The sequence below is a fragment of the Mangifera indica genome, chromosome 3, assembly GCF_011075055.1.
Source record: "Mangifera indica cultivar Alphonso chromosome 3, CATAS_Mindica_2.1, whole genome shotgun sequence".
In the NCBI taxonomy this organism is placed as follows: Eukaryota; Viridiplantae; Streptophyta; class Magnoliopsida; order Sapindales; family Anacardiaceae; genus Mangifera; species Mangifera indica.
Window position 1 is genome coordinate 20,599,358 of NC_058139.1, and position 60,948 is coordinate 20,660,305.

The 60,948-nt window shown below is 32.7% G+C and overlaps 1 protein-coding gene across 5 annotated transcripts; it reads left to right on the forward strand.

The window, feature by feature from the left end:
• The first annotated feature begins 10,613 nt into the window (after positions 1–10,613).
• On the forward strand, positions 10,614–53,413 carry LOC123211675 (protein WVD2-like 3). Of its 5 annotated transcripts, none has more exons than XR_006501448.1 (5): positions 10,614–10,705; positions 12,915–13,213; positions 13,308–13,379; positions 13,547–13,673; positions 53,270–53,413. XR_006501448.1 is itself a non-coding variant. In XM_044630498.1 (4 exons), exons 2-4 carry the CDS (start codon positions 13,112–13,114, stop codon positions 13,640–13,642), a joined length of 270 nt encoding a protein of 89 aa, XP_044486433.1. In that variant the 5' UTR covers positions 10,616–10,705; positions 12,915–13,111; the 3' UTR covers positions 13,643–13,899. The 5 variants fall into 5 exon arrangements, 1 of the variants encoding a protein (XP_044486433.1); XR_006501451.1 differs by lacking the exon at positions 53,270–53,413 and adding an exon at positions 52,269–52,303; XR_006501449.1 differs by lacking the exon at positions 53,270–53,413 and adding an exon at positions 18,056–18,164.
• The last annotated feature ends 7,535 nt before the right edge of the window (positions 53,414–60,948 follow it).

Here is a 60,948-nt window from a genome sequence, read left to right on the forward strand (position 1 = left end):
ACTCAAACATTTAAGATTTGGGTTAGGGTTAAAAATTTTTGACATGATTCTAATTTAGATCGGGCTAGAATTGAAGGTTTTTAACAAAAAACCCAAATTGGTACAATACGAACATGATTCGGTGACACGAACTGTCAAGTCTATAATTCCTTTAAGTTTTAAGCTAAGATATAATCATATTATGCCATTTTTAACTAATGTTACTCATAATGTCACCAAGATGTCATAGGAATGGAGTGAAGATATAGCCTGTCACTCATTTTGTGATACTTCTAGGCAAATTCCACAGCGACAAAGCACGGGAGAGATGTTATGTCTATCTATGCATCCCACATTGCTTGAGGATGAGAAGATTTAACTAGTTAATACCTTGTGAGCTTTCTAAACTATCAAGACACATTTTGGATTGCAAAACCTAGAAGCAAAACCATAGTAGACTATGTGTCCAAACTAAACAATATCTTGATAGTGGTAAGGCTATTGGACCAAAGATATTACAATGGTATCAGAGTGGCTCTATGTGTCTTCTTAAGCAACGGTAGGGCAAACCTCAACTAAGATGTTAAGTCCTGTAAGGAGGGTGTATGTGATACCCTTAGGTAAATCTCAAATTAGCAAAACATGAGAGAGATGTTGATCTATTTATCCATCCCACATTATTTGGGAATGAGAAAATTTGACTAGTTAAATGATCTGTGTACTTCTTAAGCCTTCAAGATATGTTTTGGCTTGTAAAACTTAGAAGCAAAGCCATGATAGACTAAGTGGATGAAATCTTGACAATGGGTCAGGCTATTAGACCAAAGATATTACACATTTTTCCTTTGTTATCTTTTTATTTGTAGGAAGTGTTTTTGGTTAAAGATTATAGTGCTATTATTTTTGTTGGGAATATTCAATGTTGCTTCATTTTACAATAAGTATTAGGAATGGAAAACAAAACTAATGGTCTCTCTGTCTCTTCTCCCTACCAAACAACATTGTTTTATCTCGTAATAGGTAAAATGATGTCATTTTGTAAATGACTCGCAAACGTTGAAACATGAATCTAAGTTATAAATTTGAATCACAAATGCAAACTATAAATTTAAGTCGAACTAGAGTTGAATTCTAACGATGAATTCAAGTCAAACTCAATTTGAACATTCTGTGACTTGAGTTCGATTTGAATTAAAAGTTGATCCAATCCAAAACCATGCTAAGCCAATTGCCATGACCAAGTCCAAAAAGATAATCTCTATAGTGAATATTTGTATCACCAGGTCTTTGTTGGTACGACTGTAGGTTGTAAGGTAGAGCAATGATCCTGTTGGATATCTCAAAAATAGGCTTTTCAATCCAGGAGACAGTGAAAGAAATGAGCCCATTTATGGGAAATGAGTAACTAGATTTTGTGACCAGTAAATTTGACTATTGAAAGGAGTTGAACCTTAGGTGTACATATTGTCCTTGATTGTCTTCAACCTTGGTGACTAGCAGACATACCTTCTTTATCACTGTTGCATTTACCACAAACATGCATCTAATTGTTTAAAAATGAGAGGAAATTTGTTTAACAAGAAAAAGGTGTGGCCAAGCCTCTTACCTCCTCCATTGTCTCCTTTCAGAAGGGCATCATCCTTGTGCCACTGCATGTTCATCTAGAATACAATATAAGATCAGAGAAACTTGGTATGAAAATTTTAAAATGGTTTTTCATTTCAGAGAACTATTTATAACCTCTATGGTTAAATGGTCTAGTTCAATTTCAAGATATGTTGCTATGGGACTCAACGTTTATTGTATAAATTAAACAACGTTTATCATAGCTTTTGAGTTTTACAATTCAAAAGATGTCTTGGTAGCTCAAGGAATTCACAACAATCTTAGTAACGTGAGATGCACATCTAAACCCAACATCTTTACTATGTTTTACCGATGTGAAATTTCACTAAGGTATTGGACTATCATAGTAAACCACATTAATTACGTTAAGTCTCCAAGAAAATCACTACTACCATATAGTGCTTCAAGAAATTCAAATAAAACACCAAGCAAGATTATTTGTTAAAGGAAAAAACTAAAAACCTTTAAAATATCTTGAAACCCCATAATTTTCATTCTTGTGAATTCTTCAAGAAAAAGGGAAAAATCAAAATTAAATCAAAAATTTCAGAAGAGAAGCCTAAAAATGTAGAGGGAGATAAGGAAGCATCAATTCTTCTAAATCCAAGGATAAAGAAACTAATAAACCTTTCGAGCTTATTTTCTTTTCCCTATAGTTTTCTCAGCAACCAAAGATACCAATCGAAGAACCAAGAACAGAAAATAAAAACTTAAACCTGACACAAGAATGTAAAGTACAAAAAAGAATTTACTTGGGTGTATTGTGCAAAGCAATATATGAAAATAAGATATGCAGTAGCGGTGTCAAGATTGGTAAAGAAGTTATCAAGTTACTCCTCTTGGTTGATTGATAAAGACACAGTAACCCCTCATACTATAAGCAATAGTTCTGGTGCCATCTTTACAGTAAAAAAACTCTATGCAACAATGGCATTAGCTTCTTGAAAAACCGGAGAGGCTTTAGATTTATGTAAAAGAGTCTGTTGTGATAGGGGGCTGGTCTTATATAGTGGTGTCAGTTATCTTTAGGGCCAAGAGTTTGTTAAAGAGCGCAAGAGCTATTAATAGAAGGTAGTTTAAAATAATGATGAGGTTGCAGCTGTTTCTTAGAAAGCCTATGCACCCAATTCATTACCGTTCTATTTCTATCTTTTAAATGTAAGATTTTATCCGCATAATCAATCATTCAATCCTAATTCCACAAGATATAGACATAGATTATAAAACATTAAATTGAAAACTTTAGAATTATAAAATGTCATACAATCTGAAATTTTGAATTTGTCACACTGTTGAGATTACCTGTATCGAAATGGTTAGTCTACTACTTTCAAAACTATACTAAATGGGTTTCAGAGAGGGTACCTAGCCAAAAGTCCAATAACCTTTAAGTCTCACACTAATTTGTCAACCTATATCATAACGTAAGTTTATTATGCTTATTTTTATTAATCACTTAAACATGGTAATAAGCATGGCTAGGCCCATGGCACGATCCAAAGTCTCAGTCCACGTCTTCATGAACCCTTAACAAGTTGATAGGCCATTTTTTTTTCATTATTTATAATTTTTTATTATTTTTAACGAATTGATTTATAGGTTTTATCCCAAAGCTCTTGGTACAGCTTACAATTTTGCAAGTCATGTCATACATGTTGTGTCAAAAGAAAGGGTGTGGATAATCAACAATAGTAGTTTCTCTAATAAACTATAAAAAAATCTCTATTATTTTTTCTCAGATTGTTTCTTTAAGATGTTGGGAAATAACGAGAAATGTTGTCAAAATTTACCTGGTGAGAAGCTTATGATCGGAGGCTATTAATGATGAATGAACACGTGGAGGTGTAATACCCTGGCTAAATGTAAAAGGCAATTTGGTCATTTCTCTATTATTTGATACTACATTTTATTACTCAAATTTTGCTTTTAAATTGTGTTCATGTGCCCGTATTCAGAGATTGTGTATGCCTATCCAATTTTTTATATATATGTATATAGAAGGTGTGTGAATAGGGAAATGTGTAAGATAAGGATTTGTAATGGATGGTTAGAGATTTTAGGACCCTTGAGTTTCTTTGATCACCAAAAGTCGGCAGTAGAATGGGGTGGTTGACGGCAGGCAAACCTACATATGAGAATTGCACAGCTATGCCATGGTTGGGTTACCACTTGTCATAGCCAAGAGCTAGGCTGGTAGCCTAAGCACGCTTGGGGTTCATCGAGGTGTTGGATGTGCACTTGTAAAAGTATCGTCGATGAGCAACTCACATGGCAGCCACGTAGTGCGCACACCAGACGTGTATCGCGTAAGCCAGACATGTTCCATGAACGTCGAATGTGTGAAAGCTCAAAGCCGATGTATCGTTGTGCATTTGCGAGAGATGAAATTCACATGAAAAATTTTATATTAGGTATTGTAGCATGCTAGCCATGCATGCTTTGGGTTAGTGTGCTATGTGCGCACCCCCACATGTTACGGTGCACTTGGAGCTATTAAAATACGCTCCAACAGACCATAATGCATCCATGCCAAGCTTTTCACATTCGAGTTGAATCTTAGGAAGGCAATGTTAGTACTATTCATAAATGTGGGGACATATTTAGTGCCCATAAGAGTTCGTAAACGACCAAGCTAAAAAATGTAGTCTGAATTATGAGCATAAGTAATTATTAGTCACATTGGGAGCTAGTTGATGAGACATTCTGATCTTGAGAATGTGTGAGCCGATTAATGAGATGTCTCGATGTCAAATAAAAAGACATTGGAATTAATCTAATTCGTGATGATGATGTAAACGACACCTGAGACAAATGTTTAAATTTGATATATATAGATGTAAGAGGTATCTAAGATAAATATCTCATCTAATACGAAGGCATAGAAGGCACCTAAGTTTGGTATCTGACCAAGTGCTTTAGGGACAAGTGGGCGCGGTAAGACTCTGTCAAGAATATTCGTGAGGAAACTCACATTTACTACAAATGTCTATTAAGTATTACAAATCACATGTTTATTTTTGGGTTTTGCAGGTAGGGAAAACAGTGAGGCAGACAAGAAGGTGGTTGGATTAGCTCACTAAGTTCTGTATTCAGTTATCATTTATTTTCTTTTATAAATTTATGGTTGCAATCAATGTTTTTATAAGGTTAATACATAATGGATTAATATTATTATTGTAAGTATTGAATTTAATTTCAGAACATTTTTTGGGCATACATAGTAATTTTCAATAAAGGTATAAGGTTTATTTTTCATTAAATTATTGCTTTAATTTTTTTTTTTGTATATATGCACAAGTAACATGTCACATCAAGATAATTATCACTAGGGGTATGCTTCTTAAATAAGGTGTTACAGGAAATTTCTAATTTGGTATAATTTTATAGGTTGTTATTTGTAAGAGGGAACAACCTTGTAACTTGGAAGGGAAATTGGTTAAAATGGCCATATTAAGAAGCCCAACTAATCCATTGAGCATTTGATGGCAGGCTTCGCACTAACCCATTCCCTAAATCTGATATTTTGAGTTTGGTAACTAACAAGAAAATTAAGTTAATCTTTAGAGATAGAATATTAGTCTTTATTATTGATATTTCCATTAATAATAAGCATTAATTTATGTATTAAAAAATGTCATATCACCATATAAAATAGTTGTTATTATTATTATTATTATTAGTACACATAATTTTATTAATTTATTATATGTTTAGAATTAAAAGTGTAACATTGTAACACATTATTCATATGTACAGTCCTCTAAGGAAAGATATCACTAAATAGGGTATTTTAGTATGCATAAATTTTTCAAACATAAATAAATGATATAGAACTTTGAATAAAACATTAATCATAAATCAAATAAAAATTACAAAAATATCCTTTTGAAAACGTAATAGTTAGAAGTGTACAAAAGATGTTCGCAACACAAAAACATTAACAACATCAACATGGTGTGTGTAGCCAAAGCATAACGATAATTGAAACACGTAAATTGATAAAATCTTGAAAAGACAAAAATGCCCTCAATTGTTCCATGTCGGTTGACCACTATTTACCCATAACCATCACAATCACTTATACCTACACACATGAAAGTAGGAGAGTGAGTGATAACACTTAGTAAGTTAGAAACTGTATTACAAACTTTTACTTGTTTTCTAAATTGCCCTTGTCTTGACCCATACTAACTTTGTCATCTGGAGTTTATCTTTATACTCTTATTAGGATGATATTGGGTCTTACATCTTACAACTATACTCATATTACTCTCAAAAACCTTTAGGCTATGCATCATAATTCTCAGATTAAACTAAGACCTTCTCGGCCACTAAAGAACCACTCCCCGAATTCTTAACTAGTGTGCCATATCATCTGTAGGGTCAACTTTGTCTCACTCGTTCACAAAGAAACCACTCCCCTAGACTTCTATATGATGTGACATATTATCTATTAGTAAAAGCATCATCATTTGGAAGCTATGTCTCATAATTGTATACTAGGTCGATTGTACTAGATTGAATACATGGATTTGACACATTGGCCATGTGAACACTTGTTAATCCATTACACCTAAACATATCTCATATGGGTTCTACTATAAACAAGTATCTTACTACGAGTACAATGTTTTACTATAGGTAGTGTAGGAAAAATGTACACATAGTGCCTTTTTGTAATGATCTTAACACATCTAACATGCATGTATCTCAAGCCTCATGTCATCTCTAGCTCAACTTCGCTTTCACCTTAACCATATCTCATGCCCCTCCAAAGTCTTATCTCTTCAGCACATTGGGTACTACTATATACTCAGGATTTCTATACTGCCTCTTAGAACAACCCATAAACCTTTAGCCTAGTTTCCTTTATCTTTCTTTATTATACCCTTTATACACAGATGTGTCATCTAAGATACATAGGCATGCATATTCCTTGTACATTAGACATGGGCATGTTGCTTTACTGTGCCATATACATGGGCATGTTGCTTCTTAAACACGGGTATGCTAACCTAGTAAATTATACACGAACTTTTTTCCTCATAACCTTTCCTCGTGCAAACCAAATCACTTATACACAAGGGGGTGTATGTCTCCTGACATGAGCACGTATTCTTTTTTCTATAATTAGCATAATTTTCAAACATAACTCATTTTGATCGCTTTACTTCTCAAGGGTATTTTAGTTATTTCACCCCGCACATGGTCTTGAAAAAGTCATACACAAGTGAACCTAGTGCCCAGGTTGACTGCTCAATGATCGATGGTGTCCAATAGTTGTCGGACCATTGGAAAACTCAATTTAATATCTAGAATTCATGCACACGGGCATATGTCCCATACCACACAATCTTGTGTCCAACCCAGAAAGTAAACTAAGGAACCTTAAATTTCACAATCTATATGATCCTTATATGTTTTCATGCACCCTATAGATAATTCCATACTATACGATGAATTAAGGACAAGAATTATAGCTTACAAATCAACCATACAACTTATACATTCATGAGCAATCGCAAATCATACCCTTACTCATGTTACTCAATATCGCATCCATAGCTAATTTATCAAACAACATGCCACTCCTCTCCAACATATGTATATATTCATTCTCATCACAAGTTCATCAATGATACGCAAGATCCTTATCAAAGTCATAAGAATAACACTGCATTATTAAAAAGATTTCAATTGTAATGATAAATTTTTTTTTTTTAAATCAACATGTCCAAAAACCCTAAATTGAAACTATCCAATGCGACCCCTTTGACATGTCTAAGCCAACTTATTACAATACAATTTGTACAAATTGTACTGTAATGTATGCTAAAAATTCATGTCACGAAACATCTCAACAAACATTTTAGAATTAGTTGTAAGATTTAAATTTGCATGTTCGATTCTAATCCCGTACAATCTACGCAAATGTTATAAAATACTAAATTAAAATTATTTAGAGTTATAGGAATTCCTAATAAGCCATCCATTTTGAATCCGTAAAGTTATGAAAATTACTTGTATTAAAGTGATTGGTCTTTCTTTCCTAAAACCTCATTGAATCACAATCATAATAGGTAAAAACTACTATATTTTGGTTTTGGAAAGGAATCTAACCAATATATAATGATAGGTTATCAATGTTAGAAAATTTTTTAATGTGATTTAACATTAATTATAATTTGTGTTTAATAAAACTAGGTAATTTATATATATATATATATATATATATATCAATTTTCACAATAACTACTTAATTTGGAAAAAGAAACCGAAAATTCGAAAACTATACGTTGAAAAATCTTATAATGGAAAAAATATCAATTTGCCCCCTTAAATGGTAAATATCATAAAACCCCTAAGTGAAAAATATTAAACAAAACCCTTTAATGGCAAATAGCAGAAATGCCCCTCATGAAAATCATCAACTAACTACTAACCCTAAACTCGCAATTTCAAGAGGTGGGAACTATTTCAAAACCCACATTTCCCCCTTCTCCATGATCCCACAATCCTCTCAAGTTCTAAAAAGTGACTTTTTGCCCCCTACTCGTGATCCCATGAGTCTAACAAGTTTCAAAATTGACTCTTTGCTCCTTACCTCGTGAGAGCCTACGAGGCTAACACTATTTGAAAACTTGCAAAACTTAAACTGAAATTTGAGATTTTCTAATTAAAGAATTTGTACTTTCAAAATCTTTCACAAAAGAGATCAAATTTTCAGGAATTTTTTAATTGAAAATATCGAACAAACACAATTAAGAGTATTTATTTCATTTTATTTAAAAGAAATATTATTAATTTGATAGTTTTTATAAAAACTAATAAAAGTTTAATATTTTTAATGGAGTTTAGAAAGTTTGAACGGTAAAACTTAAATATTCAAATTGTCTTATAAAAAAATAAAACAAAATTTATTTAATAGGCCAAAAGACTTATTTCCACCCAAGGTTTAGTTTATTCCTAAACTCTCACTCTTTTAAATTTTGAAAACCTAAATATTTACTAGTCATCCAACTTCTTTTAGAACTTATTGTTAGCTACAAGGTAAAAATGTCATTTAACTAATAATATTAAAAAACTAAAATTTTATCTCATTTTCTCCTGTTAATTTAAAAATTTAACAATTTTCCCCACCCAAAAGTTTGAAAAGTTATCTTTGCCCCCTAGTGTTTCATTTTTTTCCCTTCCTTCTCTAACAACCATTCTCCAGCCAACCTCCCATCTGTCGATGCTCCCTCTCACCTCTTGAATGAAGACACAACCGCAAAGCAACCATGATCATGATGAATTAAAGTGGCTTTGTCGAAGATCCATCGTGCTTCATCCAAAACATCTCCCCGTCGCCCAAAGAAGCAAATGAAGATGAATTGTCTTCGGCCACCTAAAGAGACGAAGACAAATCATCTTTGTCTCTTCATCAAATGAAGATGATTTTTCTTCAACTGCTGACAAGCTCTCTTGAGCGGGAGAAGAAGATGGGTGAGAAGGGTCGATTGTCAATTGAAACAAAGATAGTCGAAGAAAGAGAAAAATACCATAAAGGAAAATTGTAACTTTTCAAACTTTGGGTGGAGGAAATTGTTTGTTTTTCAAATAGAAGGGGGTAGGGGGGATGAGATAAAATTTTAGTTTTTTAAATATATTTGTTTAATGACAAGTGAGTATTTGAGTTTTTAAAATTTAATAGATAAGAGGTTGAGAATGGACCAAATCTTGAGTGGGAATAAGTCTTTTTGGCCTTTTTTTAAAAAAAAAAATGCAATAATCCTAAAAATCATCCCTTCGTCTACCAAATCTATCTATGACTTAACATAGTTAACACCAATGAGAAACAAAGATAGAACAATTTTATGAAGGCCAAATAACTATTTCCCACCCAAGGTTTGATGCAAACCCAACTTTTCACTTACTAACCATCGAAATTCTAATACTCACTCGTTTGTTAATTTTGGTTATTATTGTCAGGGATAAAATTGTTATTTGTAGAATTATCTAGAAAATATTAAAATTATCTCCTTTTTCCCCCTTAATTTTGAAAACTAACAATTCTCCCATAATTTAGTTTTAAAATTAATTTTTTTACGTTTACAAAATTCATTTTTGCCTCCCCCCCATTTTTAGGGTTACATATTTATAATTTTGAAACCTTCACTTACCCCCCATATTTTTTACCCTTACACCGCCACCCCATTCTTTGAAACTTTCACTTCCCTTCTCTTCTACGATTGCCCCTCACTTCCCGGCATCGTTGTTCATTTTGTTGGTGCACCTTAAACTTTTGAATTAATGGACATATAACAAAGGCTGAATACAAAGCCAAAGTTGACTGAATCGATGTGAAATAAGCTTAGGGTTTCAACTTTGTCAGCAAATTCGCATCATCATCGACCTCTCCTTCGGTGGTTGACGACGACACAATATCTCCTTCCTTCGATTTGTTGAAATTGAAGGGAGACAAAGTGTCGGTGGTTAACGATGAAGCCGAATCAAAGCTTTTGTGGCCAAAATCGAGTAAGATTTCTCACTGAATTTTTATCAAAATTTTGTGTCAGGCAAGATATAAATGGGAAGAAGGTGAAGGGGAAGTCACATCTACTCGGTCTTAGTTGCTGAAGACAAAGGGAGAAAGACATTACTAGTGATTTGGATGTTGAAGTTAAAAAGGGAGTGAAATTGAAATTTTTGAAAAGGCTAGGGATGGCTCTATATAGAAAAAATATGAGAGTCTAAATAAAACCTAGACTTGGGGAAGGAGGAGGTTAGTTTTTAAACTTGAAAAAAATAGGGGGAGAATTATTATATTTCAAAACTAAGGTAAGAAAAATAAGATAATTTTTTTATTTTTTAAATAAAAAAACTAAATAACAATTTTACTCCTGATAATAACAATAAAAATTAATAGATGGTAGATATTTGAATTTTCAAAAGTTATTATGTAAAAGTTGGGTTAGCACCAAACCGTGGGTGGGAATAAGTCTTTTGGCCTTGTATAAAAGGAACTACGGTTTGTAACAGAGACAACCGACTCACACACAGCTCCGTTTTCCATTTTCCATATTCCACCTCTGCTCTCTTTACAGATCTGATCAAGACCGTGAGTGATTTACCTGTTTGAAATTCTTTATTTCTGTTTCCTAATTCTTTGTCTGTTTATCATCACCATGCATGCAATGTAGCTTCAATGATTCCTTCATTCCGTGGCCAGCCGATCTGTTAATGTTGTCTGTTTGCTTCTGGGATTTGTTTTTTTGGTGTGTCTTATCACCGCAAGCATTTTTTCTTCATGGGAAAAAATTTTAAAATTTGATATTTTTTAGCTTTGTTGAGTTCAAGTTTCAAGATTGATATCATACTCGTAGTGGGCAGAAATTTCATGTTTTTAAATTGTTTTCTGCAGTATTGTGAGTAAACATATTCTGGGTCAGAATGAGATTCAGTTTGGGTCATAGATTTAATGCTTTTTTTAAGTTGGATAATTCTTCTGTATTTTGTGTGTCCACAGATAAATGACTGAGCTTTTAACATGGTACACGTTTGTTTATGAGTTCGATTTCTTATTGTGCAAATTTTATTATTAAATGTGACCAACCAAAGATTGGGTGGCTTGAATTTTGAATCAGTTCTGTAGTTGATGATGTCTCTTTATTTTCAAATATATACTCTGGAATGTTTTCTTTCAATTTTGGTAACATTTCTCAATTTTGGTTGTGCCTTTCTTTTCTCTCTCTCTCTCTTTTTTTTTTTTAATTGAAAGTAAACTCATTTCTTCTTGTTTGACTAGGTCCCTACACAGTTAATTAATTGCTTTTTAGAGTATAATCTGGTTGTTTGGTAGGAATTTATTCATGATTATTAGTTTGAGCAGACTCATTTATCTAATTATTCTTCTTTTATTTGTCTTGACCATTTTACGAAGGAAAATGATTCTGTTTGTCACTGTTTTTTTCTTGGAGGATCAATCAACTGCATTTTGAGCTTGTCAAAGACTTTGTTGTTCATTTTTTCTTAATATTTTTCCCTTTTCACATTGTCTTTTTGCTTGGTCAAGCTTGAATATCTTTTATTACTGCAGGTAATCTACTTTTACCTTAAGTAAAATCATTATATATGTTTAGTTGCCACTAAAATGAGTTTTATTCAGTGATTACCTTTGTATTTTTAATGGAGTGTTCTTCTGGAAATGAGACCATTTGGTAGATAGCTGCAAAGGCCCAGGATGAAATGAATTTTTGCAAACTGGAAATTTATTTGCTATTAGGGATTGACAACAGATACCAAAAATAATTCTTTTTGCCTGATTAAATATGATAATTTTGATTACTCTTATTTTGAATTAGAAGTCAATTTCCAAATGTTTCTGTCATATTTTCTACCTTATCATTAAAACCAATTCCTTGAGCACCCCAAAGGCTTAAGTCTTTCTCTTTGGAAACATGTGGCTCCCCACAATATTATTCAAGGAAATTTATTGTTCTCCCATGGTTTACAAGGTCAATATCAGAATTAATGAATAATAACATCTTAACCTTAAGCATTTTACATCCAACAACATCCATACTCAATGTGCATGTGTAGTGGTGGTTCTAAAATCAATGTTGTGAATTCCTTATTCTTGTTCAACTAAAGTATGGTGCTGCTCTAGCTAAAGTTTCAAGGCCTCATGTATGGAATGGCTCGCTTAAACCTGTAAGATAATAGACTTTGTCATGAAGGCTTTCTCTAGTCTTGCATCAACTAAATTGTTTGTTTCCCTTTGGCTTTATCACCCTAGTTGCACTTTGTGTCTCTATTGATTGTCCTTGTAAACTATAAAGTGGCTTCTATATACTGTTATTGTTTTTTTCCTCTTTTTGGTTTTTGTTTTGACAATAGATAACCTAAAATATATAACATAGAGAATATAGAAGGATTGTGTCAAACACTATTGAGCTTAAGGACTAGTGACATTATGATTACTTCTTATATGAGTATGCTTAGGTTTTCTTTTTCCTCATTGCCTTGAAAATTGAGTTTTTATTGTGTCAACATGATATTGGACAATCCAATGTGACCATAATTTAAGAGATGATTACCATAAAGTTAGTGCAGAGATCATCTGTGACTGCTGGTAATATTAAAACCTTACTAACATATAAAAAAAAACTCAGGGCAGGCCATGAGCAACTTGCATTTGCTGTCTAATTGCAAATTTTTCATTTGGTTAAAAGTTTTACAAAGTTTTATTTGAAAATCATAGAGTTGACAAATTCAGGATGATGTAATTGTTTATAGCTGACCTGTTAGCTTCATTTTTTTGGGTCCAGCCACCTATGGTGCTGAGGATGCCATTGCAACCCGAGAACAAGAAGCACCCTGATGAGGAAGATTCTTGTTCTGTAGCTTCCTCATATCCTTTGACCCCCAAGAATCATTGTTTGATATCTTATTCTTCTATACCTTCTTGTTCTTTCTATTGCCTCTCCACTCTCTTTCTTTTCAAAATTCATGTTATCTTTTCACTATGCATAGAACTGCAGCATCTTCAAGGACTATTAAGTCCAGGATGACTGTTTCTGCAGCTCCTCCATTTAGATGTTCAGAACATGCAGAGAAACAGAAGGAGGTACTGCCTTTATATATATATATATATATTCAACATGAATCTTGTAGTTTGATTTTTCATATATAATGTATCTATTATGTTGCATTTTTTTTAGTTTTATTCAAAATTAGAGGAGAAACATAAAGCAATGGAAGCTGAGAAAAGCCAGAGTGAAGCAAGGACCAAGGTATGGCTCTCATGCAAATTAGGATAGTTAGAAATCTCTCTTTCTAATGATTTTTAGTGGAAATTAATTATCATGCAATTCTTTTCTTTTTTTTCCCACTTTCAGTTATGTTGGCCTTTTTGAGTTGGATGATTCTGACCCATCTTGTTACTTTGACCTTCTTCCAGATCTTAATATTTGAAGGAAGAGATAGAGGTGGCGGTCAAGCCATTCAGAAAGAGTTTATCTTTTATGGGGAACCCAATGCCAAGCTTCTACCATGAGGGACTACCACCAAAAGCTGACCTGAGAAAGGTATTGCATGGTTTTGTTTGTTCTTCTTGTCATATAAAAGTTTAGGATTCTGAGATGCCATGCAAACCACTTTCTCCACAAAGCTGCTGAGAAATTTTGACTTTTTAATTGATGAATAGAAGCATAAAAGCATAAGTGTAGGGTTCGTCTATTTCAAAATTATTTTCTCCTATATGTTGAAACACTTATATAAACTGGAAAAGAAAGAAAGGGAATTCTTATGCAACTGCTGGGTCAGGCCTGCCTAGCAGATTCCACATTAGGTGCTGTGGCACCATCAGCAGCAGTTGTGATCTTGTCCAAATTCTGAGCCTTCCCCAAAATAATTTGGATCTGAAAACCCAGTAAGATGGATGAAGAATTAGAACTTTTAACTAATGAAATAGAAGAAGGAAGCTAATTAATCAGTACAACCATAGGTTTCTGAATGAAAGAACCTCCATGAACCTGCTTGGAGTTCACTGTAGATATCTTCACCTCTGTAGCATCACAACATGTAAATCTACTTAGTTTCAATACTAAAGGATCTTTAGTTAATTAACATGAATAGAATGGGACCTCCTACCCTTGTTAATAGCCAGTCCATCTCCTTTCAGAATCTAAGCGATTTTTTTAACAGTAGGAAAGGCTGCATTAAATCACACCAGTATTTGCAATAATACAGAGAAATAGGAAAAGTTATCCAACTAGACAGTCTGTTAGAGAAAAGATTAACTTTAAGCTTTAGTAGCAATTAAAAAATGTCTGCAATTTTGCAAGTTTTCTGTTAGACTTAGATTATAACAATAGTATAAAAGGAAAAGGATAAAGCAATAGTATGTACCCATGTCCATGGCTAGGGCTGGATTCGGGCCGAGCCGAGCTCGTTCACATATAGTTGAGCTCGAGCTCGTGAAAGCCAAGCTCGAACTCGGTTCGAATTTAGCTCGACTCGTTTTTCGTTATTAAAACGATGTCATTTTAATATATATTGGTCAAAACGACGTCGTTTTGTATCGAAATTTTTAATTGAAAAATCTGACGAGTAGCTTGAGCCCGAGCTCGGCTAGGGTTAGCTCGTTTCGGGATCAAGCTCGAACGGGCTCGGTTCGAATCCAACCATATCCATGGCTGAGAGTTCAACATTATTGTACTGCTCTATGTAACACTGCAACAAGTACATCTTAAGAAAGTGGAAGCTTGCCCAGTAGGCAGTTAGATGTAACCATTCTGGCATTACTATGATAGCCTTAGAGCTTGAAGGTCTCTGTCCCTAGGAACATGATGCAGCTGTAAACAGGGCATGCCACAGCTGTCTTGGGCTATTTTCTTCTGATAGAATTACAAAGTGGTAGCAAGCAGCTCTTTAAGCAGCAGGTTTTTAAAAGCATGAACCAATGAAATTAGCTTGTTTGGATGGAATCTGTGACTAATAAACCCCATTTAGAAAATCCTAAAAATGCAGATTTTCATGTCATTAATTTTTCATTTTAGTAAAATGCAGAGAGAAAAATGAATTAAAACCATCCATCTAAGAGCCAGTGCAGATAAAAAATCGAGGAAACATAATCAAAATTGAGCTTTCAATTCTACATTTTATGATATCTTTGTGAGGAATTATGAAGAAATATATAGCTAATAAAGAAAACAAGAAAAAATGTAGATACCCTAGCAAGACTGTGATCGAAAATGAAGGGCTTCCTTTATTATCTTCATTGTAGAGATGACCTTTCTGAAATTCCTTTAAGTTTTGCGCTAAGATTAATTATATCACGCCTTTTCCACTTAACATTGCTCGTAATGTCACCAAGATGTTGTAGTTTGTCGCTCATTTTTCCTTTGTTATCTTTTTTTTTTTTGTAGGAAATGTGTTCAGTTAAAAATTACACTGTTGTTCATGTTGGACATAAACAATATTGCTTCATTTTGTAGCAAGTATTAAGAATAGAAAAACAAAGCTTCATAGTCTCTATATCTCTCCTCCCTACCAAATGATGTCGTTTTCTCCAATAATGGGTAAAAGGACGTCGTTTTGTAAATGAGTGGCGAACATTGAACCACGAATCTAAGTCACAAATTTGAGTTATCGATGTGAAGTTGGTTTTTTGAAACTTATCTTGCTCAAACTTGATTCAAATTTAAACCAAGCTGAGTTGAGCCGAATTTTACGACCAATTTAATTCAATTCAAATTCAGCCTTAAGATAAGCATTGGTTAATCTTATTATCTGTTATGGTGAGAGGTAAATTAAATGAAGTGAGGATTAGACAATTAGTTAGGTTTTTAAACATGGTTCGACCCATTTTTTTGAAACTTACTTCTACAGTTATGTGATTAGTAACTTGTTGAGATAGCTCAAGTAAAGTGTGAGTAGTAGAATGTCTTGATTTTGGATAGGGGTTTGAAAAAGAGTGGTTGAATTTCTATGATAACCTTTTCGTCTATTTTAGAAAAATGCTTATTTAATTAAATGAATGGATCATGTTACAACATAACTAGTTATCATAAAAACAAATCTGTTTGGCTTTTGCGTCACAATTCTCAACTTAAAGTCCTCATCAAAATTAGCAAAAGCAGCTGATCCTAAGGGTGCAATTGATTTGTAGGTATATGTGTATGCATGCTTTTTGTTTCCCCCCATTTGGCAGGGAGTAGAGATAAAGAGATTAAGAAGTTTTGTTTTTCTATTCCTGGTACCAGTTGTAAAATGAAGCGATATTGTATATGTCCAACATGAACAACACTGTAATTTTTAACTAAACAAACTTCCTAAAAATAAAAAGATAATAAAGGAAAAATAAGTGACCAATTGTATCCTCGCTGCATTTCCATGACATTTTGGTGATATTAAGAGGAATGCTAAGTGAAAAAGGTGTGATATGATTATATCTTAGCCCAAAACTTGAAGAAAATCCAGAAAGAGAATCACTAGAGTGAATATTTGTATCCCCAGGCCTTTGTTGGGTTTTCCAAAATTAGGCTTTTGAACCTTGGAGACAGTGAAGATGAAAGTATTAGTAGGAAATGCGTAACTAGAATTTGTGACAAGTAAATTTAACCGATGAAAGCAGTTGAACCTTAGGCCACTGGATGAATTGGCCTTGATTGTCCTCAAGCTTGGAGGCTATCAAACATATTTTCTTTGTCCCTGTTGCATTCACCAAAAATATGTATCTGGTTGTTTAAAAATGGTAGGAAATTTGTTTTACCAAAAATATGTATCTGGTTGCATTCACCCAAAAGACGATTTGATATCTTAAAGAACTCATAACAATTTCAGCAATGTGAGATGCACCTCTAAACTCAACATTTTTATTATATTTTGTTGATATGAGATTTATCTAGCGTATTGAAATATCATAGTAAAGCACATGAATTACAATAAGTCTCCAAGAAGTCCCTACTACCATACAATGTTTCAAGAAATTCAAATAAAACACCTAGCGAGATTATTTGTTCAAAAAAAAAAAAAAACTGAAAACCTTTAAAATGTCTTGAAACCACATAATTTTCATTCTTGTGAATTCTGTAGGGAAAGGGAGAAGAGAAGCCTGAAAATGTTGAGGGAGATAAGAAAAGTTCAATTCTTCAAAATCCAAGGATATAGAATCTAACCCTATAGTTTTCTTGGCAACGAAACATGCCAAGCCAAGAACAAAAGATAAAAACTTAAGCACATTACTCAAGATTGTAAAGAAATTGACACACACAAAAGCATAATTCCCAATCATTTCACAAGAAATGAGCAATTCTTATACAAAATTTCTCTCATCCAAGCGATCATAATTGATTCAAGAAAGTTTATTTACTTGGGTATGTTGGGAAAAGCAGTAAGTGCAGATAAAGACATGCAGTAGCAGTGTCAAGATTGGTAAAGCACATGACTTACATACATTAAGTCTCCAGGAAAACCCCTACTACCATACAATGTTTCAAGAAATTCAAATGAAACACCAAGCAAGATTGTTTGTAAATAAAGAAATCTGAAAACTTAAAAATGCCTTGAAACCCCATCATTTTCATTGATGTGAATTCTTTAAGAAAAAGGGAAAAAATCACAACCGAACAAAGAATTTCAGAAGGGAAGGCTGAAAATGTAGAGGGAGATAAGAAAGCTTCAATTCTTCTAAATACAAGGATTCTTATTATATTTCCCCTATAGTTTTCTTTGCAACCGAACATACCAAGCCAAGAACAAAAAATAAAAACTTAAGCCTATTACACAAGATTGTAAAGAAACCAATACACAAAAAAGCAATTCCAACTATTCCACAAGAAATGAACATGTGAATCAATAAACTTCTGTGGTTATTTTCTTTCACAAAATTTCTGATCTAAGCTACCATAATTGATCCAAGAAAGTGATATTTACTTGGGTATGTTGGCCGAAGCGGTATGTGCAGATAAAGACATGCGGTAGCCTTGTTAAGATTATCAAGTTACCCCTCCTTGTAAATTGATGAAGACACAGTAACGCTTCTACTACGAGCAGTAGTTCTGGTGCCATCTCTCAAGTGAAAAACTCTATGCAACAATGGCGCCTTATATAGAGGTGATAGTTATCTTTGGGGCCTAGAGTTTGTTAAGAGCATTCGGTTAAAGGTAGTTTTAAAGAATCATGAGATTGTGTCTGTTTCCTAAGCAGCCTAGGCACCCAATTCATTACCACTATTTGAATATTTTAAATGTAAGATCTTATTTACATAAACAAACATTAAATCATTCAATTCTAATTCCACTGGATATACATGTAGGCTATAAAACATTGAATTAAAAACTTTAGGATTTTGAAAATACTTGGAACATCATACAATCTGAAATTTTGAATTTATGACGTTGTTGAGATTACTTGCATTGGTATGACTAATCTTTCGCTCCTGAAACCTCTCTAAAAGATAACTTTCAATCAATAAAGTTATATTGTATGGTTTCAGTAAGAGTATCTAGTTTATATATAATAGATTTCATCAATGGGATCAAAGTCCTTAAATCCCACACTAATCATGACACACGTATACTAAACTTGTGTTTATTAGTTACTTAAATCTATCTGTAAACTATCATTAAAGTATTTAATTATTTGATTTAATTAAATTAAAACTATAATTAATGTTTGTCTATGTAGGAAATTTTCCGTTCATCATTTTAATGAAGAATCTTATTGGCCATCTATGAAGAGAAGCACACTAAAACCCTTAACTTTGTGTGAGGATAAAGTTCTTTTCTCTTGTCATTAATAGATGACTGAAGATCACAACAATCACCACATTCGTCTTCTTTTTAACATTAAGAAGAAACACATATGGGTTTAGCTTCAGAACTTGCATATTAAGAGGCAATTTAATCACTGATATTTGCAGAGGAGAGAGAGAATGGAAACTAGAAGCAAGAATTCATATCTCTTTGCAGTGAACGAAAATTACAAATCTACCACGAGTACACTTGCAAATAAAAGTGGCAACACTACAATACAAAACAAATAGAGAAGCTACGCTTCACAAGAACTGCTGCACTAAAATGTTCAATCAAATCATCATGTTAGCAGATTCTGTAATAGCAACACAAACACTAATGGTTATATATGCATCTCTATTACAACTTTTATAAACTAGAAAAAGAAATTTATGCGGAAGACTAGACACCGTGGTGGATTGTGTCCGGCCAAATTCTACAAAGAGAAACAGTCAAAGAAAAAATAATAGAGTTCTTAACAGTTTATAAGAGATTTGATTGAAATGTTGTTGAGATTTACTTGGTGAGAAGCTAATGATCCAAGTCGTTTTTAGATAGAGGCGACACTGCCAACGATGAACGAATACTTGGAGGTTTCTAATATGGGATAATTTTGTAGGCCATTATTTTTAAGCGGCAACAGCCTTGCAAGTTGGTGTCAATGGATAAGTAATTAACGGGAATTTAAAAAGAAGGCCTATATTAAGGAGCACCAATCCATTCCTTAAATAACACAAATAATAAATATAAATTTGTATATAAATATTGACATATTATTATATAATTAAGTATTACTTTATTTTTAATTTAAAATTACTCAATCACAGAGTGATATATTACTGTTTGTGCATAAATTTGTTTTTATTGTTTGAGCATATAATTTTATTATTAGCTAAAATTGATACTATAGAGTTTGGTAACTAACAAGGACATTAAACCTTAAAAAAAAAAAAAAACAATGATTATACATTAATCTTTAGAGATAGAATATTAGTAAATATTATCAATATCTGTATTATTTCTAAGTATTAATTTATGTACACATGGGCATGTGTCATGCTGCCGAACTATACAAGTCATCCGATTTTATCGTGATTTAGATCTTATCTCAAAATTCAAATTCTGTCGATGATGTATGACTGTGTGTGCCCCTACACACAATTATGCCTTTATCTGGAAAACATTTATTAACTCAATTCAAACAAGAAAAAGACTAGAATGCCTTTAAGCTTACTTTTGGATGTTATAGTCCTCCTCCTTTTATATGAATTTTGTCGCTAAAATTCACTCAAAAAGTTATGAGAACTGTTGCCACATGTCTTGCTCAGCCTGTCATGTGGCCTCTTCAATTCAATGATTCCTACAAATAACTTTAATTAAGGGGATCTACCTACATCTAAGCTCCTTGACTCGCTAGCAAGAATTTGAGCTAAGCAGTCCTCATACGCCAAATTATCCTTGAACTTGATATCCTCAACTTTGAGTACATAGGTCAGGTCATTGATATACTTGTATAACAACAATACATGAAACACGTCATCAATGGGATCCATGCTCGTTGACAATGCAAGCCAGTAGACAACCTTACATGCTCTAACACCTCGAATAGTCTCACAAACCTTGGTGTTAACTTGTCTTTCTTATCGAATCTCATAACATCCTTGTAAGGGGCTACTTTAACAAATACTTTATCACCTACCTCGTACTTAATATCACATGCTTATAGGTTTGAATAACTTTTTTGACGGTCTTGAGCATGCCTCATCCTTTCTCTTATCAATCTTACGTGCTCTATCAACCTCTGAGTCATCTTTGGTCCTAATAACTAAGTCAAGATATCTCTTTCTCCTATATCATCCCAATGTAATGCTGATTTGTATTTTCTACCATATAAAGCCTTATATGGAGCCATCTTGATGGTTGCTTGATAACTATTATTGTATGCAAACTCTATATAATATCTCTCTCTAGATACATACCCCTACCCGAAATATAACCTAAAGAGACATGTATGACCTATGACCGAACTACTAAATTTAAAATCTTATCATTTAATACATGATCATGCAAACTCAAACATGCAAAAAGGTATAAATATTGACATATTCTTATGTAATTGAATATTATTATATTTTTAATTCAAAATCATTCAATCACATAGTGATATATTATTATTTGTGCACAAATTTATTTTCATTGTTTTAGCATGTAATTTTATTGTTTAGTAAAACTAATATTTTAGGGTTTGGTAACTAACAAGGATATTAAACATTACAAAAAAAAAAAAACTAAAATGGATTTTAGGTTAAGCTTTAGAGATAGAATATTAGTAAATATTATGAATATCCGTATTATCTCTAAGTATTAATTAATGTAATAATAATAATGTATCATTATATATTTTTTTTGGGTAAATTGTGTCATTATATAATTGAATGATTTAAAGTTAGAAATAAATAAAAATCCGTTCACACACAAAATGATATCTGTTATTAGTGTAAATAATTTTAATTCATTTTTTAATCATTTATTATCTGTATTGAATTAAAATTATAACTATAACATGGGTTTATTTTATCTTTTGTGCATTGTCTAGACACTTTTTAACACATATTGAGTTAGTTTATATCTTAGGTTTAGGGCACAATTTAATTTGAGTTAAGATCAAATAAATCAAATTTGAATTGTTATTGTTTTCATAAATAGATTGAATTCAAACTAATTCACATAATCGAGTTTGAATTGACTTAAAGTTGAATCTAAAGTTAAATTATTTTTAATCTCAATTCAAATATAAAATTGATTTTAAATTTAATTTTATTCGAACTTGGTTTGGATAGTTAGGTTTAAACTTAGTTGAAATGCTTTTTTAAAGATTATCATACATTTTTTTTATGAAGTCACATCATAATTTAAAAAATAAACGAAAAACCCAGAGCCAAATTTTTTTTTTGGTATTATTATGAAATATAAACATGGTTCAACTCAATTACACTACTTAGTAGAATTATTTCTTAATCCAAATTGGAATTCGACTAAACCAAAGTTTGAGATAGACAATTATTTATTTATCTATTTTTACATTTTCGTATATATTTCCAATAAAGAAAAACATACAAGATAACAAAAAAAAGGTTAACATCATCCCTAGTATAATTGAAGTTAGGTTAGGGCAAGTTACCTGTCTACCAACCCAACATAACATAGGCATTATTTAATGGTTAATTAAGACAATACACCAATCACCTTGTTTCATACATTAATATATGAGTAGTGTTATGTGTATAAATAGTGTACTTAATTTTGTGCATAAATAATAGTATGTTACTATATGAGTAAATAGTTTTAAAGGCCAAAAGAGTATTTCCCACCAAAGTTTTAATATAAAGACAAATACACACTTGTAGGGTTTCAAAAATTAAATACCTATTCATAGATTAACTGTTGTTAAAAATTGTATATTAGAGACAAGGGTAAAATCATCATTTTACCAATAATATTAAAATGTATAATTTTATCTCATTTTTTCCTTTCGGTATTGAAAACTCGCATTTCAACTCTAGTCATAATTTTGAAAAATAATTTCACCCCAAAAAAAAAATCCCTAGGGTTTTCTCTTTCTCCAACTATGGCGACAATGGTTACCACTATTGCCGGAGAAGAGAGAAAACCTTAGAGATTTGGGAGGAATATATAATTTTGTCTCATTTTTCCCTTTGAGGTTTGAAAACTCGCATTTCGACCCTTGCCCCTTCCCCGCCCTACCACCCCACCCTACAAAATCCCTAGGGTTTTCTCCCTCTCCAGCTATGGCAATGATGGCTACTACTATTGCCAGAGAAGGGAGAAAAACCTTGGGGATTTAGGGTGAAAAATTTACAATTTTACCTTTAGCTCTAACATAAAATTTTAACAACAATTGGTCCATGGGTGGGCTTTTGAGTTTTTGAAACCCCGCAGGTGTGTATTTGTCTTTGCATTGAAACTTAGGTGGGAAATAGTCTTTTGACCAATTTTAAATTAGAGATAAAATAATACCCAGCTACATGGTGATATACTATTGTTTATACATAAAGTTGTACACATTATTTGTATTTGTTTATGTACATAGTTTTATTGTTAATATACATTTGTATACATTTCAATAATGATTGGCATGAGAGATAAAAATATTCCTCTACAGGTGTTAGGTTGCTACTTTCGATACCAAACATATTGTTTCCATTAACAACAATAATCACACTTATTAGAGGTATGTTAGTATTAAAAGATATATGTAGATGATGATAAAGATGACTCTAATGGTAATGATGATGTTTAATCATGTAACACCTTTTCTAGATACATACTCCAACATAGAATATGACCCAGAGCATGCATAACTTGCTTTCTTAGTTAAAATAGAGAAGAATAAATGCATGATAATAATTACTAACGTGTGCGAAAAGGTGAAATCTGAATAAATATTTTAAATGTATGAAATAACTTCTGACATAATTATAAATGATGCGTCTAAAAAATAACTAAAGACTATTAATATGCATAATAAAAAACACAAATACAAAAAAAAATTCAAAATGACACTTTTGGCCCTCACCTCATGCAGCTAGTTTGTTGGATCGTTGACTCTTCCGTATGCCCTGTTACTTACCTCTACCTGTGAAACAACATAGAAAGAATGCATGAATGAAAAAACGTAGTAAATCAGTGACCTCTCGACACCCTGAATAATGCATACAACTACTAAATTGGGTGTTCCACTTATGAATTTGGACATGGTCACAACTCGACACCCTCATGCCCTGAAATTGGCATATCTAATGCCTTAGTGAAAACATATGACACCTTATGTGTCTACTATTGTCATGCCTTGGGCACATGCCATGCGATCTAATAGGCTAGCTAATTGAGATACCTTGGTCACATAGGGAAATATGGCCACAATCTTTCCCTTACCATATACGCTAGCTACGAAACTGTTATTTAAAAACATCTTAGGATGACCCCTACCATAGGTATATATGTTATGTATCCTCTTAACCACATGAGGAATATCTAAAATGTCATAATCCTTTACCATGTACACCTGAACTAAGTTGAGCTAAGTGGCTAATGTGTCTTGGCATCGAGTGCATGATACATCTCATAGGTATTTAGCCTTATTGCTGTCACGTACATTGCCGCTTATGCGCACAGTTGGTAACTATTTGGATATGTATCATTTTTCTTAACTTTTTTAATTTTTGACCTAGATTTGACTCGATTGGGGTTTATGTCATTTTCCATATAGTCAGACACCTGTTTTATCATTAACCTCTTTGCCTTTCTTGCTAAGGTCTTATTTTCTTTCTTTCCTTCTTCTTTCCATTTCATACGTTTAGTCAAGGGTAAAATGGTCATTTAACTATCTACATGAGTGTGTCTAAATTCTAGCATGACATCTACTATCAAAGGAGACATACATGGAGGTGTTTCTCATACCACAAAATTGTGTATGCTTCTTCTCAAGATGAAACGTTACTTACAAAGTTTTCCTATTTGTATATAGATACATAAATGTGCATCGCGATTTAGGATTTGCAAACCTATGATGTTTTATGCCCTCAACCCATTATGGGTCAATACCAACACATATATAGGTCTCAAACAAGTTTCTAAATTGCCTAAAGTAGTCTATCATCATTATAAGCATGTAAACATTTATAACATTAAAAATTAAAATCGGCACACTAATCAAACATGGCCTCATTCTTTTTAACATAGTTACTATCGTGATTATCAATCTTATGACTTGAATAGCCTAGTAAGAACATGCTTTCAATCATCAATAATAATCAATATATTTAGTGAACTGAACTAATCATGTCATAACATCTTTTTCAAAGAAAATCGAGCTACAAGTTGTCTTTCGACATACAAACAATTTTTCACATTGCTACAATAAATTTTGGAGATTGACAACTTCCTCCGATAACCAAGAACCTCTTCTCTCTCTCTGCCTCTGATAAATGAGTAGATGCATAAAAAATATAGTAAAAAAATTAGGTTAATGTATCTTTTTATTTTTCCTCCTGGACGCAACACACAAACATATACCTATAGTACACGTGTGTTTATTGTGTCACCTAACTATGGAAATTTTGTTGGGGCATACACGATCACAATTTCAAAATTCAAATAGGTGTGCATCCCTTTTGAATACATTTATTAACTCAATTCAAACAAGGAAAAAGACTAGAATGCCCTTGGGCTTACTTATGGGTATTATAGTCCTCACTCTTCATATGAAATTTGTCCCTAAAATTCACTTAAAAAGTATAGGAACTATTGCCTTATGTTCTATTCGGCTTCCCATGTGCTTCTTCAACTTGGTGATTCCTTCAAAAAACTTTAACTAAGGGGATCTACCTATATCAGAGCTTTTTGATTCATCAGTCAAGGATCTAAACTGAGCACTCCTTATACGCCAAACTATCCTCGAGTTTGATATCCTCAACTTTGAGCACATGAAACAAGTCATTGATATACTTGCATAAAACAATACATGAAACATGTTATGAATGCGATCTATGCTTGCTCGCAACATAAGCTAATAGGCAACCTTATATACTCTAACACCTTAAATAGTCCCACTATAACACCCTTATCCAAATGCATACCCCTGATGGGAATATACCAAAAGAGGCGTGCACAATTGAGCTATTTGAAAATGTTAATGCATGATCATAATTATAAAACATGCAAAAAAGTGATGTAATAAAAAGAACTTTATTAATCAATGCCTATGTGATATTATATGTCTGAAAATTCTAGCAACAATGACAATAATAAACATACATAATAATAAAAAACTATATGTTTGATAAAAACTGAATAACAAAATACCTCTCTGCTTATATAGCTATTAACTAGATTGCTGGTTCCCCCGTCTGCCTCATTACTCACTTTACTTGCAAACATACAAAAGGAAATGCATGTATAAAACTCAATAAGTGGTGATCTTTTGACACCCAAAACTATTATAAATAATTGATTATAAAACATGAGTTCTATTTGTAAGCTAAATGTGATCACACTATGACACCTTGGAAGTCATGAAGACCCAAGCTAAAATTGACATATCTGATGCCCTGGTGAAAGCTACTATTATGTCTTGCATACATGCCAAATGGCCTATTGGGTTATCTAACTAGGACACCTTGACCACATGAGAAATCTTTGATAGCAACATTTTTTCTTACCACATAAGCTAATTGGAATTACTGACTAATCATTTAGAGATAACCCTTAGCTTAGGTATTTATGTGGTGGATCTCGCTAATCATGTGATGAATATCTAAAGCCAAATTCTTACCATATACACTTGAATTAAACTAAGTGGCTATATACCTCGACACTGAATGTAAAATGTATTTCATGGGTATCCAACACTATTACTTGCATAATTATCGTCATTTACACACATAATTGGCAAATTCCTAGTTGTGTGACACTAGTCTTAAGGTTGTTGACTTTCGACTCAAATTTGACTCGATTTGAGTTTGCGCCATCATCCACACAATCGGGTACCTTATTTATGTCTTTTATGAATTTCTTGTCCTCTAATAGCTTATTATCAAGTATTCCAGTAATACAAATTATAAAACAACATATTTAGGCAATGAATCATACAAGAAATCCTTCTAAAAATTCCTATAACAATGAATCATGCTTAATAAACTGAAGTCAAGCTAGACGCACCACTTGTCTTCCTATGCTTGTCGATGCATTCTCCTTAAAACTGGTGACTTAGATGATTAGTGATGACTCTTCAGGAAACTATAACGTCTTTTCTCACTTTTCAACGATTGGGAAACAAAAGAGTATGAGAGAATAAAGGTTTATTGTGTTTTTATTTTAATTTTAAAACACGATACAAGGGTGTGTATAAGCCATACATTGCCTTATGTTTAGTTGCAGAACTAAAACAACTTTCTATTTTGTTGCGATCATAATCTAATCCACTAATTGACTTTCTATTGATCATGCAAGGGTATTTACGCTTGAAAATCATTACTCACCTAATTTAAAAACTAGAAAAAAAACTAAAATGCCTTTAGGCTTTCTTATGGGTGTTACAATCCTCCCGTCCTTATATGAATCTCGTCCTCGAAGTTCACTCAAACAAGTGTAGGAACTTCTATCGCATATCCTATTTAACCTTTTATGTGGCTTCCTCAATTCAGTGATTTCTCCAAAGAAATATCTAAGCTCCTTAACTTACCAGTCTAATTTTAAATTGGATGTTCCTCATAGACCAAGACATTTTCTAGCTCAATATCCCTAACACTAAGCACATGGGTGGGATCACTAATGTACTTGCTTAATAGCGATACATGAAACATATCATAAATGTAATCCATGCTTACTAGTATCACAAGCTAGTAGGCAACCTTACCTACACGCTCTAATACCTTAAAGTGTTCGACAAATTTCAGCACTAACTTGCCTTTCCTATCAAATCTTATAACATGTCTATAAGGGGTTACTTTAACGAGCACCTTATCACCCACCTAAAACTAAAGATCGTGTCTTCTCTGATTTGTATAACTCTTTTTATATTCTTAGGCTTGCTTTATCCTCTCTTTGATCATCCTCTAATCCTCAATTATCCTTTAGGTCAGCTCAAGTCCTAATGACTAAGGTAAGACATCTCTCACTCTTATCTCATCCTAGTGTAATGGTGATTTACATCTCTTGCCATACAAAGCCTTATAAGGAGTCATCTTGATGGTTGCCTGATAACTATTATTATAAGCAAACTTCACCAGTGACAACACTTCCATCCAACTCACTCATTTATCTAGGCAATAAGCCCTTAACATATCCTCAATCACCTTATTGACTTTCTTAGTTTGTCTATTGGTCTAAGGATGATATGTTGTGCTAAATACCAATCTCATACCTAAGAAGTTTTTCATACTTTGTCAAAATGCTAAGACAAATCTAGTGTCTCGATCTGATACTATCATTATAAGTATTCTATAAAGTTTGATAATCTTTTTCACGTGAATCTGATCTAACTGATCAATATTCATGGTGTCTCTAGCTATTAGGAAATATGCCAACTTGGTGAATTAATCCATTATAACCTATAATGCATTATAGCCACCTTTGACCCTAAAAAATCCAATCACAAAATCTATCAATATGTGTTCCCACTTTCATTTAAGAATGCTAAAAGGCTATAAAAGTCTAATAGCCTCTGATGTTTAGCCTTAACTTGCTAACATATAAGACACTTAGTCATAAAGAATGCAATGTCTTTCTTCATTCTTGGCCACCAGAACATCTTTCTCAAATTTTGATACATCTTTACATTCCCAAGATGGGTCATGTAAAGGGAATTGTACACTTCTACTAGGCTCTTATCTCTTTGAGAAATACATATCCTTTGTTGGAACATCAAGATGTCTTCAGCCATATTGAACTTATTCTCAATATTCTCAACTGTCTTTTGTCTAATCTGTAGACCTCCTTTATTTGAAGCCTATGTTATACAAATCTCATCTAGAAGGGTCAATTGAATTTAGAGACCTATCAACTACTTTGTGATGACCTCAATCTACTATCTACCAACTCCTACTATAACTTACAAGAAATAATAATCTGTGATAGGAATGCTTTTCTATCTCAAGGCATCTGTAAGTACATTTGCTTTACCTAAGACTCTTGTGATTCATGTATATGTTACTTTTGACCCTATACAGGTAATACCACCATACCTTAAGTGCAAACATCATAATTGCCAACTCAAGATCATGAGTTGGGTATATGGTCTCATACTCCTTTAACTGATGGGAAACATAAACTATAACTTTCCTTTTCTGCATCAATAATACTCCCAAACCTTGATATGAGCCATTTGTATTCTCGCCCTTCTCTAGCAAGGCAAAGACAGGACCTGAGGTCAATCTTCTTTTTAATTCTTGGAAACTTTGTTTGTAGGCCGCTAACCATCTAAAAGGAATCTCTCTGCATGTTAACTTTATGAAAGGTCAAACTAACTTGACGAATATCTCAATAAAACATTTGTAATAGCTTGCCAATCTCAAAAAACTTTTGACCTCTTTAGCGATCTTAAGCCTATGCCATTGTAGCACCATCTCAATGTTATAGGGGTCTACTGATATGCCATCTACTGAAACCATATGATCCAAAAATGCCACTCTATCTAGCTATAACTCATATTTAGAGAACTGTGTAAACAATTCTCTCTCTCTCAGTCGTTAGAGCATAAATCTCAATTGTTTCTCATATTATTCTCGAGTTCTAGAGTTAACCAAGATGTCATCAATGAATACCACTACGGACTTATCTAGACAATCCTAGAACAGTCTAGTCATGAGGTCTATAAATACTACTAGGACATTGGTTAATTCGAAAAGCATGACCATAAACTCATAATGCTCATATCTAGTTTTAAAAGCAGTCTTGGGTATATCTTGTTCTGTTACTTTAACTTGGTAATATCTTAACCTAAAATCTGTCTTAAAGAACACTAAGGCACCTTTGAGTTAGTCAAATAAATTATTAATCCTCAAGAGCGAGTACTTATTTTTCACCGTCACCTTATTCAACTTCTTATAGTCAATGTACACCTTTATTGATCCATCTTTCTTTTTTACAAAAAGGATTGTTGTACCCTATGGTATGTGGCTCTATTTGATTAATCCATTATTCGATAGTTCTTGTAATTGTTTCTTTAGTTCCTACAATTCAGTTGGGGCTATTTTATAGTATGCTTTAGAAATTGGTATTGTTTTTGGGGCCAAGTAAATACTATATATTTTTTATGACTAAAATTATCTTTGTTAATTTTTGAACCATGTGCATCAAACACGCCATACATCCCTTACTTAACATTTTCTTAGCCTTGATGCTAAAGATTCGATCATTTTCAAATGTAAACTACTCACCATCATCCAAACTGAATCTAACCTTCTTCTTTTTGCAGTCTATTTCTGCTCTATATTTGCTCAAAAAGTTCATGTCTGGTATTACATCGAAGTCTAACATGTATATGATTATTAAGTTTTTGACCATTGTATGACCTTTTAGAAAAATTGTTTCCCCTACCAACATTAAACTACTATGAATCTAATCCTCATCCGACATCTTTATGTTGATATAAGGTACAACTGAAGGTTCTAGTCTTAATCTCTCAACTATGCCTCTAGCAATAAAACAATGTGTGATACCAGAGTCAATTAAGGCTTATAAAAGACAAGTATGAAACAATAACTAACCTATCATAACTATTGGGCTAGCATCCACCTAGGCTTAAGTAGTTATAAATACTCGGGTCTATTCTCCCCTAACTATTTACTTTTCATGAGCTGGTATTGTTGTTAGGGTTGTACATTACCTAGTAGAATGTCTTGGCTACTTACATTTATAACACACCTTTTGTATGGCTAAACACTTATTGGTACGCCTCTCATCACATCTATGACATGTAGGGGAATTAACGTGTCTGGGCTACTCTTTTTTTCTCTATTTCTTAACCCTCTAATTGTTCTTATTCTCAGGTTGGAAGACTCTTTTACCTTTGTTGTCTTTACTAGGACTATCTCTATTGCCTCCCCCTTAGTTGCCACTAATAGTTAGCTAACTTTGTCTTGACATTAAGGCTGGTGGTATAGGTTTCTCTAATAACTCTTTGTCTCTGGTCATGCATTGTCTTATGGTCCTAAATCTTAGTGTTTAACTGAAGGCCTCTAAAAAAGACTTGGAAGAATTATCTCTAGTTATCACATTTTTGGCTAGATTTGGCCTAAGCCCTTTTATAAACACATCTAACTTTCCTATCTCTGAATTAGCCATGCCAAAAGCATATTTGGCCAATAAGTTTAGTTTAGTTGAGAACTTTTTGACCGATATGTTCTTTTTCCTCAGTTGGAGAAACTCTTACTCCTTCACATATATTACTTCAATTGAAATATATTCTGACTCAAAAGCCTGTCTGAAACTTACCTATGATATCTCTAAAACTTGATGAGTCTCACACAATGTTTGTTACTAGACCTTAGTATTATCTTTCAATAGGAGACTAGCACATTGTATCTTAATAACATCTATCACTGAGTAAATCCTCATAACATCCTCCACTACTCTAGCCATTATTCAATTGGTAATCCCCTTGATACTACATTGCCTCTAAAATCTAGAGGTATATGATGACTAGATAGGCTATAAATAGGATACGCTTGTTCTCTACTGCTACCTCCAATCTTTACTTGAGGTGCTCTTACACTCTTCTTACTTTACCAAGAGAGTGCTTTCATATCTGAATACTACTTTGGCACCAATAGGGCCTGAGCCAGATACCCCACACTGGTTGACATGTCTTTGTTTTGTCTTAAACCCTCTTCCATAATCTAGAGAATGGCAACACTATTAATGGAGGGCATAACTAAGGTGTTGAATGTCTATCCTTGAGCCTCTGCTTGGCTTATTTCTTGACTAGGAGCCTTTGGGACATCTTTGATTAACCTTTTTGATCTCTTTATCTTGAAATCATAATAACCTTTAGGCATATATTATTTTAATCTGGAAGCAAGTATATTATACTTACAACAGTAAGCATGCAAGAGTGGTCAATATTGTACGAGGGGTTACTTTCTTACTTAACTTTATATGCATTTTTCAAACACATAAAGCTTTTCGCTTTTTTGGGTACCAAGATCATGCTCAAATACCATAAATGTAACACCCCTCTCCCCTGATGGGAATATACCAAAAGGTGTGCACAATTGAACTATTTGAAAACTTTAATGCATGATCATAATTATAAAGTATGTAAAAAGGTAATGTAATAAAAACAACTTTATTATTCAATGCCCATGTGATGTGATGTGACTGAAAATTCTAGCAACAATGACAATAATAATAAAAAATTAATTTCAAATTTATTGGTAAAATAGATAATGATACCTTTTGTATGGAAAAAAGTCTGGTTAAGGAATCCTCAAGTGATGTCAGGTTACCACATCTAATTACGTGGTCGGTTAAGGAAGGGATATATAAACAATAAATTGTCTTTCAACGTTTTCATTAGCCAAATGAAAATCATTTTGGACGTTTATGTATGTACCTTGTCAAACTCTCCTCATGACAGACATCAACCATCTCGTCCCTTTAGAAGGCAATGTCTTTCACCATTTTACTAGGAATTAGTGGGATGTCTACTATGAAGAACAATCATACATCCTATAAACATGACATATAAAAAAATCAATCACCTAATTAGATTCAATTGTATTCCACATTCTTATGAACAATATTGTACCTATCTCTATTATTAGGGATAGTGTATGTGGGGATCTTTTTTTCAATAATCCCTTATGTCCATTATCCTGTACGAAGATTAAAAATAAATGGTTCATCTTCACTTGTGTTAACTATGATAATAAGGTTAATAGTAAATAGTTAATCAAAGGATTTGGAAAGCAAACAAACACCCTATGAAACCATATTGTTTAACGAGATTAACTTTCTTCTTTTCACTAGGATTGAGGTCTACACATAACCCCTTAATACAATAGGATATGGATCAGTATGTCATTTGCCATAGTCGCTCTCCCTATGGATATACATTGAATCTATCCATATGATCAACCAATTGGAGAACCTTTTGGGATATCAATTTTCAAGTATCGTTCCTTTGTAACCCCAGCTAAAGACAATAAAGTAAGGCCAACTTAACTACATTGCCACATCATCCCCCTCATGGCTTCACCTTGAATATATATTCCAGATTATTGTATGTGATCGGTTGTGCATTATAGAAATAGGTATCCTAAATTCGATATTTGACATCTCAAGGAAGATAAAGGCTAATGTTTGTCAATCGATTGAAGTGAAGGCGTGTAATAAATGTGAACTCAAATAGGTTGATCAAAATCTAATGTTGTGGACATGCAGAAATTGATCAAAATACATCGTTTGAAAGATTTTTAGTTGCTTCTCCGTTAATGCATCTTTTATAGTGGACATCCCATCTCGATTCCTACATGAGCTTACTTGAACCTTGCAATGTTGCTTAACCATAGGGTATCTTAATTTTGCCTTTGGCTTCACGTGTTTTCTCTTTTGTAATCTTTTATGTAATATAAAAGAAACTGTAATCAAGACAATATTCATCATAAATGCTTTATTCAGAAATAAAGATACAAAATTTGAAATTTGCACGTCAAGAAGCCTTGATATGGGATTTTTTCTATTTCTCCCTTGTAAATGCAAAATATCATAAAACAAGTAGATTGAATCCTTTATTCGGGAGAGTTGAAATGTACACATCTAAGAACCATTGCATTATTAAAAAGATTTCAATTGTAATGATATATATTTTTTTTAAATCCATATGTCCAAAAAACTCTAAATTGAAACTATCCAAAATACTAAAAATATATATCAAATTTCGCAATAACTACTCAATTTGGAAAAATGAACCTCAAATTCAAAAATTACATATCGAAAAACCCTATATTGGAAAGAAATATCAATTTTCCCCCTTAAATGGTAAATGTCATAAAACCTTAAGTGAAAAATATCAAACAAAAAGCTTTAATGCTTTATTCAGAGATATAGATACAAAATTTAAAATTTACATGTCAAAAAACCTTGATACAAGATTTTTTTTCTATTTCTCCCCCGTAAATGGAAAATACATAAAACAAGTAAATTGAATGCTTTATTCGGGAAAACAAACTTAAGAGTTGAAATGGTACACATCCAAGAATTATTGCATTATTAAAAAAATTTCAATTGTAATGATAAATTCTTTTTCTAAATCTACATGTCCAAAAAACTCTAAATTGAAACTATCCAAAATAACAAAAAATATATCAAATTTTGCAATAGCTACTTAATTCTAAAAAAAGAATCTCAAATTCGAACACTACACTTGAAAAAACCCTATACTAGAAAGAAATATCAATTTTTCCCTTTAAATGGTAAATATCATAACACCCCCAAGTAAAAAATATCCAACAAAAACCTTTAATGGAAAATATAAGCAAGAGTCAACATGAAAATTGTCAACACCCCCAACCCTAAACTCACAATTTTAAGAGGTAGGAATTGTTTCAAAACTCACATTTCCTCCCTCCTCACGATCCTACGAGCCTCTCAAGTTCTAAAAAGTGACTCTTTGCTCCCTACTCATGATCCCAAGAGTCTAACAAATTTCAAAACTGACTCTTTACCCCCCACCTCATAAGCCAACAAGCTTGTTACTGTTTGAAAATTTGCAAAAACCTCCCCGTCCCTAGCTGATTTTACCTTGCTATTTCAGCTGACAATGTCAGATTTCCGAACCCAAAATCCTTTTTTTGACTCCCATTTCAACAACAATAAAATCTACATCTATTCTAACAAAAAACCTCTTACAAAATTCATCTGACACATGAAGGATTTTACCCATATAATCAGTTGTTCAAAACCAAAAAGCCTAACTTTAGAAGGGCTCAAAATTTTCACTCAATTGCTTAAATCTCAACACCAAAATGAATCAAATATAACAAGAAACGATGGACTAATCTCTTTTGCCACTTTTGTCGTCAAAAAACTCAAAAAATTGTCAGAGAAAACAGCTAGGCGTCACCTCGCGGTTTTGCCTCACATTTTTGTTAATTGGACCAATAAATTCATCGGAGAAATGAGTTTGCTGAAATTGTTAAGGTTTGTTTATATATGGGGATGTTTTTGTCAATTCACAATATTTGGGTATATTTGTTTTGTGTTAACAGAGTTGGGTAATTTTGTTTTTGGTCTAGTAAATTTGGGTATTTAATTTAATTACCTGAAATTTAATTTTCAAATATGAGATAACAACTTGGTAAATATCATCATTGATTTTTTTTTTTTAATTTTTTAGAACCGAACACTCGCTTTTTATTATTTAATGAACGACGCAGCTCTGTATATCATATCTCAACTACACTTGCAAATAAAAATGGCAACACTACAACAGAAATCAAATAAAGATGCTACACTTCGCAAGATCCGCTACACTAAAATGTTTTTATCTCAATCAAATCATTATACGTCTCTATTAAACTGTTATATAAACTGGAAAAGAAGGAAAGGAAATTCTTAAGCAACTGCTGGGTCAGGCCCGCCTATCAGATTCCACGTAATGTCCTGTGGCACCATCAGCGGCAGTTGTGGTCTTGTCCAGATTCTGAAGCTTCCCCAGAATAATTTGGATCTGAAAATCCAGTAAGATGGATGAAGAATACGAACTTTTAACTAATGAAATAGAAGAAGGAAGAAGGAAGCTAATTAATCAGTACAATCTTAGGGTTCTGAATGAAAGAATCTATACGATCCAGCATGGAGTTCACTGTAGATATATTCACCTCTGTGGCATCACAATATATAAATCTAATTAGTTTCAATACGAAAGGATCTTTGGTACTACCAGGCCTTTGTTTGAGCGGCTGCAGGGTGTAAGCTGGAGCCGTGATCCTGTTGGGTTTCTCAAACACAGGCTTTTCAATCTGGGAGACAATAAAATAGATGAAGCTATCAGTGTGAAACAAGTAACTGGAATTTGTGACAAGTAAAATTAACTGATGAAAGTAGTTGAACCTGAGGCCACTGAAAGAATTTGCTTTGCTTGTCCTCAAGCTTGGAGGCTATCAGACATATCTTCATTCTCCCTACCAAAAGCATGTATCTGATTGTTCAAAAAATGGGAGGAATTTCGAATTTTGTTTAACAAGAAAAGGGTGTGGCCTGGCCTCTTACCTCCATTGTCTCCTTTCAGAAGTGCATCATCCTTATGCCACTGCATGTTCATCTGCAACACAACATAAGATCAGAGAAACCTGGTTAGGAAATTTCAGTGGCTTTTCGTCGTCTAGATCAATGTCAAAATATGTTGTCATGAGACTCAATGTTTACTATACAGAGTAGACACAACTTATCATAGCTTTTGGGTTTTACAACCCAAAAGACATCTTACTAGTTTAAAAAACTCAAAATAATCTTAGCAATGTGAGATACATATCTAAACCCAACATTTGTACTATGTTTCGTCAGTGTAGGATTTGCTTAGGGTATTGAACTATCATAGCAAAGCACATAAATTACATTAAGTCTCCAAGAAAATCCCTACTACCATACAATGTTTCAAGAAATTCAAATAAAACGTCAAGCAAGATTATTTGTAAATAAAGAAATCTGAAAACCTCAAAAATGTCTTGAAACCCCATCATTTTCATTCATGTGAATTCTTTATTTTTCAAGAAATTCAAATAAAACGTCAAGCAAGATTATTTGTAAATAAAGAAATCTGAAAACCTTAAAAATGTCTTGAAACCCCATCATTTTCATTCATGTGAATTCTTTAAGAAAAAGGGAAAAAATAACAACTGAACAAAGATTTTCAGAAGGGAAGCCTGAAAATGTAGGGGGAGATAAGAAAGCTTCAATTCTTCTAAATCCAAGGACAAATTATATTTTCCCTATAGTTTTCTCGGCAACCAAACATACCAAGCTAAGAACAAAAAATAAAAACTTAAGCCCATTGCACAAGAATGTAAAGAAACCGACACACATAAAAGCAATCCCAACTATTCCACAAGAAATGAGCATGCAAATCAATAAACTTTTGTAATTATTTTCTTTCATAAAATTTCTTATCTAAGCAACCATAATTGATCCAAGAAAGTGATATTTACTTGGGTATGTTGGGCGAAGCAGTATGTGCAGATAAAGAGCAGTGTCAGGATTGGTGAAGAAGTTATCAAGTTACTCCTCCTCTCTGGTGCCATCTCTATGCAACGGCGGCACTAACTTCCTCGAAATTCTGAGAGGCTTGAGATTTGTGTGAGGGAGTCTGTTGTGATGGGGGGCTGGTCTTATATAGAGGTGATAGTTATCTTTGGCGCCAAGAGTTTGTTAAGGGTTCTCCGTAAAATGTAGTTTGAAAGAATGATGACGTTGCAGCCGTTTCTTAAGCAGCCTATGCTCCCAATATATATATATATATATATATATATATATATATATATATATATATATATATATATATATGTTGGTTCTAGGTTCGGATTTCTATTTGTAGGAACTGATTGGTTCCAATTCCTAAAAAGTTTACAGGATACTCAGACTCGCTAATCCTTAGGCACGGATTCTGTTTTATAACACTGTATTTTTTTTGGAGGGATTAGAAAGACTGATGTGATCAAACAAGCCTAGGATATAGTCAGACTAATGATATTGTTTGTTTTCAAGTTAAAACGACTATGTTATTTCTAACAAGAGTATAATAATAAACTCCCAAATACAGGTGACTCGTAAGGTCACATAACACATTTGTCAGTATGAAATATTTTGTTATATGAGATTTCTATGTCTAAATATTTGGTTTAGACCTTCCCTCGTATGTGAGTAGAAGATATGTATTTTTAAAATACATATATGAAACTATACTTTATAAAATTTTTCAATAAGCAATTAGGTGTGCAACTTTTTTTTAAAATTTATTTTGTCATTTTTTTACATATATATATTTCATATTTATTTTACTTTATAATTATAGTTTATTTTATAAAACTATAATTAAATTAATTTTATTAAGTAATATATATTTAGAAGTGAATAATTTTAATAGGTTTAAACCATAATCAAATCAGATCAAACCGTATTTTTTTTAATTTAGTTTAGTTTGAAAATTTTTCAAACTATTTTTTTTCAGTTTGGTTTAAAAAAGCTCTCAATACCAAACCTAACCATGCATACCCCTAACAAGAACTTATTTTGCAGTAAAATGAAAATTACAAATCTAACATGAACGACACAACTTCGTACATTATATCTCAACAACACTTGCAAGCAAAACTGGCAACACCACAATAGAAAACATAAAGAGTTTCTGTGCTACAAAACATCTGCTACATTAAAATGTCTCCATCTTAATAAAATCATCTTGTTAGCCGATCTTCTATAGCTACTCCTAACACTAACAGGCATATATACATCTCCATTAGAAACTTATATAAATTGGAAAAAGGACATTTATGTGGAAGACTACAACCATAGTGAGTCACGTCAGGCCGAATCTGGTGTGTTCCATCATACCCACGGGTAATGCCATACTAAGACATACCGATTGGCTAGTTTTACAGGCCAAGCCGACCTATAAGCATGAACAGACCCGTGACGCCTGAGCTGTGTAAAAACAAGGGGACTTGGGCTTGACGCAGGTTGGCCAACCCCCTTACATGTCTACAAAGAACCATGATAAAGGAATTCTTATGCAGTTGCTTGGTTTGATTCCATATTAGGTATTGTGGTATTATGGTTATTAGTATCATACAAATATACGATACATATCATACAATATGATACAATACAGATAAAAAATAATATGTATTTTAAGGTGTATTGAAAATTGATAAAATATATAATTTGCGTATCGTACAATATGATACGTATTGGTCTAAATAAATAAAATTAACAATATGGATTAATATATTTTTTTGAACTAAATCGGGCATGTAACTAAGAGTAGATACAAATCAAGTTGAGCTCGAACACCCCCAACTCAAGTTCAGCTTGAAAAGAAATTGGTCTAACTTAAACCGAAAAGAAATTAGTCTAACTCAAGTAACATTGGACTCGAATCGAGCTTGCTCAACTTGATTCAACTCGGTTTGAATCCATTTAATTCAAATTTGAATCGAGTTCATGATAAAAGGTTCAACTTATTTTGAAACTAAGCCAAATTTGAGGTAGAGAGAGTTCAACTCAGTTTGGCTCACAAGTTAGATAAATGGCTTGATTCGATTTGAACTTGACTCATGATTTGATTCGAAGTATATTAAGTAATTATTAAACAATAATGTTTTGTTAATGAATCATGAATTCAAAGCATGAATCTGAGCCACAGATTCGAGTAAGAGATTTAAACTACAAACTAAGCAAACTCAAACCAAATTTGAGCCAAATCATTATCATTCGAACTAAACTCAAATCACTCTTAATGTTGACTTGACAAACTCAAGTCTAACTGAGCTGAGCTATTTTTTATTTAAGCTAAACTATAACACTATTCTCTAAAAGTACTACCCTCTAAAGGAAAATGTCATCAAATTGACTATTTCGAGTATGCATTTAACTCAAAACATATCATAAAACTCAGTATTTATTGAAAACAAACTTCATTTATTCAATTAAGATTGAAATCGAAAGAGAAAAAAAGATGTCATAATTCAAAATTTACTGAAAAATGGAATGGTACAGTCAAATACATAAATATAAACTGAATAACACAAAATCATTGAAGAATAAAGTTGGTAAAACTATGATGACAGAGATGTCCTCATTGCTCTACACCCTCTGACCACCGCTCGTCTTGTAACCATCACCATCGTCTGTACTTGCATGCATAAAAGAAGAGGGATGAGTGATGAAACATGAGTAAGTATGAGACTTATTTGTTACTTAATATTTAAATCTCTAAAATGCCTTTAGTCTCGACCCATACTATATTTGTCATCCAGAGTTAGCATTAAACTCATTTATGGATGATAATAGGTCTTATATAACATTTATGTGCTCATATTGTATGCTAAGGAATATCTAAGCTATATGTCATAACTCTCAAATCAAACTATGTCATGTTTAGTCATTAAGGAGCCACTCCCTAGATTCCTATTTGGCATGACCATACTGAACTCAGTGGAAGTATCTGAATCTAGAAACTATAATTGAAACTATATACTAGGTCGATCAACTAGGATCAAATATAAGAATTTGGCACCTTGGCTATGTGAGCTATCTTTCTATTCCACTACACTAAGTTGCATCTCAACTAAACTCTACTGTGAGCAAAGACCCTACTACGAGTCTTGTGTCTTACTGTAGACATCCTCTACTACAAATAGTGTAACGAATATGCATTCACAGTGCGCCATTGGAACGATCTTATTATGCCTAACATGCATGCATCTTAAGTCTTAACTTAACTTGGCTCGTTCTTGCTTCCACTTCAAATGTATCTCTTGTCATTTTATAACTTAATTCTTAGGAACATAAGGTATAATAAAGGACCAAGGAAAAAGGGTGGTAGGGTGGAAAACATTCAAAACGCAAAAGAAATTGTGCAAAGGAAGGTTGGCTATGTGGTACCCAAAGGATGACATGGCATATGATGTGGTAGCTTATTTAAAGATGTGGAATGATGACATAGGCATGCGTAATGACATAAAGCCATGAAAGAAGCCTTATGCATGTGAAATAAAGAATCTTAAGTCTTATTTAATTAAAAATTTTTATTAATATTAGTTTTCCTAAATAAGTTAATAGTCCTATTTTATTATTGGTGAGTATCCTATTTTGATTTAGGAAATAATAAGTTTTAGGAAGTTATTATTTAGGAAAGTTTAATTAAAATAGCTTTCCTTATGTTTTATATTTTTCTAGTCTAGTTAGGAGAAATAAGTCTATATAAAGACATAAGTTTTGTAATTCAAAGCATTCAATTCAAGTTATTAATAAAACTTCTTATTTGAGCTTTCTTAAAACCTCTTTTGCAAAGCTTACAAGAATTCTTGGTATTCTTGTGTGCTTGTTCAATAATATCAACCTTAAGCATCTTTATGAACGATATCACAACTTTATTAGCGCTTATCCTACATCACGTGGTATCATAGCCTTGTTTTGAGATGGTTAGGCATGAGGAAAAATCAGATTGGCGTGCTAGTTTAGAGTAACAAATCGCAACATTAGTTAGAACTGTAAAGGGACTAACTACACAAGTCAATAAGATAGAAGCCAACCTACTTGTATCACAAACTACACAAACTATTTTTAATCTACAAAGGACAATTTCAATTCTTTCTAGGCAAATGCAATCAAGAAAAGAAGAAGTTTCTACACAACTCGAGCAAGGAGTCGATGAAGAATCAAAATGTGATTATACCTCAAAGCCATAATTAAGAAGGGAGGAGAGCTTATCAAAACCGTGAACCTTACAAAATCAAGGGTCATTTTCATAGTTTAATGGTGTAATGGATATTAAGCAATTTCTTGATTGGTTGTATGAAGTGGAGCAATTTTTTGATATTATGTAGATCAAGCCAGTGCAAAAAATAAGTTTAGTAGCTTATAAATTAAAGAGAGGAGTCGATGCATAGTGGCAAATGCATCAAGAACAATTAAAGATGAAGGGTTAACTAATTATGAGAGATTGGGAGCTGATAAAAGCTTTGTCAAAGTCTTGTTTTCTGTCATTCGATTATGAGCAAACATTGTTCCAATAACTTCAAAATTGTTACCGAGGAACCAAAACTATGGCTACCTATACAACAGAGTTTCTATGACTATAATCTCGATGTAACTTGAGTGAGACCAAAGACTAATAAGTTGTGAGGTATATGAATGGCCTAAACTATTCTATTCAAGATCATTTGGCAATATAAAACATATGGTCTATAGATCAAACTTAAAATTTGGCTTTACAGGCTAAAAGAAATTTTGAAGAATAGAAGATTATCGTAGGGTAACATAAATAGGCGATAAGCGATTGAAGTAAAGAGCTATATAATTCCAAGTAATATGAAAAGACAAGAAGCCAAGCCTAAACCAACAAAATTGAAGGGAAAAAAGAAGGTTGAGCCAAGCAAGGGTTTGAAGTGTTTCAAGTGTAATGAAATTGGGCACAAATCAAGTGATTACCCTCGGAGAAAACTCGTTAACATGTCATGACAAGAAGAGGATGGAAAAGAATTTGAAGAAAACAACATTGAAGGGGAGGAAGAAATAGAGGAAGTGATAGAAAAAGAAGGTGAACACTTGGTATACATAGTAAGACGAATCTTATACTCCCTTATTGAAACTGATGATTCACAATAGAAAAAAATATTTGACGGACAGTGCTCTGTTAATTCAAAGATATGCAAACTAGTGATTGATACATGTAATAGTAAGAACCTAGTTGCAAAACCACTTAAAATTAAAAACTTAGCCACACCTTCACCCTTATAATATTGGTTAGATTAAAAAAGGACCTAATGTGAGAGTAGTGGAACAATGTAGACTACCTTTATCCTTAGGAAAACTTATAAAGCTGAGATCTTGTGTGATGTTGTAGAGTTGGATACTTTTCATGTGCTCTTAGAAAGACCATGGCAATATGATGTAGATGCAACTTATAGGGGTCATAACAATACGTACTTTTTTAAATGGAAACAAAAGAGGATTATTGTGTTTCCTAAAAAAAGAGATGTGAGTGGTCCAAAGAAAGATGAGAAGACCTTACTATTAATATATTTAAGGAATAAGGAATTCCTCAACACCATAGAAAGAGGCAAAAACTCTAATAGCCGTCATAGTTAAAGGAGAAGAAGAGGAGAAGAAACCAATCCCTAAGGAAGGGCAAGGGTTACTTGATGAGTTTGAAGATATAAAAGTTAAACCTATTGGGCTACCACCATTGTAAGATATTCAATATCAGATTGACATAATTCTTAGTGCTAGTTTACCAAATTTGCCATATTATCATATAAGTCCTAAGGAGAATGAGATATTAAAAAAACAAGTGAAGGAATTACTAAAGAAGGGATACATTCAATAAAGCATTTGTCTATGCATTATACCCACCTTATTGACCCCAAAGAAGGATGGAAGTTAGAGAATATGTGTGGATAGTCATATCATCAACAAAATAACTGAAAGGTATGAATTTCTTATTCTTAGACTTGATGACTTGATGGATCAAATGCATGGTGCCAAGGTATTTTTAAAGGTAGATTTGAAGAGGGGGTATCATCAAATTAGAGTTCGACCAGGAGATGAATGGAAAACTGCATTCAAAACAAAGGATGGTTTGTATGAATAGTTAGTCATGCCATTTCGACTCTCAAATGCATTAATTACATTTATGAGATTGATGAATCAAGTATTAAAACCATTCCTATCTAGCTTTGTTGTGGCTTACTTTGATGACATTTTAATTTATAGTAAGAATGATGAACAACACCTAAATCACCTCAAACAAGTGTTCTTGGCTTTGAAAGAAAATAAATTATATGTGAATCTAAAAAAATATGTGTTTTTAACAAGAAAGTTATTGTTCTTAGGCTTCATAATTAGTGTTGAGGGAATACATGTGGATAAGGACAAGTTTAAAACAATTAGAGAATGAAAGACCAAAAACCATAAGTGAGGTCAACAGCTTTCATAGGTTAGCTACATTGTTTGAAGAAAGGAAAATTTCAATGGGAAGAAGATATAGATCGAAACTTTGAATTGATTATGGAAAAGTTAATAACAACTTTTGTTTTATCGTTGCCCAATTTTAATCAATTGTTTGAGCTAGAGTGTAATGCTAATGGAATTGGGATTAGGGGAGTACTTTCACAAGAAATGAGACCAATTGCTTTCTTTAGTTAGACGTTAAGTGAAGCTAGACATAAGTAGTCCACTTACCAACAAGAATTATATGTATTATTTAGATGTTTGAAGACATGAGAGCCTTAGTTTTTACCAAGAGAGTTTATCATCTATTTAGATTACCAAGCCTTTTAACACTTTAAGGCCTAAAAGAATATAGACCAAATGTTAGTACAATGGGGTTCGTACCTTGAGAGATTTAATTATATGATTATTCATAAATCTGTTGTAACTAATAGAGTGGCAGATACATTGAGTAGAAGAGCAGCATTGTTAGTTACAATTACCCTTGAAATTACTGAATTTGAGCAACTCAAAGAGCTATATGACAAAGATGAAGATTTCAATCAGGTATGGAATAATTATTTACATAATCTTCCCATGGAGGATTTCCTTATTGAAGATAGGTATTTGTCTAAAGGAAGTCAATTATATATTCCAAAGAGCTTATTAAAAGATAAGCTAATTAGAGAGTTGCACTCAAGTGACTTAAGTGGATATATGGATAGAGATAAAACTATAGTTGGATTGGAAGAGGGGTATTATTGACCTCAATTAAAGCGAGATTTAAGGAAGTTTGTCCAAAAGTGTCTTATTTGCCAAATTAGTAAGGGACAACAGTAAAACATGGGATTATACATGCCCTTAACCATCCCTAATGTACCTTGGGATGATATTTCCATAGATTTTGTGTTGGGGTTGCTAAGAACTCAAAGAGGATATGACTTAGTGTTTATTATGGTGGATAGATTCTCCAAGATGTCCTTCTTTATTTATTGTAGGAAAACAACTGATGCTCATCATATGGCCAAGTTATTTTTCAAAGAGGTTGTTCATTTACATAAGGTTCCATTATCAATTGTTTTAGATAGAGATAATATGTTTTAGACAACATTTTGGCTTATTTTGTAGAACACATTTGGGACTAGATTGAAATTTAGTAGTTACGCACATCCACAAACTGATAGACAAACAAAGATAGTTAACCATTCCTTGGGAAATTTAATTTGATGCATTTGTAGTGTGAAGAAAAGCCAATAGGACTTTGCCTTAACACAAGCTGAATTCGCTTACAATAATAAAATCATTGCCTATGGGCAGGAGAGCTAGTCAATGAGCTTTTACATTGGCTAACAATTATGTATCCATGTTTAAGATGGTGAAACAAGTTTTAAAGGAAAGTAATTTGACTTATAAAATCACCATTGATAAACATAGAAGGAGACAAGTGTTTGATGTGGGAGAGGAAGTTATGGTGTTTTTTTTTTTTTAAAAGGACTTTTAACTAGCATGCATGGTAAATCAAACCAAAAAATGTATAGTTCCTACAAAATTTTGAAGAAGATTAATGATAATGCTTATGTGGTGGACTTACTTGACAACATGAGGATTTCTAACACCTTTAATGTGCTTGATTTGACAAAATTCTACCATAAAGTTGACTTATACAATGATAACTCGTTGTCAAGTTCTTTTCTAGTGGGGGAGAATAATGAAAGACCAAGGAAAAAGGGTAGTAGGGTGGAAAATATTCAAAATACAAAAGAAATTATCCAAAGGAAGATTGATGATGTGGCACCCATAAGATGAAGTGGCATAAGATGTGACATCTTATTTAGAGATATGACGTGATAACATGGCTGTGCATGATGACATGAAGCCATAAAGGAAGCCTTAAGCATGTGAAATAAAAAATCCTAAGTCTTATTTAATTAATAAAGTTTTATTAATATTAGTTTTCCTAAATAAGTTAAGAAAACCTATTTTATTTTTGGTGAGTGTCTTATTTTGATTTAGGAAATAATAAGTTTTTGGAAGTTATTATTTAAGAAAGTTTAATTAAAATAACATTCCTTATGTCTTATATTTTTCTAGTCTGGTCAGGAGAAATAAGCCTATATAAAGATATGAGTTTTGTCATTCAAAGCATTTAGTTCAAGTTATTAACAAAATTTCTTATTTGAGTTTTCCTAAAAGTTCTTTTGCAAAGCTTGCAAAAATTCTTAGTATCCTTTTGCATCTATTAATTGATATCAACCCTAAGCATCATTGTGAACAATATCACAACTCTATTAGCGCTTGTCCTATATCAGAGTATTACTACGTATTCGTAGTCTTTGTTTTATTGCTCGAGATGACCCATAAATCCTTAGCTTAATTCTCTTTCTCTTTTTCTTTAATCTACTTTACACATATGGGTGTGTATCTATGGACACATAAGGGTATGTCCTCTTTTACTCTCATACACAACCGTTCCTTATTGTGGCCTCTCCCTATGTGTTAATCTTCTAAACACACAAGCATGTGTTATTATATAACACAAAGGTATAGCTCTTTTGATAATTATTTCCTTTCCTTATTTATTTTCTTCTCAACTACTCCACTTCTTAAGGGTATTCAAGTCATTTCATCGCACACAAAATCGTGCTAAAACTACATACAGAAAGTTTACATGTCCTAGTTGACTGCTAACTGGTTAACAACACCCAATGCGCATTAGAGAGCCAAGAAAGTTTAGCCTAAATTATGGTTATTACACACATGAGCATGTGTCCCATTCCACACGGTTATGTGATGAACCTAGGAATCTGACTTTGCTAACTCCCTGATCTTTTTCTTGTGCATCTTACCTATGCCCTTATGGATATAACATAAAACTAAACTTATACCAATACCATGCCTTAATAACAAGTATCAATTCCATGCCTCAATAATCAATAAAATGCAATCTCATCTAATCTCATCCATAAACTCATGGACAAAAGCATAGTTAGGGTTTGTCTATCTTACTTTTCCATATTATTCTAAAGCACAAGAGTCATTGTGACATCAATCATTCACTAAAGCAAAATCGCGTACGTGCCTATATGTTTGTGTGTGTTAGTGTGTATATGTGTGTACACACACACACAAAAATATGTGTCTTGATCTCCCTTCAATTTCATTAAACATAAATCGAAACTAACTAAAGAACTACTATCATTATCATGTTTCTATGTTCATAGTTGATCCACACACAAAATATTGATTAACATACATAGATTCATCTTAATTAAATTAATGGCAGAAATCATCATCCATAAACTCACAAATGGCGGTAATATCTCAATCAATAAGCATAGGACAATAAGCCTTACTTACCTATTATCTATAGAAAATCAAGCACATAGGTAGGCTATCTTCTCTCTAGTTTCCTCTTCTCCATGTTGCTAGAATTCAATCACCACGGCTATTACACAAACACCGGATGATCAAACTCATGTCCTCTTTTTTTTTCTAAAATGTTTCATGCACTTAAGGATTAGAATAATAATCCCTAAAATGCAACAACAAGCCTTTTATAGAAACTTAAACGCACAAACACACATAGAGGCATGTACTACCCATACACAGTCATGTGTCATGAAATTTGAATTTCACATGGAATATATCTTATTTGGCTAATGTGGCATGACATACAAGCCTGAACTCTCTATACATGATTATGTGTTATTGAAAACTCACACACTAACTTTCAAATCATACTAACTCATGCATACATGATATAAACTCATAAATAAAAACTATTTTACCCTCAAGTGTACTTGTGGGTGTTACAATTTATTCCTCTTATTGGAATTTTGACCTTTGAATTCACTAAAAATAGCTCAGGATGTTGCTCTATCTCCTAAGTAGCCTTTTCAATCTTATAATTCCTTCAAAGTACCTTGACCAAAGGAATATACTAGTTTCTTAACTATTTGGTCCTTTTATCTAGGATTTGAATCAATCTCTCATCATAACTTAAGTCCTCTAATAATTGAATCTCTTTGGTCTTTAACACATTGGAAGGATCCCTAATATATTTGTGTAATAATGAGACATGGAACACGTCATGAATACAGTTCATGCTCTTCGATAATGCAAGCCTATAAGTTATACCTAGAAGCTAACTTACCCTTTCTCTTGAACCTTATCATATGTTTAAATAGGGTTACTTTGATGAAACCTCTATTAATTACATTGAACTTTATATCTCAACATCTCTAATCGGTATAACTTTTTGTTGATCCTAGGTCTGTTTCATTCTCTGTCCAATTAGCTGAACATCTTCAATCATTTTTTGAGTCAATTCTGGTCTAAGAGACTGAACAAAGACATTTTTCTCACTTAACTCATCCCAGTGTAAATTAGAATGACACCTCCTATCATAAAATACTTTATAGGGCATTATCTGCATCATCGTTTAATAACTATTATTATAGGCAAACTTTACTAAAGGGAACATCTCAACCTAAGTCACTTTATTCTCCAAGCAACAAGTTCTTAACATATCCTTTAACACCTAGTTAGTTCTCTCAATCTGACCATTAATCTATTCATGATAAGCTATACTAAATGCCAAACTAGTGCCCAGTGATTTATGGTTACATATTTTCTCTCAAATTAGGTATGATATGTTGGAATTCTAAGAAACAAAGCATTGATGCTCAATTTATAACAAAAGCTAGATACATAGTTGTTGCTTCAACTATAAATCAAACCATTTGGCAAAGAAAACTTTTAGATGATTTGCATGAAAAACAAGTAGAAGCTACACCTATTTATTATGATAACAAAGTTGCAGTAGCTATAACAAAAAAGGTTAATCCATTATAGCTCAAATGAGCAATTAGCTGACATTTTGACTAAGGCAATAAACACCAAAAGGTTTGTTTAGATGAGAAATAAGTTAGGAATGGTAAATAAGTTTGTCAAGGAGGAGTGATGAAGCTATAAAGTAGTGAAGTTGGCTACTAAAAAATTTTGAATTTTTAAAGCTGGTTCTAGTGCAGAAACTTAAAGTTGATGTGGAATAGTTTTTCAACCTTAAAATGATGAAAACTTATTTAACCATCTTGTAATGCTTTTGGTTAGACTGCAACCAAACCAAATAGTAGTAGTTGTGTTTGCTATAGTTTGATAATTAAGGTTTGGTTAGCTTGTCAGAAATGGTATGGGTAAGCTTAATTTAAGCTATTATTGTATATGGATTTAGTGAAACTAATGTAAATATAAATGTATGGAAAAGAATAGAAAATGTTAACTATTTTACAACAACAAAAATCTTCCATTCCAGTTCTCTGATTTCACTCCTATGTTTTTGTATTTTTTTCGCACTTTCTTTGTATACAAATCTCCATTAAAAATCAACCATTTACCCATGCCTAAGGTTGAGAGTTCAACATTATTGTACTGCATTATATGACTCTATAAGATAGATTGATAACATCAAACAAAACCCCATCAAGAAAATCATAAAATCTTCAAATTTTCATGTCAATAAGCTAATAAGGAAACATGAGGAAACTAAAAATTCTTGACTTAAGGAAAAAATAAAACAAGAAAATATGTGGATACCTTGGCAAGAATTAGGCAAAAAATGAAGGGTTTCTTTGTGTTGGAGACTTGAATGCAAGTGTTGATCTCCTTCTTCTTGTTATTCTTCTTCATCATCTAAGCTGAAGAGATGTTAATAGTAACAATAGCAGTGACAACATATAACACTCCGAAACTAATAAAAACGTACAATAAAATTTAGAAATTTTTAACCAAATAAAGTGCTGAGCACACCGTATTTTATAGTTTTTTTAATCGTTTTGAATTTAAATATTTTATATATATATAAATTAATATGTCTAGTTCTATTCTAGAAATTTTTGTGAGTTTACCTATTCAATATAATTTATTAAAATTGTTATAGGATTGAGTATTAAACCCAAAATTTATTTGGCAAAGTTTGGGACCGATAGAGAAATTTAGCTTTTAAAGCTTTTTGAAATATTTTTGAATTATTTTTTTTATAAATAAATTAGCATGTCTAGTTTAATCTTGAAAATTTTCACAATTTTATACATTATATGCTATTTATTAAAATTGTTGCAATATTGTGTGTCCAATCTGGAAGATGGCAATCTTAGTGATCTGTGAAAGAAATTCATTTTACATGGCTTTTTAATTTATTTTCAGGTTGATTTTTTTATTTAAACCATCAATATGTTAAGTTTAATTCTACAAAATTTCGTAAATGTTTGAGTTATACTGAATTTCATAAAATTACTGGAAGCTAGAGCTATCAAACTTGAAAACTGTTGACAATCTTCATGAGCTGTGGAAAGAGTTAATTTTTGTGAAGTTTTAATATATTTTTTTTAAGCTGAATATTTTTTTAGTAAACTATCTATGTGTCTTTTTTGTCCTTGCAAAGTTTTTTAATATTTAAATTTGTATAAAAATTTATAAAATTCATGGAACAAAGGTTGTACAATGTAGGCATGTGTGAGTTTGGTATAAAGTTGTTCGTTTGGATACTTTTAAAATTTGTGAAATTAGTTTTGAATTAAGGTTCTTCAATGGAATCTAAGAAGAATTGTAAGATTTTGTTGATTCAACTGAATTCATTGATTGTGGCTAGGAATCCAAGAAAATTTTGCGTGGTTGTTTGAAACGTATAAGAGTTTATGTTGATCTTTGCTCTTATTTGAGATAAGTAGAAATTATTTATTTTCTATTTGCATACATGTTTGATTTTTTACCCTACATGTTTGGACATGCCAGTCAAATATGAAAATTTTGGTTTCTATAAGTTATAAAATATTTTCATGCAGGTTTTCTATTAAACCGAAACATTTATACAAGTATTTTTGTAACTTATATAAATATTCTATTTTGTTTATATATAAATGTTTTCATAAATTATATAAATATTTTGTTTTGTGTATATATAAACATTTTTGTGAGCTATATGAATAGTTTGTTTTGTTATGTAATACCCTTAGACAAATCCCACAACGACAAAGCAAGAGAGAAATATTGGGTTTGTCTGTACTTTGTTTGTGTATCCCACATTGGTTAAGGATAAGAGAATTTACCGGTTAAATAGACTGTAAGCTCTTTAAACTGTCAAAACGCGTTTTGGATTGTAAAGCTCAGAAGCAAAACTATGATGAATTGTGTGTCTAGAGTAGACAATATCTTGATAGTGGGTTGAGTTATTGAATCAGAAATGTTAAAAATGGTATCAGAACGGCTCTGCATGTCTTCTTGAATGATGGTGGGCCAAACTTCAATGTGGATGTTGAGTCTCGTAAGGAGGTGTATATAATACCCTTAAGCAAATTTCACATCGGCAAAGCATATGAGAGAAGTACTATGTCTATGCATTCCACATCGGTTAGAAATGAGAGAATTTGACTGCTTAAATAGCCTATAAGTTCCTTAAATTGTCAATATGTGTTTTGGCTTGCAAAGCCTAGAAGCAAAATCATGATGGATTGTGTGTCCAAAGTAGATAATAGTTTGACTGTGGATCGGACTATTGAACTAGGGTTGTTAAACCATGGTGGACTCTATCTACAAAGTAGACAATTACCATGATGGACAATATCTTGACAGTGGGTCGGCTATTAAACCAAAGATGTTAAACCATGATAGATTATATATCTAGAGTGGACAATATCTTAACAATGGGCACAGGAGCTGCTTCTTTCTTCTTAATGTCATTGTTCTTATTCTTGACTTCCTCTTTTAAGAGCTCAACGTTCTCTGAAACAACCTTGGTGCTTGCCTCCTTTGTTAAGAAATCTCTTCTTTTCCTTTGCTTCTTTCTTTCTTGATGAGAAGCTTCTGGTTGGAGGCGCCTTTATATAGTGGTGATTGGGCCAATACTGAACGAACACATGGAGGTTCCCATTGGATTAACTTTGTAGGCCTTTATTTTAAGCGGGAACAGCCATGCCAGCAACAAGTTATAATTGCAAGTAGTGCTAGTGGAACGATCATCATGAAATAGTTATCTTAATTAATTTAATTAGGGTTGAGTTTGTTCTGTTTTAGCTATTATTGTTTATGAACAGATAAAATCTACTTTTTAACAAGAAATCTACATAAACAGATCAGTGGTCGTAACAAGTTGAATTTGACGCATTCCCCAATGGGTCATGTTACAGACCACCTAACTGCTTTGACATGTCTAATTATCTAACATATACTCTTGTAATAGTTCATTGTTACTGAAATATTGTTTTTCCCACATGCTTTAGAACAATGATTGAAGAGTATGGAAGTTGACAAAACACAACTTTTTTCCGTTTTCATTAAAGGCTGTTTGGGTTCTCTTGTAGATGAGCATGAGGTTTTTGTGAGCTTTCCTCAGATGCAAATCATTTAGTATTAGAACTACGATCACGTCTTCTAATTAAAATGGTAACATTAGCACTGTAATATTCGACCAAGGCTCGCTCTAGCACCGAGCTAGGGCACAATAAGCTTGGGTGGGCCGAGCATAGTTCTCCCAACATTCTTATATGTATGTAAAAAGTCATGTTTTTCTATTCATATTACTCGTAAAATGAAGCAATATTGTATATGCCCGGCATGTGCAATAGCACTGCAATTTTTAACTAAACACATTTCCTAAAATTAAAAAGATAATAAAGGAAAAATGAATGACACAGATGCGCAAACACCAGTATGTATCTCCCACAAACTGCATGTGCACTCCATTTCTATGACATCTTGGGGAGATTAGGAGCAACGCTAAGTAGAAATGGCATACTATGATTGTTTCCTAGCTCAAAGCGAATTCTGGAAAAATAATCTCTACAGTGAATGCCATATAACCAGGCCTTTGTTAGTGCGACAGGCTGCAAGTTGGAGCAATGATCCTGTTGGCTTTCTCAAACATTGGCTTTCCAATCTGGGAGACAGTGAAAGAAAGGACCATTGGTAGGAAATGAGTAACTAGAATTGGTGACAAGTAAATCTAACTAATGAAAGCAGTTGAACCTTAGGTTTCTGAATGAATTGGCTTTGATTGTCCTCTAGCTTGGAGAGTATCAGACATATCTTCTTTATCCCTGTTGCATTTACCCAAAACATGTATATGATTGTTTAAAATGAGAGGAAATTTGTTTACAGGAAAAGGGTGTGGCCTGGCCTATTACCTCCTCCATTATCTCCTTTAAGAAGGTCATCATCACTGTACCACTGCAATACAATATAAGATCAAAGAAACCTGTTAAGAAAATTTCAGAGTGGTTTAGCCTATTATCAAAATATGTCGTCAAAATGTATCTTAATAATTTAATGAGCTCATACTCTATTTAAGCAATCATATTTTAACATTCTAAGGGATATGGGATATACATCTAAATCCAACATCTGTTGTGCTTTGCCTAGGAGAGTGTCACATTGTCAGAGTAAAGCACATGAATTGCAGTAAGTCTCTAGGAAAATCACTACTACCATTCAATGTTTTAAGAAATTCAAACAATACGCCAAGCAAGATTATTTGATTAAAAAAAAAATCTGAAAACCTTAAAAATTTCTTGAAACCCCATCATTTTCATTCCTGTGAATTCTTTAAGAAAACGGGAAAAATCACACCAAGAATTTCAGAATACAAGCCTGAAAGTGTAGAGGCAGATAAGAAAACTTCATTTCTTCTAAATCCAAGGATAAAGATTCTAATAAGCCTTTAGAGCTTATTTTCTTTTCCCTACAGTTTTCTCGTCAGCCAAACATACCAAGCCAAGAACCAAAAAAAAAAAAAAACCTTAAGCCCATTACACAAGATTGTAAAGAAATCAATACACATAAAAGCAATCCCAAACATTCCACAAGAAATGGACAAGTGAATCAATAAACTTTTGTGCTTATTTTCTTTTACAGAATTTTTCTCATCTAAGCAATCATAATTGATCCGAGAAAGTTTAATTAGTGCTTATTTACTTGGGTATGTTGGGCAAAGCAGTAAGTGCAGATAAAGACATGCAGTGACACTTTAATTAGTGATATTTGGAAAGGAGAGAAAATAGAAACTATAAACAAGAATTTGTGTTTTTTTGCTGTAAAATGCAACTTACAAGTCTAACCTGAACAGAAAGGCTCTGTATATTATATCTCAACTACACTTGCAGGTAAAACTGGCAACACTACAGTGGAAAAAAATGGAGACGCTATGCTTCACAAGATCTGCTCCAATAAAATGTCTCCATCTCAATCAAATCATCATGTTAGCAGATTATCTAAAAGCAACTCCAAACACTAATGGGTATATATACATCTCTTTTAAAAACTCATATAAACTGAAGAAGAACAGTTATGCGGAAGACCGCGGAGAGGGAATTCTTAAGCAACTGCTGGGTCAGGCATGCCTATCGGATTCCACATTAGGTGCTGTGGCACCATCAGCAGCAGTTGTGGTCTTGTCCAGACTCTGAGCCTTCCTCAGAATAATTTGGATCTGACAAGCCAGAAAAATGGATGAAGAATAAGAACTTGTAACGGGCGAAAAAGAAGGAAGCTAAGTTAGCAGTACAACCTTAGGTTTCTGAATGAAAGAACCTCCATGAACCATCCATCTAAGAGCCGGTGCAGATCAAAAATCAAGAAAAAAATATAGTTTGTCGCTGCTGCTTAAGTTTCGAGCTAAGACATAATTCATTCAGCAGCCTAAGGTTCAACTGCTTTCATCAGTTAAATTTACTTGCACAAATTCCAGCTTCTCATTTCCTACTAATAGTTTCATCTCGTTCATTGTCTCCCAGATTGAAAAGCCTGTGTTTGAGAAAGCCAAGAGGATCACGGCTCCAGCTTACAGCCTGCAACAGTACCAACAAAGGTCTGGTGATATAGATATTCACCGTAGAGATTATCTTTCTGAAATTCCTTCAAGTTTTGAGCAAAACTATAAATATCTTACACCGCTTAACATTGCTCATAATGTCACCAAGATGTCATAGGAATGGAGTGACGATATAATTTGTCGCTTCTTTTTCCCTTGTTATCTTTTTATTTTTAAGAAGTGTGTTTTAAAAATTACAGTGTTGTTGTTGTTCATATTAGGTATATACAATATTGTTTCATTTTACAACAAGTATTAAGAATAAAAAAACTTCTTAGTCTCTCTAACTCTCTTTTCTGCCTAACAACGTCGTTTTATAAATAAGTCGCAAACTTTAAACCACAAATCTAAATCACAAATTCAAGCTATGGATCCGAGCCATAAATTCAAGTTGAGCTAGAACTATAAATTCAAACTATGAATTTATGTCAAACTAGATCCAAACACTCCATGACTCAAATTTGGTTCGGTTTAAAAGACACTCTAACTCATCCAGTTTGAACTTGATTCAAATTTAAACTAAACAAATTTAAAACAAGCTGAGCTCAACTGACTTTTATGATCGAGTCAGCTTAATTTAAATCCAACCCAATGATAAGCATCGGTTAATCAATCTTATTATCTTGTATGGTGATAGATGAATTAAATGAAGTGAGGATAGGACAAATAGCTAGGTTTTTGAACCCACTTTTTGGATACTTACATCTATAGTTATGTGATTAGTGACTTTATGAGGTAGCTCAGGCAAAGTGGGAGTAGTAGAATGTCATGATTTTGGATAAGGGTTCTAAAAAGAGTAGTTGAATTTCTATAAGAATCTCTTCATCCACTTTAAAAAAATGCTTATTTAATCGAACAAAAGGAACATGTTACAATATAATTGGTTATCATACTAACAAATCTGCCTGTCTTTTGTCTCACAATTCTCAATTAAAAGTCCTCATCAAAATTAGCAAAAGCGACTGATCTTGAGGGTGCTGTTGATTTGCAAGTTTATGTGTATGCATGCTTTTTTTTTTTCATTTGGCAAGGAGTAGAGATAAACAGACTAAGAAGTTTTGTTTTATATTCCTAATACTAACCGTAAAATGAAGCAATATTGTATATGCCCTGCATGAACAACAACACCAGAATTTTTAACTAAACATAATTCCTTAAAATAAAAAGATAACAATGGAAAAATGAGTGGCCAACAATATCTTCACTCCATTTCTATGACATCTTGGTGATATTAGGAGGAATGCTAAACAGAAAAGGCATAATATAATTATGTCTAAGCCCAAAACTTAGAGAAAATCCAGAAAGATAATCTCTACATTGAATGTTAGTATCACCAGTCCTTTGTTGGTGCAGCTGCATGGTGTAAGCTGGAGCAGTGATCCAGTTGGATTTCTCAAAGACAGGCTTTTCAATCTAAGAGACAGTGAAAGAGATGATGCTATTGGTAGGAAATGAGTAACTGAAATTTATGACAAGTAAATTTAACTTATGAAAGCAATTGAACCTTAGGCCACTGAATGAATTGGCCTTGATTGTCCTCAAGCTTGGAGGCTATTAGACATATCTTCTTTGTCTGCGTTGCATTCACCAAAAGCATGTATCTGATTGTTCAAAAATGGGAGGAATTTGTTTAACAGGAAAAGGGTGTGGTCTGGCCTCTTACCTCCATTGTATCTTTTCAGAACGGCGTCATCCTTGTGCCACTGTATGTTCATCTGCAATACAACATAAGATCAACGAAACCTGGTTAGGAAAATTTCAGAGTGCTTGTTCATTTTAGAGAACTATTTTTAGCATCCACGGTCTAATAGTTTGATCCAATATCAAGATATGTTGGTATGGGACTCAATGTTTATTGTAAATACTAGAATAATTTATCATGGCTTTTGGGTTTTACAACCCAAAAGACATCTTGATATCTAGTGGAACACACAACAATCTTAGCAATGTGGGATGCACATCTTTACTATGTTTTATTGGAGTATCATAGTAAAACACATGAATTACATTAAGTCTCCAAGAAATCCTTACTGCCATACAATGTTTCAAGAAATTCCAATAAAACGCCAAACAAGATTATTTGTTCAAAAAAAAAAACTGAAAACCTTTAAAATGTCTTGAAACCATATAACTTTCATTCCTGTGAATTCTATAAGGAAAGAAGAATAGAAGCCTGAAATTGTTGAGGGAGATAAGAAAAGTTCAATTCTTCAAAATCCAAGGATATAGAATGTAACCCTATAGTTTTCTTGGCAACAAAACATACCAAGCCAAGAACAAAAGATAAAAGCTTAAGCCCATTACACCAAGATTGTAAAGAAATAAAAAACGCCAAGCAAGATTATTTGTAAATGAAGAAATCTGAAAACTTAAAAATGTATTGGAACCCCATCATTTTCATTCATGTGAATTCTTTAAGAAAAAGGGAAAAAATCACAACCGAACAAAGAATTTCAGAAGGTAAGCCTGAAAATTAGAGGGAGATAAGAAAGCTTCAATTCCCCTATAGTTTTCTCGGCAACCAAACATACCAAGCCAAGAACAAAAAATATAAACTTAAGCCTATTACACAAGATTGTAAAGAAACCAATACACATAAATGCAATTCCAACTATACCACAAGAAATGAACATGTGAATCAATAAACTTTTGTGGTTATTTTCTTTCACAAAATTTCTCATCTAAGCAACCATAATTGATCCAAGAAAGTGATATTTACTTGGGTACGTTGGGCGAAGGAGTATGTGCAGATAAAGACATGCAGTAGCAATGTCAAGATTATCAAGTTACCCCTTCTTGTAAATTGATGAAGACAAAGTAACGCTTCCACTACGAGCAATAGTTCTGGTGCCATCTCTCAAGTAAAAAACTCCATGCAACAATGGCGCTTCTTCGAATGTTGGAGAGGCTTGAGACTTTTGTGAGGGAGTCTGTTGTGATGGGGGGTTGGCCTTATGTAGAGGTAATAGTTATCTTTGGGGCCTAGTGTTTGTTAAGAGCATTCGGTTAAAGGTAGTTTTAAAGACTCATGAGATTGCATTTGTTTCCTAAGCAGCCTATGCACCCAATTCATTACCACTCTATTTGTAGGCCGTTATTTCAAGCGGGAACAGCCTTACCAGTAACAAGTTGTAACTGCTAGTAGTGCCAGTTGAACGACCATCATGAAATATTTATCTTAATTAATTCAATTAAGGCTGAGCTTTAGCAGTAATTAAAAAATCTCTGCAATTTTGCGAGTTATCTGTTAGACTTAGATTATAACAATAATATAAAAGGAAAAGGACGAAGGAACAGTATGTACCATGTCCATGGCTTAGATTATAACAATTATTGTACTGCTTTATGTAACACTGCAACAAGTACATATTAATAAGATTAAACAAAACCCCATTTAGAAAATATGCAGATTTCGATGCCATTAATTTTTCATTTTAGTAAAATGAAGAGAGAAAAATGAATTAAAACCACCCATCTAAGAGCCTATACAGATAAAAAATAATATATATATTATATATAAAATCAAAATTAAGCTTTTAATTAGAGTTGAATTCAAACCGAGTTTGTTAGATCTCGATTCGAGCTTGACTCAAACAAGTCTGAAACAAGCTCAACTCAAACAAACTTGAGCTTGGGTTTTGGGGTGTTCAACTCATTAAGTTTGTGAACTTAAAAATTTTGATACAAAACAACATCATTTTAATCAATATATATTAAAATGACATAATTTTAATAACAAACTAGCTAAATGTTTGAGTTTGGCTCTTTTTAAACAAGCTCAGCTCAAGTTAGAGCTTAGTTCCATGCAAATCACGCCGAGCTCGAGCTTGACTCGGCTCAAATCCAACCCTACTTTCAATCCTACATTTTATGAAACCTTTTAGAGGAATTGTGATGAAATATATAGCTAATAAAGAAAACAGAAAAAAAAGTTGATACCTTGGCAAGATTGTGGTAGAAAGTGAAGGGCTTATTTTGTTATCTTCATCATGGAGATTATCATTCTAGAATTCCTTAGAGCTGACAATTTTCAATAAAACCTGTTAACCCGACATAACATAATATGAAAAAAATTGGATTAGGATTAAAATTTTTTGACAGAAAATTTATTTCAAGTCAACCCAATACAACTCAAAAATTAAATCGGATAGCGTTAGGGTCCATAACAAAAGTAACCCGATACAACCCAAATCGATTCAAATATTATAGAGAAATGTTACTTTAATAGAATTTGTTAAGGATAAACTATAAAAATGTTGAAAGACAATATCAACAATAATTGAAATCCTTACAGATTGCATATAGTTATAATTACTCATATTATTTTTTTTATTTAAATATTTTATTTATTATTAGTTAGATTGTTAATATGTTTTAAAAGTCTTAGTATGTAATTTTTAGACCATTTATAAACAAGATAAAATGTTATATTGTATGTTTTATTAATAATAGGTTGGGGTAATTTGATGAAGAAATTAAAATAGTAAAAACACCTTGGAAAGTGAAAATAGTAGATAATTTCAGATCAATTTGGATTGAGTTAGATCAACTCAAATATTTAAGAGTTAGGTTAGGATTAAAAAATTTTGACATGATTCTAATTCAGATCGGGCTAAAATTGAAGGTCTTTAACAAAAAACCCAAATTGGTACAATACGAACATGATCCGATGGCACAAACTGTTAGGTCTATAATTGCCCTTGCCTTGACCTATATTAACTTTGTCATCTGGAGTTTATCTCTATACTCTCATTAGGATGATATTGGGTCTTACATCTTACAACTATACTCATACTACTCTCAAGAACCTTTAGGCTATGCATCATAATTCTCAGATTAAACTAAAACCTTCTCGGCCACTAAAGAACCACTCCCTGAATTCTTAACTAGTGTGCCATATCATCTCTAGGGTCAACTTTGTTTCACTTGTTCACAAAGAAACCACTCCCTTAGACTTCTATCTGATGTGACATATTATTTATTAGTAAAAGCATCATCATCTGGAAGCTATGTCTCATAATTGTATACTAGGTTGATTGAACTAGATTGAATACATGGATTTGACACATTGGCCATGTGAACACTTGTTGATCCACTACACCTGAACATATCTCATTTGGGTTCTACTACAAACAAGTATCTTACTACGAGTACAATGTTTTACTATAAGCAGTGTAGGAAAAATGTACACATAGTGCCCTTTTGTAATGATCCTAACACATTTAACATGCATGTGTCTCAAGTCTCATGTCATCTCTAGCTCAACTTAGCTTTCACCTTAACCATATCTCACGCCCCTCCAAAGTCTTATCTCTTTGGCACATTGGGTACTACTATATACTCAGGATTTCTATACTGCCTCTTAGAACAACCCATAAACCTTTAGCCTAGTTTCCTTTATCTTTCTTTATTATGCCCTTTATACATGGATGTGTCATCTAAGATACCTAGGCATGTATCTTCCTTGTACATTAGACATGGGCATGTTGCTTTATTGTGCCATATGCATGGGCATGTTGCTTCTTAAACACGGGCATGTTAACCTAGGAAATTATACATGACCTTTTTTCCTCAAAACCTTTCCTTGTGTAAACCAAATCACTTATACACAAGGGGGTGTATGTCTCCTGACATGAGCATGTATTCTTTTTTCTATAATTAGCATAATTTTCAAACATAACTCATTTTGATTGCTTTACTTCTTAAGGGTATTTTAGTTATTTCACCCCACACATGGTCTTGAAAAAGTCATACACAAGTGAACCTAGTGCCCGAGTTGACTGCTCAATTATCAATGGTGTCCAATAGTTGTCGGATCATTGGAAAACTCAATTTGATATCTAAAATTCATGCACACGGGTATGTGTCCCATACCACACAATCTTGTGTCCAACCCAAAAAGTAAACTGAGGAACCTTAAATTTCACAATCTATATGATCCTTGTATGTTTTCATGCACCCTATAGATAATTCCATACTATACGATGAATTAAGGACAAGAATTATAGCTTACAAATCAACCATACAACTTAAACATTCATGAGCAATCGCAAATCATACCTTTACTCGTGTTACTCAATATCGCATCCATAGCTAATTTATCAAACAACATGCCACTCCTCTCCAACATATGTATATATTCATTCTCATCACAAGTTCATCAACAATATGCAAGATCCTTATCAAAGTCATGAGAATAGCACTGCATTATTAAAAAGATTTCAATTGTAATGATAAATTTTTTTTTTTTAAATCAACATGTCCAAAACCATAAATTGAAACTATCCAAAATAAAAAATAAATAAATATATATATATCAATTTTCACAATAACTACTTAATTTGGAAAAAGAAACCACAAATTCGAAAACTATATGTTGAAAAACCTTATAATGGAAAAAATATCAATTTGCCTCCTTAAATGGTAAATATCATAAAACCCCTAAGTGAAAAATATCAAACAAAACCCTTTAATGGCAAATAGCAGAAAGGCCCCTCATGAGAATCATCAACTAACTGCTAACCCTAAACTCGCAATTTCAAGAGGTGGGAACTATTTCAAAACCCACATTTCCCCCTTCTCCATGACCCACAACCCTCTCAAGTTCTAAAAAGTGGCTTTTTGCCCCTTAGTGTTTTAAATTTCGAAAACCTAAATATTTACTAGTCATCCAACTTCTTTTAGAACTTATTGTTAGCTACAAGGTAAAAATGTCATTTAACTAATAATATTAAAAAACTAAAATTTTATCTCATTTTCTCCTGTTAATTTAAAAGTCTAACAATTTCTTCCACCCAAAAGTTTGAAAAGATATCTTTGCCCCCTAGTGTTTCATTTTTTCCCTTCCTTCTCTAACGACCATTCTCCAGCCGACCTCCCATCTGTCGATGCTCCCTTTCACCTCTTGAATGAAGACACAATTGCAAAGCAACCATGATCGTGATGAATCAAAGTGGCTTTGCCAAAGATCCG

Bases quoted from the DNA above. Each gene is read 5' to 3' on its own strand.
- LOC123211675 (XM_044630498.1), top strand. From the start codon at position 13,112: ATGCATAGAACTGCAGCATCTTCAAGGACTATTAAGTCCAGGATGACT. The intron at 13,214-13,307 runs GTACTGCCTTTA...CATTTTTTTTAG, and splicing joins ATGCAGAGAAACAGAAGGAG to TTTTATTCAAAATTAGAGGA. The intron at 13,380-13,546 runs GTATGGCTCTCA...ACCTTCTTCCAG, and splicing joins AGAGTGAAGCAAGGACCAAG to ATCTTAATATTTGAAGGAAG.